The 72,089-nt window shown below is 38.0% G+C and overlaps 3 protein-coding genes across 3 annotated transcripts; 1 reads left to right on the forward strand and 2 right to left on the reverse strand.

Moving 5' to 3' along the window:
* Positions 1-33,786: 33,786 nt before the first annotated feature.
* Positions 33,787-35,841, reverse strand: LOC111900222 (protein PHLOEM PROTEIN 2-LIKE A10). Its single transcript, XM_023896094.3, has one exon. The coding sequence runs from the start codon at positions 35,527-35,529 to the stop codon at positions 34,414-34,416; it is 1,116 nt and encodes a 371-aa protein (XP_023751862.1). The 5' UTR covers positions 35,530-35,841; the 3' UTR covers positions 33,787-34,413.
* Positions 33,992-34,387, forward strand: LOC122196503 (phytosulfokines 3). Its single transcript, XM_042899276.2, has 2 exons — positions 33,992-34,131; positions 34,198-34,387. The coding sequence occupies exons 1-2, from the start codon at positions 34,024-34,026 to the stop codon at positions 34,318-34,320; spliced, it is 231 nt and encodes a 76-aa protein (XP_042755210.1). The 5' UTR covers positions 33,992-34,023; the 3' UTR covers positions 34,321-34,387.
* Positions 35,842-44,749: 8,908 nt separating the features above from the next.
* LOC111900220 (uncharacterized) lies at positions 44,750-46,706 on the reverse strand. The gene is made up of 3 exons (XM_023896093.3): positions 45,928-46,706; positions 45,513-45,700; positions 44,750-45,430 (listed from the first exon to the last, which is right to left on the reverse strand). The coding sequence occupies exons 1-3, from the start codon at positions 46,508-46,510 to the stop codon at positions 44,906-44,908; spliced, it is 1,296 nt and encodes a 431-aa protein (XP_023751861.1). The 5' UTR covers positions 46,511-46,706; the 3' UTR covers positions 44,750-44,905.
* Positions 46,707-72,089: the final 25,383 nt, after the last annotated feature.

Below are 72,089 nucleotides of genomic sequence, written 5' to 3' on the forward strand. Positions count from 1 at the left end.
TTACGTGGAAACACGTCGGTGGCGCGGCTTTGGGACGACGAGCCAAGCCAACTAAAATGGCATAAAATGATAAAAATAGAAAATATAGTTTAATTTAATATATGATTTAAGAAAAATTAAAAGTAAAAAAAACAATTATGAAGTAGGGTTATAAGTTATAACAAAAGATAGACGTACTAAAACATAATACAATTAATTTGAATTAAGGATTGTATTGGGTTTATTTATTATTATTATTATCATTTGACTAGATGAGGTAATAAGATTTACAAGTAACTGACTTGTCGCATCACAATGATCACTCTTTTGCTTTCAAAAGTTCATGGGACATTATCTTTACGTATACATTTAATTTAACTATACCTCTAAAACTTCATTACGGCTTTATTTTAATTGGAAGTACGTTTTAACTTTTAAGTAGTACTAACTTTATTTTCATATATTTTAGCTTTAAATGAGAAGTATTAATTTCCTTGTGTATAATAAATTACGATATATTTATAACATATTTTCTAATAAAGTTGAAAGTACAGGTTACCATTTTATTTCTAATTATGAAATGATTAAGACGTACTTTCTGTTTTATATCACCTAATGAAAACGAAATTTAACTAACTAAATGAATTAACTATGTTAGAACAACAACATATACATATACATACATACATACATATACATGTGAATATAAGAACGAATTAAGGAGTAACGAAAAAAAAGTAAAGTATAATAAGAAAAAGAAAAAAATGAATCAAGATTCCTAAAGAATCACGCAAGATTCTTGGAAGCATGAGGCCGACAACATGTTAAAGAATTGATCTTGTTACAAAGTTGTTGTTTTCCATCTGTCTGACTGAGAGGAATTGAAGGAAACAAAGATAATGCAAAATTAATTTGGTTTAAAGTATGTTATATTTTTTATACAATCATAATGTCATGTCTTTAATTTGACAACTAAATCTATGAGACCTTACAACAGAGATTAAAAAATAAAATAAAATAAAGTAAAATAAAATGAAATAAAGTTTGCTTCAGAAGACGATAACTGAACTAAAGGTTCATATATGTATAAATTAATAAGAAAGCATGGATTATCGGAGATTTAATATCGATCTCAAGATGGGGAGAAAACTGAAAAGAATAAAAGCGGTTAGTGGTTTTGTGGAATTGGTTCCTTAGTTAATTGTTGCAGGTTGTAATGATAATTATAATTTATAATTATATTTATGAGAAAAAAAAAATACTAGAAAAGATGCTTTCTAAAGGTCGATTCGCACTAGTTAATACCCTACACACTTCTTGACCTACTCGTTTTTATCAACCATCTTACATAAAATATAATCAATAAATAATAAATAATATCTTAAATAACGTCAATTTAAACACACAGAGGTTAATACAATATAAAGATAATGTAACATTATCTTCTTTGATATCACAAAGTAATGTGGAATGTGAGCCACAAACCCAAGAATGACTGCAGAGTGTACAGAGAAATCAAACAAAGTGTGTTTTTTGACATAAACTATGCCGCAACATTTTATATTGTTACCAAACTTATCAATCTTACATGTAACTTGTTTAACATGTTGCAAGGTAGTTGCATGATTTGTGTCAAATCCATTTTGTTGCATAAAGAATTCAAATTAATAAATAAATAATTATAGGATGTTGTCTGATTAGTAAGCATTTAAAATGTATGATTACATTTTCGAAGCTACAAAGAACCTTGAATAAGACCAATAAATGAACTTAGAAAAGATGATAGGCTCTCTTCGCATACTATAATCCCAACATTTTTTTTATTTACATGCACTTCTTCATTTAATTTCATTGTTATATATCTGCCACTACATAACGTCTCTAACCACATACAAACAAAGACATCGCAATCGTCATCACTACCTTCTTGTTGTAGATGGTCAAAAAATAACTTTCAACTGCATATTTGTGGGCTATCATTAGCTCTTTACCTAGTAATCTATGAACTTTAAGTAGTCGTTGAAATAACATATGGAAGGTTTTAAAGTTTTCAAGATTTTCTCGTTATGACTATTGATATCAAGCTATCATAAATATTCAATATCCACGACTTTAAGTAGTCGTTGAAATAATATACGAAAGCTTTTAAGTTTTCCATTAATTACAAATCTATGTGATAAATTTAAAATGTTCAATTGTTTTTGACGTGTTATCCGACAAAATGATTTGTAAATTATAAATACGAAAGCTTTTAAGTTTTCCATTAATTACAAATCTATGTGATAAATTTAAAATGTTCAATTGTGTTTGACGTGTTATCCGACAAAATGATTTTTAAATTATAAATTAATTTATCAATAAATTATTTAAATTATTTATATTAAAAACTAACTTATAAACTATTTTAAAAATCTCAACAACGATTAAATCACAATAATCTAAAATGTACGACAAACGCAACTTTATACACAAATTTAAACATTACTTCATAACCAACAAACATATTTAAGTAAACTATTCTAATTGGTTTGCCAAATTCCAAAAGATTAATCACTAAAAGAACCCGCTGTTAAAGGGGCCTAGTCACCTAAAAATCAATTAATTTAAAATGAAACTTATTTATTAGAGTCTCACCCCATTCAATTCAATTTTACACAGTTTGTCTTTTCAAAAAGTTACTAAATTGTTTTTTAAACATGTATTGCACCCATTTTGGAATTGGACCTTGCAAAGTGCATTTTCTTGCGTAATTCATTTATGATTGGTCTATGTCACAAAAATAAAATGATACTCCCTCCGTCCCAAAATTATTGTCCATGTTTGACTTTTAAAGTCTTTTCATGTCAACTTTGATCATAAATAACTTTATTTGTGTTATATAATTTTTGATGAAACTTATAACAATAAAAATACATTTAAAAAATAATCTATTCATATATCTTGCATAAAAAATTATATAACAAAATGTAAATTATTTAAGGTCAAAGTTGAACAAAAGAGACTCAAAAAGTCAAATGTGGACAATAATTTTGGGATGAAGGGAGTATATATATATATATATATATATATATATATATATATATATATATATATATATATATATATATATATCATGGTTGCAAAAATCGGGATTTATCGGCGATTAATCGTGGATTAATCGTTTAGGGTTCTCCAACCGTCGAGGATTAGGGCATTAATCGGAAATTTAGGATTAATCGGGTTTGGCGGGATTAATCGGTCAACAAAAGTCAAAAAAGTCGAAAAAAGTCAAAAAAATCGAAAAAAAGTCAGAAAAAGGTCAAAAAAATTTATAATTTTTTTTAAAAAAATTCAAAAAACCAACTTTCTTTTTTTAATCCAAAATTTTCAAATTTTCAAATTTTCAAAATTTCAAATATTATACCAAAATGTTCATATTTTCGTATTTCCAAATTTCCAAATTACAATTTTTCTTATTTTCTAATTTTGAAGTACTTGTTTTTCTTAAGATATATTAATATTTAATTAATTTTAAAATTTTATTAATAATTTATGGTCCCCGATTAATCCTCGCCAACACCGATTAATCCCTTAACACCAGTCGACCGTCGAGCTACCGTCAAACGATTTTTACATCCTTGATATATATATATATATATATATATATATATATATATATATATATATATATATATATATATATATATATATATATATATATATATATATATATATATATATATATATATATATATATATATATATATATATATATATGGTAAAATGACATCATAATTTCACGATGGTGTCATTTCAAAAGAAAAATCTATATAAACTAGACATACACAAAATGGTTATTTCATAATACAATAATACATCTTCACATTTGATTATATTGTTGCGAGACAACCCATCTATTTTGGTATTTTAGTATTTAATTCATGCTTTAAGGGGTTTGGACATTCCTTCTTCCACCTATCTTGTTTGTGAGATTGGTTTGTATTCGGTCAGTCACATTTTCTTCTTTTGTTATGTTTCCTCCGATCTTAGAGCTCGACTTTTGATGTGGTGGGGATTAGACATTGCGATGCTTATGTTGTATGGTTATTGGCTTGATTGGTTTAGTAATATTCGGTTATAGAAGGGTGCTAAAGAGTTCCTGGAAGGTGCATTTAATATCATGCGGTGGCACATTGCAGATATTGTAATGACTAACGAGCTTCTTATGATAAGGAGAAACCTAAGAAGACATATTTGTTTGTTAGTATTATTACTCACTCTTTTGCTTGGTGTACTCATATACATAGATGAGGATTCTAAACACATCCGATTTAAAACCATTTCAAGAGTCATAACCACTTTGACTTTAAATAACCCCAATTTGATGGGACTTACTTGGTGTAGTCATATACATAGAGTGAGATTCTAAACTCACTCGATTTAAAAAAATTTGCTCGAGCTAGAAGACCAATTCCTTACCTTGAAGAAAGGAAGTATGTCGATTGATGAATACACCAACAACTTCACATAGAAGATGGAGTTCGCCTTGTGTCTTGTTCCGGATGAGCTGATGAAAATCGACAAGTACGCAAAGGGACTTCCTTGGAAGTACGCAGTGCCAATGCATCGGGCACCTACTCTGGAGGCATCTATCTGGGCTGCTAAGTCCGTGAAGGAGATGATCAAGGGAAGAGCCTCCAGCAAGATTGAGGTTGGCAAAAAGAGGAAATTCGAAGGATCGACAAGGCCCGATGAGAAGATAAATTCCAATACAAGGAAGTTTAGAGGAAGAGGAAGTGAAGAAAGATGGTGCGAGAAGTGCAAAAAGAAACACACTTGAAAATGCGGTGAGGAGGTGACTTGTTTCAAGTGTAGGAAGCATGGGCATTATGCCAACGAGTGTACATTCAACAAAAGGGTGTGTTACGGATGTAACAAGGAAGGGCACTTCAAGCAAGACTGCCCAAAGAGAGAGGGGGCTACAAAGCCAAATGTGTCGCCAAAGCCAAAGGCGAGAGCATTTCAAATGATCCTTGACGAAGCAGATGACAATGCAAGGATTCGGAAGTGAAGGCTTGATATCCAAAGATCAAGTTATGAAGTAGTCGTGTAGATAGTACCACATGGTGTAGCCTATTAGAGGCATAGTATAGGTTTGAACACCTATGTAATCATTTCAAGGAATAATATAAAACCTTCGTTTTGTTATCTAATGTTAAATGATGGTGTGATTTTCTTGCATGGTGACTTGGATAAATTGCGAGACAATACTTGGGATAAGTATGAGTAGGTGTGAAAGGTAGTAGAGGCCTATACTACCGGAAGCACAGGACTCACACTTGGATCAGGGAAAGTCACAAGGTTACCAAGGAGCTAGTAATTGATTCTGTTTTATTCGAGTATGTTGTTACCATCGTTTCGGTAATGACCATGAGGCTCAAGTCGTCTGGCGTGTCGGGGATGGTAAGAAATGATTTCAAGGATGAAAGCTAATTTAAGTGGGGAACAGTTGTAATGATCTGTTTCGAATGGTTTCCATTTTAGGGTGGTGATCAAGGATTTGGGTATTAGCAGGCTTAGGACCCTTGAAGAATTGAGATTTGGATTCATTTGGGGTGGATGATGTAATTTGGATGATCTGGGTTTTCGGTTTGTGTTTGGAGCCAAAGGGGTATTTTGGTAATATGTTAGCTCGGGCTTTTATGGGAATTAGATGTTTGCTCGGGATATGGTACGGCAGGTTTGAGCTTATTTAAGCGTAGAGCTTCTTGTTACCTTTTTCATGGATATAAGGATCGTCGGAATCAGATTGAAAATGAGGAAGTTATGGCCTTCGGAGTATATTAGGGTTAATGGGATTAAGCAGTACACGGAACGTACACATTTGTACGCATGGCGTGCTAGTTCTAAAGCCGATACGCCGGTCATACAACGGTGTACGCGGGGCGTACTGATGCAAGGCAGGATCGCGTCTTCGGGCACGTACGCGGGGCGTACAATGGTGTATGCAGGGTGTACGTGCAACTTAATGAAAACCCTAATCTTGATGATGTATTTATATAATCTCATTAAGTCATTGGGGATGGCCTCTTTACCAGCCTCCAAGTTCTCAAAACCCTATAAATCGTCCTTTAACCTTCATGATGGTATTTTGAGCTCATGGTGTCCACTTTTGGTGTTGTTGGGTCATTTCCAAGAAGATGGAGTTTGATGCAAGGTTGAGGATCAAGGAAGAGCTTATGGATCTGGATTATGTGCTTCATTTCCGACTTGTTTGAGGTAAAAATATTTGATCTTGTTCATGGATATCTTAGATCTAGCATTTATGAGATTTGGTTCCTTTTTGGCCCATGGATGTGATCTAGTGGCTTGATGCCACTCCAGGAGCTTTGAGTTTCCCCTCCTAGTGTTTCTAAGGTTCAAGGTTCATAAAGTTGGCACCTTTATAGTTAAAACCCATCCATGCTTGAGTTTGGTTCCTTTTCATGATGGTAGAATGCTATATTTTGAGGCTGGGTCTTCTTGGGGCATGCAAAGTCACCAAGTTAGTGACTTTACGGTTCTAGACATTTATTGCACTCAGATCTATGGGTTGAACTTCTGGAAGTAAGCATTAAGATCTTAAAGGAAGGTTTTGGCTTATTGGGTGACTCGTTGGGCGTACAAGTCTGTACGCGCAGTGTACAAGCCAATCTACGAGTAGCTTAGTGTACAGATGGGTACACCCCGCGTACTCAATCAGGAAGGTTTTGCATGTTGGGCTTCGGTTTGGGCCATTTGTTGGGCCTAGTTGTCTTGGGCCCTGTTGGGCCATCAGGTTTTGGGTTGTTAATTATTTTGTGAAGGCCTACAATGGTTTTGGGCCCAATTTTCCATATTTTGGGCCTTGTGGATTTTATGGTTTGGGCCTAAGTCTTGGTCCAAACTAGATGAGGGGTAAATTGGTCTTTTTACCCTGAGTATGGATTATAGATATGGTTTGGGACCCAAATGTTGATTGGGTGTTGTTTTGACTTTTGATAGTTTGGGGATCGGTAAGCCAGAAGCCAGAGAGTTATCCGTGGGATTCAACAACGCGAGGTGAGTTTCCTCACTATTTTTAGCAAGTCAAAGGCACCAATGTTGACCCGTGGTTTACTATGTAGAGTGCTAGATGTATGCATGACTCTTGCATGTGTATGTGTTTATTTGCTTACTAGGCGATGGCTTGATGATTCTTCTGTTTGCTAATATCAGGTTTATGCATATATGATTTGTATGTGGGCTGGGGCCTATGATTGTGCACTATGTTACTATCTTTGTGATTTCTGCATGTGTTTGAATGTTATATGATTATATGGTTATATGTTTAGTGGGCAAGGCCCGTTATGCAAGTGTGGGGGACCCGTATCTCAACAGGCGGGGCCCGTCATGCGAGTGTGGGTGGGAATCGTATCTCAGTGGGTGGGGCTCGTTATGCAAGTGTGGGCGGGACCTGTTATGTGATAAGTTATGTATGCTATGTGGTATCTTGGAGAATTCAATAAACTTTGTGCTTACAATTTTTAGTTTATATATGTTTCAGGTACTTCGGTTTTCAAATGGAAGAGCTAGGGGTGGTTGCAGGGCATACACCACATGTTTCAACATTCTATGATTTACTCTGATTTGATAATGTTTTGATAAATCTGGATTACTTTGGTTTCATGAAAATGATATGTATTAACGATTTAATTACTTAAAAACGAAAATTTTTATGGTATTATTTATGGGACGTTTCACCTTTTGGGCTCACCAATGCACCAACAACATTCATGGGCCTCATGAACAGGGTTTGCAGGTCGATGTTGGATCCGTCATTTGTAACACATGTAGATTTGGGCTAGTCAATTTAAAGACAATAAACATAAAAAAAATGAGTTTTTGTTGGAAGATTATTTAGAAGGATTAATCAAGTTGTAGTATGTGTTACAAGGGTTCCCTACATATAAAGAACGCCGAAATACGAGTTATAACGAAGGAGTTATGACCCGTCGAAGTTTCGCGACGGAACCGACACGACACCGGGAAGCGTAAATAGTGAATTTACGATAGAATGACTTTTAGCCTTAGCAATCTAAATGAAAGTCATATAATATGTTAAACCGAGGGCATCCATAAAAAGAACGCCCAAATCTGACTTCGTATGAGTAAGTTATGATTTTTTCGAAGTTTCAGCTTAGCAGTGTACAGCCCGAAGTTCGAATATTAGGCCGAGCGGTTTTTAGCCGACACAACCTAAACGAGAATCGAAGAACTCTCTAATAGTAGCATAACGATTAAAAGACAGATGAAAATAGATGTCGGTTGAAGAAGTTATGAATTTTTAACGGACCAATCATGTCCCGGCCTGTTAAAAATATAACTTTTAAAATAAATTCAAAATTAGCCGACGGAGTCTAAATGAAATTTGTAGAGTACGTTCCCTCCAACGCGTGGATATAAAGAACATCGAAAACGGAGCTCGTATGAGGAAGATACGAATTTTTGAAGTTGGAACTCAAAAATGCGAAACCTGGTGCGAAGTTGTTGACGTGGCCGATTTCCAGCCGTCCGATGATAATCTAGCCTCGCTTCAGATTGCAACGAGTCACCCTTCGCTACGCCCTACATCCGAGGCCAAGCACGCCCAATGTACTTCGGTTCTTATCCGTTATGAGTGCGAGATAGATGGAAGCTCGCTGGCAGCCTTATCCGAACTACACCCAGCGTAGTGCTGCTGAACGCACAGCGTAGTCCGAAGGTGTTGAGCCCCTCGATGATTTTTTTTTACCTATGTATCAGGCCCGGTCAGAACTGAGTTGATGTGTTCAATTAAGTTCTTTGTCAAACAAATCGGAAATCGGGAACCAAACTGCTAGACAATAAGTAAGACATTGTTCCATGTATTTGTCCGGCTGATATCTAGAACAGAGGATTATATGATCACTTATCTAAATAGCGTATCATCATCTTCTCAGTTTCGAGAGACATTGAAAGAGCTACGATTGTAGATCGGTTCCTGAAGTCATACTTACAGATATAGTTATTAGACTTATCCAAGTGGGACTGTTGGATAAGGTGTCTAAGTCCATGACTATATTTGGTATGTACTTGACCCGACCCAGCATGGTCCATTTGGGTTGCATGACATCATGCATTTGGATAGACTAAATGAGAGAATAACACTTGTGGTTTATTAATATATTATAAATTCTAATATATTAATAGTATTATTCAATTAGTATTGATCAAGAATTAATTTGAAATTAGTTAAGTGATCAAAAGATAACTAATTAGATATATGGCAGCTTAATGGGTGTCCACTCTCACCAACTGCTTCCTTGATTGGTGGAGGGTCGTTAGCCGAACGGGTAGGACAAGGACTTATAAATACTCATTAAAAGTATGATGAATATTATAAAGTAACTAAATGTTTTATTAAATTCTCAATCTTAGTTACTTTAGGAAAATGTAAATAAGGTGCTAATCCATGAAATTACACTTTACACTTTGATCAAGTCGTTAGTGGAGTGTGTGTAGTTAACTGGCACACTAACCTGGACTTAACAAGGTAGGTAAAGGGTGACTTAAGGTTTATAATAGTATCGGTGGAGCGCATGTGGTTAACCGACACATCGATTGAGTGATAAACTTTAAGGGTACCAAGTGATTTGCATGGTTACTTCACACCTCGTTTTGTGATCCTCGATATCCCAGTCACAAAACTTGGAGGGCACACTCGAGATTGAAACATGCCTTTGAAAAGTTCATTGAATCTCAAAAGAATCTAGGAATTTCTAAGAACCAATTAAAACCTAAAAATTTATATTTCGGTTTTTGGTGGAAATTAGTGAATCGTCATTCACCTACCTTTCAAATATGTTATAGCTTAGATTACGGAATACCTCTTCTAAGTTATGATATATTGTTATTGGATCCTAACCTTAATATTACATTTGGGTGTTTTGTTAAGGACAATCTTTATATCTAAACTAAACTTGTTCTCTTCTTTTCAGATGTCTTCCAACAACACTGTTTCTGGCTCAAACCCTACTGGCTCCTTTTTCCTCATGAACCTATGTGGGAGGGTCATCTTCGATGGTTCCAACTTTATGGATTGGATCCGGAACATCAGGATGGTGACTCGTTACGAGGACAAGGAATATGTCCTCGATGAGTCCACTGCTACTCCCCAAGAGATCGCTGACTTCCAGACTCATGAAAGAGATGCCACCAAAGTGGCATGCATCATGATGGCCACCATGACAGCTGAACTCCAGAAGTCCTATGAGGACTACTACCCTTTTGAGATGCACCAAGATATTATGGAAAGATACCATCAAAGTGCTCATCAAGAGCGGTATGAAATTATCTCCTCCATGATAACAACCAGGATGAAGGACGGAGAATCCGTCACGAGCCACATGTAGAAAATGCAAAGGTATGTGGATCATTTATTGAAGCTTAATGTGAACTTCCCCTAGGAGCTTGCAATAGATATCATTTTGCACTCCTTACCCTCGTGTTATGATCAATTCCGCATGACATACCACATGAATAAGGAAGAAGTCACACTCAGCAAACTTCAAGGACTCCTAAAGACCGCAGAAACAGGTCTTAAAGGTAAGTCGGTTGTTAACTCTCCTACTCCTACTCCAAACTCCGCCCCTGTCTTGGCAATCGGGAAAAGTAGAGGGAAGAAGAGGAAGAGCTCTTCGAAGGGTACCAAGGCTAGGGCCCTTGATGGCTCTTCTTCAAGTGGAACCAAGAAAGGTTTCGTCACTCCTTCTTCTGACCCAAGAGAGGCTGGATGCTTCTATTGCCATGAAAAGTCACACTGGAAGCGTAACTGCCCAAAGTACCAGCAAGATGTGAAGGATGGGAAAGTTAAACCCAACCATGCAGGTATTTACACTATTCTATCTAATAAGTCACCCTATTCTAACTCTTGGGTCCTTGATACCGGTTATGGTATTCATATTTGTTCTGATTTGCAGGGACTAAGAAGAAGTGAGAATGTGGAACATGAAAAGATAAACTTGATCATGGGAAATAGGAAAGCTTCACCTGTCACCAAGATTGGAGTTTATTCTTTGTTGCTAAGTAGTGGGTTTACTTTAGATTTGAATAAATGTTGTTATTCGCCAGAAGTGGCAAGAAATATTATTTCCTTTCATGCTTTGTACAAACAAGGGTTTACCTTTTTTTTATAATGAAATTGGTGGAATAAATGCTTTCTTTAATAATTTTCTTTATTTTAAAGCATTACCTTGTGATGGTGTGTATGAAGCAGTATTTGTTGTAGATAATATAGGAAATAATGTGTTGTGTGTTGATTCTTCGAGTAATAATAACTTGGATAAAGCATCATTATGACATTGTCGTCTTGGACATGTGAGCAAGAAACGCATAGGCCAACTCCAAAAGGATGGAGTCTTGGAGTCATTTGACCTAAAGTCAGATGATAGTTGTGAATCATGCTTACTTGGAAAAATGACAAAGTCACCCTTCACTAGTTCTTGTGCTAGGGGTGAAGGTTTGATGGATCTAGTGAACACGGATGTGTGTGGACCCTTCAAATCTGCCACAAGGGATGCTAATCGTTATTATTTGACTTTTACTGATGATTATAGTAGATATGGATATGTCTATTTAATCAAGCATAAGTCAGAGACTTTTGAAAGGTTTAAAGAGTTTAAGCAGGAAGTTGAGAATCAATTGGGCAGGAAAATTAAGATGCTTCGATCCGATTCTGGTGGTGAGTATCTTAGTACAGAGTTCCTCGACTATCTTAAGGAATGTGGGATTATCTCACAATTGACAACTCCCAGGACACCACATTTGAATGGTGTGGCTGAGAGGCGCAATCAAACCTTGTTGGATATGGTTCGTTCCATGATGAGTCGAGCTTCGCTACCAATCTCATTTTAGGGGTATGCCTTAGAGACTACCGCCCATATCCTTAACCTGGCCCCTACAAAGAAAGTTGTCAAAACTCCTCATGAGATGTGGACTGGTAAAGTTCTGAAACTCGACCACATCAAGATTCGGGGTTGCGAGGCTTTCGTGAGGTGCGAGACTCATGATAAGCTCGAACCTCGAAGTGAGAGGTGTATTTTCATCGGCTACCCACGGAAATCCTTTGGTTACCTCTTCTACAGACCTAGTGAAAATGTGGTCTTTGTAGCAAGGAGGGGTGTCTTTCGAGAAAGAGAGTTCATAAGCCAAGGAAACAGTGGGAGGAAAATTGACCTTGAAGAAATTCGAGAGTCAAGTGGTGAAGGAACTTCAAAACCTAGCGCTCAACCTGAGGAAGAAACTCTTGTTGAGCCAATTGACATGTATGTACCTCTGAGGCGATCCACAAGGGTTAGGAATGCACCAGAGCATTATTATGGTTTCCATATTACTACGGAAGGTGAGACACTTATCAATGATGAGACATTGGTAAGTCTGGATGAACCTAACAGTTATGTGGAAGCCATGGCAGGCCCTGAGTCTACCAAATGGAAAGAGGCAATGGACAACGAGATACCGTCCATGTATGACAATCAAGTTTGGAACTTGGTTGACAATGTACCAGGTCGTAAGACAGTTGGGTGCAAATGGATCTTCAAGAAGAAGACCGACATGGATGGTAATGTACACACTAGGGATGAAAGTGGGTCCAAAACTGGACCGGATGGACCCGGACCCGGAAAACCCAGAACCGGTTAACGGGATTTTGTAGAACCAAAAACCAGACCAATATATAGGAACCGGTTCCGGTTCGGTTCCGGGTACGGTACCGGGTGAAGTGGGTCTAGAATCGGAAAACCCGAAAACATCAAAAGTGGGTTGGTTGAAACCGGATAAAGTGGGTTTAGAATCGAAAAACCCGGAAAAAACGAAATTTTTTGGTAATTACTTACTGCTTAGTGGGTTGAATTTTGAAAATTTTCATATTGATATCCTGACTTTGGGGGCTGTAACTCATTGAATAAAAAACCAAAATTAACATAATTATAGTCTAAAATCATGTACAACCTCTAAAATACACTCTGGAAAAAACCGCATGTCAATCTAACTTTAAACAAATGAGATATGCATGTGTTAACAGTTTCACAGAATACAAACTACAAAAACAAATAACTGAAAGTTGAAAATTTTCAGTTTTGATATCCCGACTTCGGAGGACTGTAAATCATTGAATATTAAACCAAAAATGAAAAAATTATAGTCTAAATTCATGTAAAAACTGTAAACTACAAGTTGGAAAAACCCACATGTCAATCCGTCTTCAAACGAATTAGATATGCATGTTTTAAAACTTTCACCGAATACAAAAAAACTATAAACTTCCAGCTTTGATATCTCGACTTTGGGGGAGTGTAAGTCAATGAATATAAAACTAAAAATGGCAAATTTATAGTCTAAAATCATGTACAAACTCTAAACTACATGTTGGAAAAAACCACATGTCAATCTGACTTGAAACGAATTAGATATGCATGTTTTAAAACTTTCACTGAAGACAAAAAAAACTAAAAAACTAAAAACTTCCAGCTTTGATATCTCAACTTTGTAGGAGTGTAAGTCAATGAATATAAAACTAAAAATGGAAAATTTATAGTCTAAAATCATGTACAAACTCTAAACTACATATTGGAAAAAACCGCATGTCAATCGGAGTTGAAACGAATGAGATATGCATCTTTTAAACGTTTCACAAAAACCGGTTCCGGCCCTAAAAGTGGTTCTGGTTCCAAACATTGGTTCTGGTTTTTAGACCCGGTTTACTCGGACCCGATGGAACCAAACCCGGATTACCTAGAACCCGGATAAATCCAATTTTTAAACCCGGAACCGGAACCGATTCTATATATTCCGGTTCTAACAGTTTCGATTCCAGTTCCTGTCCGGTTTTCCGGTTCTAAATCTCATCCCTAGTACACACATATAAGGCACGACTGGTTGCAAAGGGCTTTTCTCAAACTCCGAGAGTTGATTATGATGAGACCTTTTTCACCAGTTGCAAAGATTAAGTCCATTAGGGTTCTGTTAGCCATCGCTGCATTTCATGATTATGAAATATGGCAAATGGATGTCAAAATCGTCTTCCTTAGTGGAAGTTTGGCTGAAGATGTTTACATGTGTCAGCCAGAGGCTTTTGTCAGTACATAATACCCTAATAGAGTGTGTAAGCTTGAGAAATCCATTTATGGATTGAAACAGGCACCTCGCAGATGGAATCTTTGCTTTGATGAGAAAGTCAAAGAATTTGGCTTTTCAAGGAGTGAAGATGAATCTTATGTCTAAGTCAAGGCTAGTGGGAGTATAGTCAACTTTTTGGTACTGTATGTGGATGACATACTACTCATAGGAAATAACATCCCAACTCTGTAGGAAGTGAAGTCCTGGCTTGGGAAGTGTTTCTCTATGAAAGACCTAGGAGAAGTTGCCTATATCTGGGGATAAGGATTCTGAGAGACCGGAGTAAAAGACTAATTGGACTTAGTCAGAGTACCTACTTGGACAAGGTGCTGAAGACGTTCAGAATGCAGGACTCCAAGAAAGGAGCGTTACCTATCCAGTGTAATGCTAGACTGAGTAAAACTCAGAGCCCGAGTACTGAGGCTGAGATAGCATAAATGAGTTGAGTACCTTATGCTTCTGCAATAGGCTCGATCATGTATGCTATGACCTGCACTCGTCCTGATGTAGCCTTTGCATTGAGCATGGTCAGCAGATATAAGGGGAACCCTGGCAAGGCTCAATGGACTGCGGTAAATAATATCCTCAAGTACATGCGGAGGACTAAGGACTAGGACCTTACCCTCGGTGGGAGTGATAACTTGAGAGTTGTAGAGTATAGTGATGTTATCTTTCAGACTGATAGGGATAATTTCCACTCTCAGTCAGGTTGTGTCTTTACCTTAAATGGAGGAGCAATTACTTGGAAGAGTTCCAAGCAAGAGACAGTGGCTGATTCAACTTACGAATCAGAGTATATAGCAGCAAGCGAGGTAGCAAAGGAAGCGATATGGTTGAAGAACTTCATTTGAGACCTTGGAGTTGTACCAGCTATAAAAGAGCCAATGGAAATTTTCTGTGATAGTGAAAGTGCAGTTGCCTTAGCCAAGGAACCAAGGGATCACGGGAGATCCAGAAACATCGACAGAAAATACCATTTCATCAGACATCGAATAGAAGAAGGACTCCTCGTGGAAAAGAGGGTATCATCGGATGAGAACCCAGCAGATCCCCTCACGAAGGGACTGACTCGGGTTAAGCATCTCCAACATGCTCGGAGCATAGGGCTGAAGGATGATATTAGTTTTTGTAGTTAGATAATTTGGAAATTTGTAAAGTGTAATTGACATTTGATGATGAATAAAAGTTGTGTTTATTTATGAGTAAAGTGTTGCTATCTTTTGTCAATCGTTTACTATATTTCTTTTGCATGTTTTGACTTCCAGAATAATTATGTTTGGTATATCATATTATTCGAATTCTCCACAGTCGGTCATATGTTGGAAGTAGGTATGAATCAAGACTGTCATGAGTTGGTTGTAGAGGTCTAAGTTGTTGGACATGGCTACAACATTCATGAGTGCTCATAAGTTCTGAGCATTGGATTCAACCCACGCTCACTGGTATCACTTCATCAAATTTATCTCGAGTGATCATGAGACGGTAATATCATATAAGTCTTCAAACCTAGAGATATGACTTGTTGCCTATGAGTTGGTTATGCATTGATCGTACGAAACCGCATTGGTAACTCGATGTTATAAATCGTACTTTTGTGTGTGATTCAACAAGTAGTAGAATAAGCATATGAGTCGAATTTTATCTATTCCTTCTTGGATTAGAAGCGATATCTAGGCCCCTCGATGATTTTTTTTAACCTATGTACTGGGCCCGGTCAGAACTAAGTTGATGTGTTCAATTAAGTTCTTTGTCAAAAAAATCGGAAATCGGGAAACAAACTGCTGGACAATAAGTAAGACATTGTTCCATGTATTTGTCCGGATGATATCTAGAACAGAGGATTATATGATCACTTATCTAAATGGCGTATCATCATCTTCTCAGTTTTGAGAGACCTTGAAAGAGCTACGATTGCTGATCGGTTCCTAAAGTCATACTTACAGATATAGTTATTAGACTTATCCAAGTGGGAGACTATTGGATAAGGTGTCTAAGTCCATAACTATATTTGGTATGTACTTGACCCGACTCGGCATGGTCAATTTGGGTTGCATGGCATCATGCATTTGGATAGACTAATTGAGAGAAATAACACTTGTGGTTTATTAATATATTATAAGATCTAATATATTAATAGTATTATTTAATTAGTATTGATCAAGAATTAATTTGGAATTAATTAAGTGATCAAAAGATAACTAATTAGATATATGGGTTGATTATGTAAATCATCCATAACTTATATAGTGGGCTAAAGGCTCCATGGATTATCAAGTTGGGTGAAACCCATAGGATGCTCCATGGGAGTTACAAACCCATGGGTCGTGGAAATGAAGAGTCATGTCACATTAGGGTTTACATGGTGTAACCCTAGATGTGACACACTATATAAGGAACATAATACTCACCAAAATCGGCTACACTAAGAACAAGAGAGGGCAAGCCGATTTATACAAGTGTTATACATACTCTAAAGTTATTCCAAAGCATTTGGTGTTGTGTGAAGCATTTGAGGCATCACACTTGGGGTGCAAGGCTCTCAAGGTTTTCAAGGAATCAAATCAACTACAAGGTATGTAATTCTAGCCATCTTTTAGATTAAAACTTCCCCATGTATGCTAGATAGGATTATGAACCTTGGAAATCATATTTTGCATGTATTTTAGACAAACATAGATCCAAGGTTTTCTAGGGTTGCATGTACACTTAGGAGTGTTAGAATGCTTAAAACCCATCAATAATAAGTATTTGGGCTATTATTATGGGTTATATAAGTAACGTTTAACACTTATATAATAGTAATAATAGCTAGACTATTAATTAGTCGCGATTAACGTTAGACTAAACCCTAGTGGTATTGATACTAGGTTTTGTCAAGGGAAAATTGTTTTGAGATAACGAAGCGATGTCCGAGTACCGAGTCACCACCCTAACAGGTGAGGGCGTAGTTACTTTTATCTTACACATAGATACGAAGTATTTTGTATAAATTACATGCTATGTGTGCATATTATCTGTATACTTGCTATCTATGCTGGATGAACGATTTTAGACATGTTTTAAATGATTTAAACTGTATATGTATCTTATATCTATGAAATATGTTGGGTAAATCATGGGTAGATGAATGATAAGGGATGAAGGCTGAAATAGAGAAGCATTAATAGTATGGACCCGGTGCCCTATAGGTGAACACTGGCAACAATGGACCTAGTACCCTATAGATGAGCACTGGCAGCTGCGCCAAAATCTGTAGATGTTTTAGATCTACGATAAACATCCTAGCAGCTAAGGATAGTATCGGCAGTTTTGCCTAATAGAGAACATTATAACCATGACAGTAGCGTTTAAAGGACAATACCGGCAGAAGCGCCTCATAGAGAATGTCACAATTCTGGCAGCTGCGCCTAAGTGATAATATTAGCAATTGTGCTTGACAACTGTGTCATTGGCAACGATGGACTTTGTGTCGTTTCCTTAGGATGATCCTTAGGAATGAATGAACGAGGACTAGCTGATTCTTAGGTTAAATCCTTAAGAAGATAATGGGGATGGGTAATTTGGTTGATTGTTTAATGTTTAAACATAATAATTGTATTATTGTGGGTTGAAAACACTATGTACTCACCAGGTTTCCCAACCTGACCCACTCAATTTATTTATATCACAGGTGTCGATATGAAGTCACATTACACCGAGAGATTAAGGAGATATAAATCACTAGTGATAATGAATGTAAGTTCTGTTTATGCTTATGTTACTGTATTAACGATGACATCCCAAATGTTTTAAAATGAGTAAAAATACTTTTCTTCGGAAATGCTTTGATAACGTATTTATCATGTTTTACTGGGAACAAATTCCGCAACTCTTTTATTTAAAATGTTACTCTGATTTTCAAACAAAGCATAAATAATATCGGTCTTTTCTGGCCGTGAAAATGGGGATGTCACATCAGTGATCATTTTCATTGACGATATTTTGGTCTATTCTAAGACCAAGGAGCGACATGAGGATCACTTTCTAGAGGTTTTAGAGACTTTGAGAAGGGAGAGGCTTTATGCCAAATTCTCCATGTGTGAGTTCTGGTTACACCAGGTGTAGTTCTTGGGACATCTCGTCAATTAGAAGGGTATATTGGTTGATCCGGCCAAGATCGAAGATGTGATGTTGTGAGAGGTTTTGAGGTCTCCATCTGAGGTTCGGAGTTTCCTTGGCTTAGCAGGTTACTACCACAGGTTCATTGAAAACTTCTCCAAGATTGTAGTTCCGTTGACCAAGTTGACGAAGAAGTTGGTTACTTTCCGTTCGGGGCCTGAGCAGCAAGTGATGTTTGAGACTTTAAGGCAGAATTTATGTGAGGCATCGATTTTGACTTTACCGTAGGGTGTGGATGATTTTATGGTATATTATGATGCGTCAATTACAGTATTGGGTGTGATGTTAATGTAGAAGGGTCATGTGATTTCCTATGCCTCAAGGCAGTTGAAATCTCATGAGGTGAATTATCCCATGCATGATTTAAAAGCTAGGGGTTGTGGTCTTTGCACTCAATATTTGGCGTCATTACTTGTATTGGGTTCATTGTATCATCTACACGGATTACAAGAGTTTGAGGTACTTGATGGACCAGCTAAATCTAAATATGAGGCAGTATAGGTGGTTCAACATGGTGAATTATTACGATTGTGAGATCCCTTATCACCTTGGAAAGGCCAACATGGTGGTCGATGCTCTTAGCTGGAAGACGGCTGGTACTCCTATCTAGGATTTGTGTTTGAGGATGATAGTGATTGCTCTGCTCTTAGAGCAAATTCTTGGGGCTCATATTGTGGCTATGAAAGAGGAGAATCACAAGAGCGAGTGCATAGTGGCTCAGGTGCCCTATTTTGATTATAATAGTCAGGGATTGTTAACCCTACATCATAGAGTTTGGGTTCCATATTTGGGAGGCACTCGTCAGATTCTGATGGATGAGACCCATAAGTTGAAGTTTTCAATTCATCCGGGCAAGACCAAGATGTATAGAGACCTCTAACTTGATTGTTGGTGTCCCTACATGGAGCAGGGTGTGGCTTGGTATGTGAAGAAGTGTTTGAAGTGCAGGAAAGTCAAGGTCGAGCATCAGCCACCTCACAACAAGATGGAGTCGTTGGGTGTTCTCGTCTAGAAATAGGAAGAGATCACGATGGATTTCATCACGAAGCTACCGTGGGTAGCGCGAGGGGTGGATTCAATTTGAGTCCTTGTGGATCGTTGACCAAGAGTGTGCATTTTATTCCTATTCAAGAGAGCATCTCTGCAGAGAAATTGGCAAATGTCTATATCTCGGAAGTTGTGGCATGACATGGAATTCCGGTATCAGTGATTTCAGATCGGGATGTACACTTTATTTCCAGGTTTATGAAGAGATTCCACAACGATTTGGGTACTTGACTGCACTTCATCATGACTTTTCATCTGCAAATTGATGGACAAAGTGAACGGACTATCTAGAGTTTGGAGGATATGCTTCGGGTATATGTGATGAATTTTGGCGGTAGCTAGCATACGGATCTCCCATTGAATGAGTTTTCTTACAACAATAGCTACTACGTGAGTATTGATCAACCTCCTTTTGAGATGCTCTATGGGGGGAAGTGTTGGGCCCCTATTTTTTGGGGCGACGTCGGTCATCTATTCATGGGTAGCACAGAGGTGGTGCTCCGGACTACCGAGTTGATTCAGCAGGTGCACAAGAGATGCACAGAGTTGGCATAATAGTTATGCTAATAGGTTTCGATCGGATTTGGAGTTTCAGGTCGGAGATATGGTACTCCTGAAGGTGTCACCTTGAAAAGGTGTCATCCAGTTCAGGAAGCGGGGCAAGTTGGGCCCCAAATATATTAGTCCTTTTAGGGTTATTGCTCAGGTGGGCAGGATTGCGTACCATTTATAGCTACCCGAGGAGCTTATTTGGATTAACAACACTTTTCACGTCTCTCAGTTGCAAAGTGTCTGGTTGATAATTCCGCAGTGGTGCCATTGGAGGATATTCAGGTGGACGAGCGCCTAAACAATATAGAGAGACCAGTTGTGATCCTCGATAGGAAGACAAAGACCCTGAGAAACAAGGCAGTGAACTTGGTGAAGGTGTAATGGCAGCATCAGAAAGGCTTAGGGTGGACGTGGGAGCCTGAGGAGGAGATGAGCGAGCATTACCCAAAGTTATTTGTAGAGGCGGACTTCAAGGATGAAGTCTGATTCATGTGGGGGACAGCTGTAACATCCGTTTTCCAAGTATTTTCCATTCTTGACTCAAACTATTAAAATCTTGCAATTTTGGTCCTTATGTGGGACGTACACTATGTGTATGTTGGGCGTAATTCATTAAATGTAACGCAGACTTCATGCAATACATGGGTCGTACATGATATGTACACATGGTGTACTCAAGCTTATCCCAAAACCCTAAATTTTAGGGTTGAGACCCTATTTAAGCACCTTAAGTCCATTGAGGTCTCTTCATGTTCAACCTTAACTTTCCCCAAAGCAGTTATTTCAAAACCCTAGCTACTTTGTGAAGATCTTGAGCATTTTGAGTGCGATTTTTTGTGTTTTATGAAGAAGGAATTCACTATAGAAGCATTAAGGAGTTTGGAGCTTGAAGATCCATAACTTCCATCCCATTTGCTAGCCTTAGAAGGTATAAAGCTTGAATATTTATGATTCCTTGGTGTAGATCTAGGTTAGCTTATAGTTTTACATGCTTTTAGTTTCATGGTTTTGGTTCTTGTGAGTAATAGCTACTCCAAAGCTTGTAATTGTCATATCTTGTCATTTCTGAGGATTTTAAGTCATAAAAATGGAATCTTGATGGTTGTTTTTCACCCATGCAAGGGTTTGGAGTCATTAGAAGATGTTAAGGATCTAGGGTTTGGTTTTGGACTCCATTAAGCCATGAAAAGTCATAAAGTCGGGAACTTTATGACTTTAGACTTCCATTAGAGGTAGATATGAGTGTTGTACGTATAGTCTTAAGCTATTAAGAGCTTAATGAAGAGTTAGGCAAATATCTCGGTTATGTGGGGCGTAACCCCCTGAGTACGCAATGTGTAGCGAGGCATGGCCCCGTTTTCTATGGGAACTCAGTAAGCATGGTGTAGTGAAGGAGTATGCATGACGTACTCCCAGGAGTAGAAATAAGTCATTTTTTTGGTCTTTGGTCCAAGTTGGGTGGTTCTAGCCTTGGAAGCGTAAAACGGTATGTTTTCCCTTAGTGAGAGAGAAAATGAAATGGACCTTGATTATGGGTTATTACCCTAATTATTAATTAGGGTTGGTTTTATGTTCAGAGGGAGGAGATTTGGTAGCAGCAGCGTGTGTGAGATTTGGTTATCTTCAGATTGCGGTGAGTCACCTCACAATATTTGCAGGTTGAACGGACCAATGTCGGCCCACTGGATTATGTTTATAGGATGCTAGTTGTCTTTGTGACTCTTGCATATGTTTGGGCGGGGCCTATTATATGTTATTAACAGATCTATATCGGGTGGGGACCAATGTGTAACAACCTAAATTTTTTAAAAAATTTTAACTCTTATAAATATAAAAATCAACCAAAATTGTTTCCAAAATAATCCCATTACATAGTCACGGTGTTTCAAAAGATTAGAGTATCAAAAACTAGATTCGGAAATATTGGAGAATGCATGTCGTGCCATTAGAACTAGAAGTACCTGAAACATCCAATAAAATTGTAAGCACACGCTTAGTGAATTTTCCCAAACATGAAAACATAAAATCACATAATACGATGCACACATACATATAATTTTTCCATGAACTCCCTCCATGGTCGTCAATGGAATGTCGTGGGCTACCACCATGGTCTTATATCCCCAGGCCATGGGCTCCTCCCATGGTCTTGCCAAATGTCATGGGGTCCTTCCATGGTCTACACATAAGTCCACATATAGATCAATAGCAAACAATTCCATATTCCAAAACAAATCATCACATAACAATTAATGAACCAGCTTTGGTGCCTTCGACCCATGAGTGTAGTGAGAAGACTCACCTTGAATACTGAACGATGGCTGACTAGGTCCCGGCTCCGAATATCAGCTCTACTCAACCCCGAAACAGAAACAATTCCTTAAGTACAACTCAAAATGCCCTAAAACCCCTTATAAGTCAAACTTGTTCAAAGACTAAAGTCAAAGGTCAAAGTCAACAGTCCGAGTTGACCCAACTCACTGATTTGTCCTTCAACTCGTCGAGTTTCTCCATTAACTGCACTGATCAGGAAAACTCTCATCAACTCGCCGAGTTCACAAATGAACTCGCTGAGTTAGCCAGAAATCCAACAGCTTAATGCATTAAGTTGTTTCCCTCGAATCTAAGAACTCAAAATCTCAGATCTCCTCCGAAATGATGTATAGAAGGGTAAAGTTTCCAACTTTACCCTTAGGAACCATTCAAAGTGAGTCAAACCCAAACCCTAGACTCATTAGAGTGAGGCTTGACCCATTAAGCCCTTAAACTCTCAAAACCTAGTCCCAGAATACAAATTTGGCATCCAAAGGCTGGAAAATCATGTAAAGTTTCCAACTTTACGTCCAGGCATGCTAAAAAGAAACCCTAGGGCTCAAGATTGGCTAAAAAGGAACTTATTGCATGAATGAGACCTAGAACTTAGTAAAGCTTGCAACTTTAAGTCAAAAGGGGCCATAAAATGGTCAGATCTAACGTGACAATCCCTGGAACACACAACTTCTTGGACAATCCACCCATGAGCCCAAAATCAAGATAAAACCTTAAAACAAAGAGATCTAAACGATAACAAAGCAAGGTATAAAGTTGATACCTCCAAACGACTGCAACAAGTGGGGAGATACTGGATCTAAGTCTTCCCTCCAAGCTTTACACCTCCAACTTCAAAGCTTCTTCAAAAGAGCACAAAAGATCAACACTCAAGACCCTCTACAAGCTCACACACTCACAAAATAAGATGATGCATGCTATTAGGGTTTTCTGGACATAGGAGGCTGGTAAGGAGGCCAGCCAGGGGACTTAAGGTCTTTAAATAAGGTGCAACACCCTAAAAATTATGGTTTCCTTCCCAACCGCCAACTCGCCGAGTTGAAGTTGATGGGTTTTGAGCATTCTAACACTTCCTAAGTGTACATGCAACCCTAATAACCTTGGATCTATGTTTGTCTAATTTGTCATGCAAAGTTGAATTCCAAGGTTATATCCTATCTAGCATACATGGGGAACAATTTTAACATAAAGTATAGATAGAATAACTTACCTTGTTGTTGCTTGTGTTCCTTGAAACCTTGTGAGCCTAGCACCTCAAGTGGTGATGCCTCAAATGCTTCACACAACACCAAATGCTCTTGGAAGAACTTATGAGAGAATACACACTCTTCAAAATCGGCCAAGCCCCCTTTATTCCTTAGTGTAACCGATTTGGGAGGAGATCATATTACTTATATAGTGTTGACACATCTAGGGTTAAACCCTAATGTGTCATGACTCTTCATTTCCATGACCCATGGGTTTGTAACTCCCATGGAGCATCCATGGAGCATCCTATGGGTGGAACCCAACTTGATGATCCATGGAGCCTTTTAGCCCACTATACAAGATATGGATGATTTACTTAATCAACCCATATATTTAATTAGTTATCTTTTGATCACTTAATTAATTCTAATTTAATTCTTGATCAAACTAATCAAATAATATTATTAATATATTAGAACTTATAATATATTAATAATCTCCAAACGTTATTTCTCTCATTTAGTTTATCCAATTGCATGGTGCCATGCAACCCAAATGGACCATGCCGGGTCGGGTCAAGTACATACCAGAAATAGTTATGGACTTAGACACCTTATCCAACAGTCTCCCACTTGGATAAGTCTAGTAACTATTACTGCAAGTATGACTTCAGGAACCGATCGGCAATCGTAGCTCTTTACAAGGTTTCTCGAAACTTGAGAAGACGATGGTACGCCATTTAAGATAAGTGATCATATAATCCTCTGTTCTAGATATCAGTCGGACAAATACATGGAACAATGTCTTACTTATTGTCCAACATTTGTTTCCCGATTTCCGATTTGTTTGACAAAGAACTTTATTGAACACATCAATCTAGTTCTGACCGGGCCCGGTACATAGGTCAAAACAAAATCATCGAGGGGCCCAGATATCAGCTTCTAATCCAAGAAGGAACAGATAAACTTCGACTCATATGTTTGTTCTACTACTCATTGAATTACACATAAGAGCACGATTTTATAACATCGAGTTACCAATGCGTTTTTCGTACAATTAATGCATAACCAACTCGTAAGTAACAAATCATATCTCTAGGTTTAAAGACTCATATGATATTACCGTCTCACGATCACTCGAGATAGAATTCCATGAAGTGATTCCAGTGAGCGTGGGTTGAGTCCAATGCTCAGAACTTATGAGCACTCATGATTGTCGTAGCCTTGTCCCAGACCTCTACAACCAAACATGACAGTCTTGATTCATACCTACTTCCGACATATGACCGACTGTGGAGGTTTGAATAATATGTTATACCAAACAAAATTATTCTGGAAGTCAAAACATGCAAAAGAAATATAGTAAACGATCGACAAGAGATAGCAACACTTTACTCATAAATAAAACACTTTTATTCATCATCAAATGTCAATTACACTTTACAAATTTCGAGATTATCTAACTACTAAATCTAATATCATCCTTCAGCCCTATGCTCCGAGCATGCTGGAGATGCTTAACCCGAGTCAGTCCCTTCGTGAGGGGATCTGCCGGATTCTCATCTGATGATACCCTCTTTGCCACGAGGAGTCCTTCTTCGATCCGATGTCTGATGAAATGGTATTTTCTGTCGATGTGTCTGGATCTCCCGTGATCCCTTGGTTCCTTGGCTAAGGCAACAGCACTTTCACTATCACAGAAAATTTCCATCGGCTCTTTAATAGCTGGTACAACTCCAAGGTCTCCAATGAAGTTCCTCAGCCATAACGCCTCCTTTGCCGCTTCGCTAGCTGCAATATACTCTGATTCACAAGTAGAATCTGCCACTGTCTCTTGCTTGGAACTCTTCCAAGAAATTGCTCCTCCATTTAGGGTAAAGACCCAGCCCGACTGAGAGCGGAAGTTATCCCTATCAGTCTGGAAGCTAGCATCACTATACCCTACAACTCTCAAGTCATCACTCCCACCGAGGGTAAGGACCCAGTCCTTAGTCCTTCGCAGGTACTTGAGAATATTCTTTACCGCAATCCAGTGTGCCTTGCCAGGGTTCCCCTGAAACCTGCTAACCATGCTCAAGGCAAAGGCTACATCAGGTCGAGTACACGTCATAGCATACATGATCGAACCTACAGCCGAAGCATAAGGTAATCGACTCATTTCTGCTATCTCAGCCTCAGTACTAGGGCTTTGTGTCTTACTCAGCTTGGTGCTACTCTGGATGGGCAACTCTCCTTTCTTGGAGTTTTGCATTCTGAATCTCTTCAGAATCTTCTCCAAGTAGGTACTTTGACTAAGTCCAATTAATCTTTTACTCCGATCTCTCAAGATCCTTATCCCCAAAATATAGGCAGCTTCACCAAGGTCCTTCATAGCGAAACACTTTCCAAGCCAGGACTTTACTTGCTGCAAGGTTGGAATGTCGTTTCCTATGAGTAGTATGTCATCCACATACAATACCAAAAAGCTAACTATACTCCCACTAGCCTTGACATATACACAAGATTCATCTTCACTCCTAGAAAAGCCAAATTCCTTGACCTTTTCATCAAAGCAAAGATTCCATCTGCGAGGTGCTTGCTTTAATCCATAAATGGATTTCTCAAGCTTACACACTCTATTAGGGTACTCGTTACTGACAAAACCCTCTGGCTGACTCATGTAAACATCTTCAGCCAACTTTCCATTAAGGAAAGCGGTTTTGACATCCATTTGCCAAATTTCATAGTCATGAAATGCGGCTATAGCTAACAGAACCCGAATAGACTTAATCTTGGCTACCGGAGAAAAGGTCTCATCATAGTCCACTCCAGGAATTTGAGAGAAGCCCTTTGCAACCAGCCTAGCCTTATAAGTGTGTACTTTACCATCCATGTCGGTCTTCTTTTTGAAGACCCATTTGCACCCTACAGTCTTTCGACCTGGTACATTCTCAACCAAGTTCCAAACTTGATTGTCATACATGGATTGTATCTCGCTATCCATAGCCTCTTTCTATTTAGCAGACTCGGGGCCTGCCATGGCTTCCTCGTAGCTGTTAGGGTCATCTTGACTTACTAGTGTCTCATCACTAATAAGTGTCTCACCTTCTGCAGTTAATATGGAATCCATAGTAATGCTCAGGTGCACTCCTAACTCTCGTGGAACGCCTCAGAGGTACAGATTCGTCAATTGGCTCAACAGGAGTTTCCTCCTCAAGTTGAGGGCTAGAGTTTGAAGTTCCTTCACCACTTGACTCTTGAATTTCTTCAAGATCAACTTGCCTCCCACTGTCTCCTTGGCTTATAAACTCTCTCTCTCGAAAGACTCCTCTTCTTGCTACAAAGACCACATTGTCACTAGGTCTGTAGAAGAGGTAACCAAAGGAATGCTGTGGGTAGCCGATGAAAATACACCTCTCGCTTCGGGGTTCGAGCTTATCATGAGTCTCGCGTCTCACGAAAGCCTCGCAGCCCCAAATCTTGATGTGGTCTAGTTTAGGTACTTTACCAGTCCACATCTCGTGAGGAGTTTTGGCAACTTTCTTTGTAGGGACTAGATTGAGGATATGGGCGGCAGTCTCTAAGGCATACCCCCAGAATGAGATTGGTAGCGAAGCTCGACTCATCATGGAACGAACCATGTCCAACAAGGTTCGATTACGCCTCTCAACCACACCATTCAATTGCGGTGTCCTGGGAGGTGTCAATTGTGAGACAATCCCACATTCCTTTAGATAGTCGAGGAACTCTGAACTAAGATACTCACCACCTCGATCGGATCGAAGCATCTTAATGTTCCTGCCCAATTGATTCTCGACTTCCTGTTTAAATTCCTTAAACTTCTCGAAAGTCTCTGACTTATGCTTGATTAAGTAGACATATCCATATCTACTGTAATCATCGGTAAAAGTCAAATAATAACGATTAGCATCTCTAGTGGCATGTTTGAATGGTCCACACACATCCGTGTGTATAAGGTCCAACAAACCTTCACCCCTTTCACATGAGCCTGTGAAGGGTGACTTTGTCATTTTTCCAAGTAAGCATGATTCGCAACTATCATTTGACTTTAGGTCAAACGACTCCAAGACTCCATCCTTTTGGAGTTGGCCTATGCGTTTCTTGCTTATATGTCCAAGACGACAATGCCATAATGATGCTTTATCCAAGTTATTATTATTAGAATCAATACACAAAACATTATTTCCTAAGTTATCTACAATAGATACAGCTTCATACACACCATCACAAGGTAATGCTTTAAAATAAAGTACATTATTAAAGAAAGCATTAATCGAACCAACTTCATTATCAAACGAAAAGGTGAAACCTTGTTTGTACAATGCATGAAAGGAAATAATATTTCTTGCCATTTCTGGCGAATAACAACATTTATTCAAATCTAAATTTAACCCACTACTTAGCGATAAAGTATAAACTCCAATCTTGGTGACAGGTGTAACTTTCCTATTCCCCATGATTAAGTTTATTCTTCCTTGCTCCACATTCTCACTTCTTCCTAGTCCCTGCAAGTCACAACAAATATGAATTCCGCAACCTGTATCAAGGACCCAAGATTTCGAATGGGGTGAGTTATTAGAAATGATAGTGTAAATACCTGCATGGTTGGGTTTGACTTTCCCATCCTTTACATCTTGCTGGTACTTTGGGCAGTTCCGCTTCCAATGAGCTTTTTCGTGACAATAGAAGCATTCAGCCTCTTTTGGGTCAGAAGAAGGAGTAATGAAACCTTTCTTGGTTCCACTTGAAGAAGAGCCATCAAGGGTCCGAGCCTTGGTACCCTTTGAAGATCTCTTTCTCTTCCTCCCCCGACTCTTCCCGATTGCCAAGACCGGAGTTGTTTCTGGAGTAGGAGTGATAGCGACTGACTTCCCCTTAAGACCTGTTTCTGCGGTCTTGAGAAGTCCCTGAAGTTTGCTGAGGGTGACCTCTTCCTTGTTCATGTGATATGTCATGCGGAATTGATCATAGCACGATGGTAAGGAGTGCAAAATGATATCTATTGCAAGCTCCTCAGGGAAGTTCACATTGAGCTTCAGCAACCGATCCACATACCTTTGCATTTTCTGCATGTGGCTCGTGACGGACTCTCCGTCCTTCATCATGGTCGTTATCATGGAGCAAATGACTTCGTACCTCTCTTGTCGTGCACTTTGATGGTATCTTTCCATCAAATCTTGGTGCATTTCATAAGGGTAGAAGTCTTCATAAGACTTTTGGAGTTCAGCTGTCATGGTGGCTAACATGATGCAAGCCACCTTGGTTGCATCTCTTTCATGAGTATGAAAGTCAGCGATCTCCTGGGGAGTTGCAGTGGACTCGTCAATTTCCTTAAGCTCCTTGTCAAGGACATATTCTTTGTCCTCGTAGCGGGTAATCATCCTGATGTTTCTGATCCACTTATTGAAGTTGGATCCATCAAAGGTGACTTTCCCACACAGACTCATAAGAGTAAAGGAGCCATTAGGATTCGAGCCAGAAGCATTAGTTGAAGACATCTGAAAAGAAGAACAAGTTTAGTTTAGATTTAAGAGAGTCCTTAATAAAACACCCAAATGTAATATTAAGGCTAGGATCCAATCACAATATAATATAACTTAGAAGAGGTATGCCGTAATCTAAGCTATACCATATTTGAAAGGTAGGTGAATGACGATTCACCAATTTCCACCACGCAAACCGAAATATTAAATATTTAGTTTTTTATTGGTTTTAGAAATTCCTAGATTCTTTGAGATCCAATGAACTTTTCAAAGGCATGTTTCAATCTCGGGAGTGCCCTCCAGGTTTTGTGACTGGGATGCCGAGGATCACAAAACGAGGTGTGAAGTAACCATGCAAATCACTTGGTACCCTTAAAGTTTATCACTCAATCGATGTGCCGGTAAACCACACACGCTCCACCGATACTATAATAAACCTTAAGTCACCCTTTACCTACCTTGTTAAGTGAAAGTTAGTGTGCCGGTTAACCACACACGCTCCACCAACGACTCAGACAAAGTGTAAAGTGTAATTTCATGGATTAGCACCTTATTCACATTTTTCCTAAAGTAACTAAGATTGGGAATTTAATAAACATTTAGTTACTTTATATATTCATCATACTTTGAATGAGAATTTATAAGTCCTTGTCTTACCCGTTCGGCTAACGACCCTCCACCAGTCAAGCAAGCGGTGGGTGAGAATATACACCCATTAAGTCACCATTTTATAGGCAACAACCTTATACCCACCTTATAGACCGGCTTCGTGAATGAGGCGTACTAGCGGTAAGACGACTTGTTCTTATACATATATATATAATTATTAAATCATCATAATATAAGTATAAGGGTTGAATTTTAACTTTTTAAAATTCTAGGGGTTGGAACTAAAGTTTTAACTTAACTTTACTTGTTCCAAAACTTGAGGGCAAGTTTTGTAACTTTCAAAACTTTTCATTTCTTGTAACTTATGAGTTTAATAGAGTCATAAAATGAAGACTCTTCATTTTTATAACTCTTGTGTTTTCTTAATGGTTTTAACTCAAGTGTGACTCTTGGTTTTCCATAACTTAAGGATAAGTTATGGACTCCATTAAAACACATTATGATCAAGAATTAAACTACCAAATAGGTTACAAATAATTCCTATGATCATCTAAAACATCATAAGAACAAGAACATGAATATGAACATAATCAAAAATTACATAAAACTTTGTAATTTTGATAACTAGTTGTTGTAAATGAATTAGCAAAACATTACACCACCAAAAACAAGTTTATATTTACTAAAACAGTTTAGGGTAATGTTTCTAATTCATTTTCCAGCAACTGAATCGAAATTCTGCACTCATTCGACCCTACTCGCCGAGTGCATGAACATGACTCGCCGAGTTGGTTGAAGATACTCATGGACTCGACGATTCCCCCCTATGGACTCGACGAGTCCGATCGCAGACAGCAAATTTTCGATCCTGTTTTCAACTTTTAGGCACAAATAAGAACAAACAAGCCTAGGCTCTGATACCACTGATGGGTTTTGAGCATTCTAACACTTCCTAAGTGTACATGCAACCCTAATAACCTTGGATCTATGTTTGTCTAATTTGTCATGCAAAGTTGAATTCCAAGGTTATATCCTATCTAGCATACATGGGGAACAATTTTAACATAAAGTATAGATAGAATAACTTACCTTGTTGTTGCTTGTGTTCCTTGAAACCTTGTGAGCCTAGCACCTCAAGTGGTGATGCCTCAAATGCTTCACACAACACCAAATGCTCTTGGAAGAACTTATGAGAGAATACACACTCTTCAAAATCGGCCAAGCCCCCTTTATTCCTTAGTGTAACCGATTTGGGAGGAGATCATATTACTTATATAGTGTTGACACATCTAGGGTTAAACCCTAATGTGTCATGACTCTTCATTTCCATGACCCATGGGTTTGTAACTCCCATGGAGCATCCATGGAGCATCCTATGGGTGGAACCCAACTTGATGATCCATGGAGCCTTTTAGCCCACTATACAAGATATGGATGATTTACTTAATCAACCCATATATTTAATTAGTTATCTTTTGATCACTTAATTAATTCTAATTTAATTCTTGATCAAACTAATCAAATAATATTATTAATATATTAGAACTTATAATATATTAATAATCTCCAAACGTTATTTCTCTCATTTAGTTTATCCAATTGCATGGTGCCATGCAACCCAAATGGACCATGCCGGGTCGGGTCAAGTACATACCAGAAATAGTTATGGACTTAGACACCTTATCCAACAGAAGTACCTCGAGTCACCGATTTGGTTCATTAATTGTTGCGGCCAAAGCCCTCTCGACATGCAAAGTTTGAGCTTCCAACTCACTAAGTCCCAAAGGAAAATACAACCAATTTGAAGAATAATCTCATACCTAAACCAAGCGTTACAAATCCTCCCCCACTTGAACTAGACTTCCTCCTCGAAGCCTGGCGATGCAAAAAGATCAGGATAATGGTTTCTCATCTCGTCCTCCGGCTCTCAGGTCCATTCGGAGCCTCTTCGGTGTTGCCATTGCACCTTCACCAGCTTCACCTCTTTGTTACGAAGAGCCTTAGTCTTTCTATCCAGAACTGTAATGGGGTTCTCAATATAATTCAGGCTCTCATCCACCTAAATGTCATCCAATGAAACAACTGCAGATTTATCTGATACACACTTCCGGAGCTGAGACACATGGAAATTGTTATGGATCTGACTGAGATCGACTGGAAGATCCAACCAATAAGCAACTCTACCAACTTAGGCAGAAATCTTGAATGGTCCAATGAATCGGGGCCCCAACTTGCCCCTCTTCCCAAATCGGATGACATCCTTCCAAGGTGACACTTTTAGCAACACAAAATCAACCACTTGGAACTCAAGATTTGATCGACGTCGGTCAGCATAGCTATTAGGGTTTTCTGGACAGATGAGGCTGGTAAGGAGGCCAACCAAGGGACTTAAGGCCTTTAAATAGGGTGCAACACCCTGAAAATTAGGGTTTCCTTCCCATCCGCCAACTCGTCGAGCTGAAGCACCACAACTCGCCGAGTTGGTTTATTAATAGTCACGGCCAAAGCCCTCTCGACACGCCAAGTTGGAGCTTCCAACTCGTCGAGTCCCAAAGGAAAATACAACCAATTTGAAGAATAAGCTTGTGCCTAAACCAAGCGTTACACGATGTATGTATGGTATGTTCTATTTTGAGGAACTCACTAAGCTTTGTGCTTATAACTTATGTTTATGGTTTCAGATACCTTTGGTTCGATGGGGAATGACCCAGCATGATCGCACAACATCCACCAGTGTTCTGCATTCTATGATTTTGATTTGTACTCTGATAACTATTTTCTACATTGTCACACTTTGATTGTTTTTTAAATAAATGATTGATGGTTTTTGTTGACTTAAAAATAAAAGATTTTACTTCGTATTTTTGGGACGTTACAGAAGGTGGTGTTGAAAGCCACCAGAGCAAGAGTAAATTCACTGACAGCTTTGAGGAATATCTTATGACTCTCTACTTGAGAGACAAGATCACGAAAACTGGTACATGGAGTGCTCAGTCGTTGAGTAGTGGAAAAAGTTTCAAAAGATTAGCCATGCCCACAAAGAAACCAGTGAGACTTGTGATCTTGATCAAGAGGGTGACCAATAGCTGCTAGTTAATAACATTTATTCTTGAATTTACAAGAATACTTAGTGACAGTGGATGTACATTTCTTAAGATGGCAAAGAGAATCCTTAAGAATGTGGGTTCGCTCAAGAGAATCATGCCGATAGGTAGCTTCAATGGCAGTCCATACAACATAAGAAGTATTGTCATGGCTTCTTTAGAGAGAGAAAGCTGGAGCAAAATAAGCGATCTTTGGTCAGCAGCAATCCATGATGTATAATCTGGATGTGGAGCCAACATTTCACCAGTAACAATGGTAGATGGAGGTTGTGGAATAGACCCATCAACATAACCAATGAGCTTTTGATAAAACAATAGAGGAAGCATCTTTTGCTCGATAGCAGGTAGTTAGATGATGACAATTTGATGGTGAGCATATGGAAGATCATGGATATGGGAAGAGGAGATTCATCATTCTTTGAGGATTCGACAGTCATGATGAAAGATATGAGGGAGAGGATTGCGGCCAGAAAGATATTTTAGACTGATACCATATTAGGTTTTTGTAATCACCTCAATTAGGTGAGTTATGAATTAATCAATTTATAATAGTTATGATACAACAAACTATTCTAAAATACAATACATACAATAATCAGATCATGTAAACTAGGATAAGATAACTCTATTACTAACGGTATCGGGTATGTTGGAAGGTGTCATTCTTCAAATGGTGGAGGATTCAAGTCTAATAGTGATTAGATGAATATTCAAGTGAGCTATTCTAACAATCATTAACAACTTCTGACACGTCTTCTTCGTGAGTTCATGTATATTGCATTCTATGTCGATTTTACGAGGCATCAAGCTAAATGTTTTTTCCATAAGCAAAATTTTGTTAATAGGTTTCGAGTTTGAGACGGAAAATTGAAAGAAATTAAGTTCAACTACAAATGTTCTAATTCTTTTTTATCAATTTTTATGGTATTATAGTATTACATATCTAAAATATGTATGTGAGTTTAGTACTTTAGTATAAATATAGTGACTCGTCCTGCCAAGCCCAACTAAGTGTGACTCGACCCGTCGGTGCCAAGCCCAACTCATTTCATTTTGAAACATTTCTATCTTGCTGGAGCTGCACATGCATTTCCCCAACCGACATGTATAAAATAACACAATCAAAAGCAAATTTGATTATGTATTTGAAGGTATGAACATCCAATCTTAAATGCATAAACTAGAATCTTGTATTAGTTTTTTAATGCACATAGGACACGATTAACCACCAAGTGTCCATAAACTCGTATTACCCACTAGATTTACAGAGCTGAACCGAGATTGATTACATGCACACCATGTGTTCGACAAAATGCCATAACCACCAAATCTCCCTTTCATACTCTACACAAACTGATTCCTATAAATCTCTCTCTCCATATCCCGATCACCTGAACTACAACCATGTCTAGAACCACCATCTTCTTCATACTCGTCCTCCTCTTCTGCTCCCCACCACCCTACACTGCCAGCCTCACCACCACCACCACCATGACGAAACATAAAAATAAGGTAACATAGAAATCATGTATAAATTCATATTTTCAAGATCTCAAAATATTCTCATTTTCTATGTAGGGAGGCGTTGAAACTGCACAAATTGAAGAGGGCTGTGAAGGAATTGGTGAAGAAGAATGCTTGATGAGAAGAACACTTGTTGCTCATATCGACTATATCTATACACAGAACCAAACCCCATGAAAAAGCTTCCATCTTTATTCATGTACATTGTTATTTTTCAAGATTCTTTAACAAAATATATACATCATATGGATAGTTTCTTGTCTCCAAAACCTAATATGAAACCAAACTCCATGGAGCACTTAACAGGTGCAAATACAGTGAAATGAATATTGTCATAACAATCAAAGATTTTGCACTCAAGTACCTGTAAGCTTCTTGATAGCTTCTTTTCATACGCTCTGATAACTTGTCTAAAGAAAATTGGAGAAAAGATTTTGCGGTTGCGAGTGTGACTCTTCCTGTCACATCAAGAACAAACCTCATGTTGCCAGGAACTGCTAGAGAAGATGACATGTTACTCTTTCTTGCTTTTAGTTTACTCAACACTAGTTCTTTCCCATCTAAAACTTTACTAATGGTAGAAGAAGGTTTAGGGTTCGAGTTCGATTTTGAATCTGTCAAGAGTTGGTGAGAAGTTCTGACGAAAGTCTCGATAGCGCTGTTGCAGATTAACGCCAATAGATTTCTCACTTTTTCTTCGTGTTTAGGGTTAGTCAAACCTGATAAGATCTCCTCGAAGGGGTTTATGTCAATGGTTTTGTCGAGATAAACTGTCACCATTGTGGCCACGAACTGCTGAATACAGTCACCGATTAGCTTCCTACATTTGTCATCAGCAATCACATCGATCCATTCATGAAGCGGACTACCGGAGTTCATTGAACCTCCGATGAATAGATTCCTGGCGAAACTCCCAGCAATGACGGAAGCAAAACCAGAACCTGCCGGAGTTAACAGCTTATCCAAAGCTCGATCGGGAAAACTTGGACCGGAATCACGTTTTCCGGCGTCAACTCGATACCCTTGTAGAAGCCCCACGGTGAATGATCTTGTAATCTTAACAATTGACTCCGAGAACTCATCAGACTTGGTAATTTTGAAAACTTGCTTTAAACTGCTAGGGATTTGATCGGAATCGGATTGTATAAACTCTTTCAGATCCTTGGAAATCACTCCTATTGCCTCGGCGGAATCACCGAGAGATTCGGTAATGGAAGCTAAGGCGCCTAAAACCTTCATCACCCTATCCCTCTTCTGAATGACAGAAGGCGCTTTACAAACCTTATAAGCACCGTAAGTTGAAAACCCTAACGCTGCTATGAGAAGAATCCATTTCTTTCTTTTCCTGGAGAAACGCAGACCATCGTTTATCGTTGCTAGATCCATGTAATACACTTGTTCGAGGATTTGCAGGATAATTTGTGTTTTGCACTTTTTACTAAATCGAGAAGAAACCAATTGGGTTTTCGTTTACAAATCTTGACCTAGGGTTTGCAATTGCAATGCTGTGTAAAGAGATGAATTCGAATATCGATGAATATATGCATAGCGATCAAATGAACCTGAAATTGGGAAAGCCACTGCAGATTTTTGCGAAGGTACATTCGATCGTGGTGGAAATGTGTGCGTATAACCGACTCCATCCCTTATCGTTATCGAAATATGGAAAATTTTATCCAGGAAAGAAATACGTCTTTGTCTGCATGTTCGATGGTATCTAATATCTATTAATTTGATAAATTATTCAATGCAATTAAAAAAAAAAAAAAAAAAAAACCATTCATGGTCGTAGAATTGTTCTATTTGGAATGCCTTTGCCAAAATTAGTTTTTTTTTTTCCACAGATTATATTAAAATAAAATAAAAATAAATAAAGAATCAAGATAGTTGATTTTAGTTCGATACATATCGATTGAAGGCAAACGGACAACAAACTGTACCGCTAGCTCTTTCTGGATAACAAAACCAATTCTTTTGAAAACAACATTTGTGGATCTAGGAGTTCCACCCCTCCGGTGCAAGAAAGTCAAATGCATCGAATGCAAAAGGTACAAACACATATAAGCAAGCATAGAAGATTAATTAAGAGAATTGTTACGCCCCATCTCTGGTATGTTGTTCCTGTGGCATTTATTTATAAGTTTTATTGAGGGACTCGGCGAGTCTATGACCTGACTCGTCGAGTAGGGTCGAGTTTTCGTGCACGTGTTAGTCGACGACTTGGCGAGTCCATATTCGGGACTCGGCGAGTCTGCCTGCCTGGAAGAAACCCTAAATCCCCGGGTTGCTCACTATTTAAGCAATGCTATGTGCCCCAAACTCGCCTCCTTCACCCTTAGAGAGCTGTGAGAAAACCCTAATCCATCCATTATTGTTTTAAGTGCTTTTGTGTGTGGATTTTGAAGGCTTGAAGAAGAAGAAGAAGAAAGGAGCAAAGAGAAGAGGTGTAGAGCAAAGATCAAGGGCAAAATCAGAGTTCATTGAGGTATTTCTCGGATTCCTTCTGTTTTATGCTTTAGACCTCCATTAGAACTCTTCTAGGGCTAGTTTGATGCTTTTTCCAAGCCTTATAGTTGTATGGATGCCTTAATAGGTCGAGATATCCCTAGATCTGTTCATTTAGGAGTTGTAGAGCCCGGATCTATTGCCTTTTTGAAGATGCTTTACATAAGAACCCTAGATCTAGCCTTTATTATGCTTTTTGAGCCTTATTATCTTCTTGGTCACTTATGGGCACGTAAAGATAGAATCTTTACGTGCTAATCGAGTTAAGGAAGCCTAGATCTATAAGTTTCAGACGCTGGATTCAAGCAGAATCGAGTTTAGGGTAGCTGCATGGATGCGACTCGGCAAGTCGGAAGAACGACTTGGCGAGTCAAGTCGCGAGTCCCGTTTTTTCCCCTTTTTGAGTGTTGTCGAGTGGAAGCCTGTGAGTAGTAGAGTGGACTCAGTGAGTTGGAGGGCAGACTCAGTAATGGAGGGACTCGACGAGTTGTTCATACAACTCGGCGAGTCCAAGGCAATCTTCTTATGGACTAGAGACTCGGCGAGTTGGCGGCCCAACTCAGCGAGTCAGGTCAACTGTGGGTTGACTTTGACCGAGAGAGTTGACTTTGACCAAGGGTAAAAGAGTCATTTTACCCCAGTGCAGTGTTTAGCATTTGATTGAGTGTGTTTATGGACTTGTAGTCGGGGAGATACCGGAGCAGCAACAGTTAGCTTCCAGAGCCATTCACACAGCAGCCAGTTCACGAGGTGAGTTTCCTTTCAGTAGGAACGGGTCTACGGCCACAATGTCGGCCCGTTTAGTTAGCAGTAGTCCCGGACTTTAGTCCGATGCAGTAGTTAGAGTGCTTGATGTCTTTGTGATTCAAGCATGTTTGTGTTATGTGTTCCGGACTCTGTTCCGATGCAGTATGCAGTATATGTGTTTATATTAGTTGATATGTGTTATGTTATGCCATGATCAGCCAGTTCCAGACTCCGGTCCGTTGCAGGGGACAAGGTCCCAGTCAGTTCCGGACTTCGGTCCGATGCAGTCAGTTCCGGACTTCGGTCCGATGCAGTCAGTTCCGGACCTCGGTCCGATGCAGCTAGTTCCAGACTTCGGTCTGATGCAGTGGGCAAGGCCCAGTATGTGCTTTATATGTATTGTATGGTATGTGGTAGTTTGGGGGAGCTCACTAAGCTTCGTGCTTACAGTTTCAGTTTTGGTTTCAGGTACTTCCGCAAGCAAAGGGAAGAGCTCGGGATGATGGCATCGCACACACCACAGCTTCAGTTTTGTCCTGGGAGTTGATTTAGTTTTCTTGATATGTTTGGATACAGTTGTGACACAGTTTTTCTCACAGTATTTTATTATGGTTTTTGAGACACGCAGCATATGGTTTTATTATGTGATACTCAGTCTCGTGGGTTTTGTTATAATAAAAATCGAAATTTTTTTTGGTGGTATTTTTGGGATGTTTCAAGAATGATGCTTAAATCATCTACTCTAATAAATAAAAATGTTTTTGTCATATATCACACTCTCATTTATTTTGTCACATGTCATTTTGTGGTTATTTTCAATTAATTTTTTTTTTCATATGGCACTTTGTGGTTTTTTTCATTTTATCAAGTTCAATATAATATTTAAATGTAATAATTATAATAACTGTAATAATAAATACATATTAATTTCATTAATTGACTTTTAAAATTTGTATATTAAAACCTCATTAGTTTCTTTTGTTTATTTATCTTAACTAGTTTATAACCCGTGGAAACCACGATTACAAAATCAATTAAACTTTAATAGTAAAAAAACTCAAAATTATTAATCATTTATTTTAAATAAATTATTAATTGAGAGATTTTTTTAGTTATATAAAATTATAATCATTGATTTAAATAAATTTGTAAAATTATAACTTTATAATTTGTATTAATTTAATATTAATTATTATTCTAATGTTACTAATTTAATGTAATTAGAGTTGAAAATTTAAAATTTGAAATTTGAAATGAATAATCAGTAGGTTGACAAATGACATGCATTAATTAGGAGACATAATAGGTGACACATGACAAAAGAAAAATAAAATATGCATTACTTATGAAGACCTAATATGGTGACACATGTCAAAAGAAGAATAAAACTATTCTTTTATTATAATAGAGATTATTTTTTTTAATTTATAAAAGAAAAAAACACATTAATTTTAATAATTCAATATTTTTCTATTTTTTTTTATAAATTCAAAGTTTTAAATGTTTAGACTTTCATATTTAAATTTTCTTTTAAATGAACTCATGTAATACATGGATTTTACACTTAGTTTGTAATAAATAAGTTGAATCTCATCCATCGTTTTCATGTTTTCATAGGGAAGCACCTCATCTTCTTGAAAGAAAAAGTATTCCAACAAATCATCCACACGAAAGAGTAAATAAGACCACTCTTCATCCTTTTAAACTTTTTGCTCAAATCATAACAACATGTCTTTAATGACGGATCCGATAAACTCATAGGAGTGGAAGATAATATGCTTGACTAGCTGTGGAGCCACTTCCAAACAATAAGCGAGAACTTGCATTCGAAAAAAAAATGTTCGACATCTCCATTAGCTCTTTTTTGAACAATAAATCTAATATACTCCTTAATTCCACCTATGTTTATAACAGGATTTGAAACCTTAACCTCAAGAAATGATGACAACACCTAATACTGTTGGACTAGAAGCCATTTGGTATCTTCATTAGCTACATAAAAAAATGGACGAGTGGAGGATGATAAGATTACCCCTCTCATAGTGAGACTCATAGCAATATGAATTTTATTCATTAAGATACGCCAAACAAAGCAATTGGTTTTTATGGGGAACAATGAAACCCATGTAAACTTTGGCAAATCAACATCAATCACCTTAAAGATTTAACAGAAAAGACTCCAATTGAATCACCCTTTCAGTTCCAAGACTAAAACTCCAAGGAAACTTGCATATTAGCAACAAGATTATTGACATCGGTTAATACCTTGTACTCAACAACTTTTTCTTGGTTCTCTCTTCTAGCACCAAGTTCCAACAGTGTTTCCATTTTGAATTCTATCAGCAATTTTACAATTTGTTGAGGTTCAATCAAGTATAAATTTGGGAAACTAATTTTGAGAGTTGTATTTTCAAACCATAAGTCCTTCCAGAGGTGATTTGTATCACTTGTCCCCAATTTTCTTTTGAACATATTATCAAACGATATCGTCCATTCATCTAGCTCAAGGCCCATTTTAGCAATCGATAACCATATTTTTGGAAGACCGCTTTTAGCTAAAGACTTGCCATCTATACATGAAATATTGTGAAAATTAGTGGTAGCTTCTATTTGTTACTTAAATGTTTGGTAAAGCAACTATAAGTTTTTGAAATGCATAAATTTATAAAAAACAAATGACAATTGTTAATATATATATATATATATATATATATATATATATATATATATATATATATATATATATATATATATATACATATATATATATATATATATATATATATATATATATATATATATATAATTAAAAGAAAAGAAATAAAAAATACCATTTTTTAACATTTTAAAAAAAAAAATTCTAAGGTTTTAGTACATATTACACTATGGATATTCAAAATGAATTTTTATAGTATTGTCATGATTTACTAATTATTATAATATTTTAATTATCTTCTAGAATTGTTAAAATATGCTATATCTTCTTCTAGAATATTACACTTAAAAGTTACAATATTTAACATCTATATATAAAAATGGCAATTTTTTAATCTTTTCTAATTTTTTTTATTTGAATTTTTTTTGGATTAAAAAAATAACAAAAAATATTATAAAATAAAGAATTTCGAAATTTTACATTTATTTAGCATTTTTTTTATGTTTTGATCTAAAAAGTAAATGGTTAGGATTTGGTCGACATGTCTCACAAGGAACACATGGTCTCAAATGAATATATATATATATATATATATATATATATATATATATATATATATATATATATATATACATACACACACACAAAATGGTTCATATGGTTTATCAAATGTCACAAATTTAGTCTTTGATAATTTTTTATAGGAATGGTCCTCATGGTTTCTAAACTTGCATGGATGGTTTTTGTGGTTTCTATAACTTTATATATATATATATATATATATATATATATATATATATATATATATATATATATATATATATATATATATATATATATATATAATATGATAAGTTCTTGAAATTGATTAAAAAAGCTCAATACTTTTTTTCTTAAAAGCTACGTGATGTAACTTTAGATTTGAAGTTTTTTTGTTTAAATCGAGTTTTTTTTATGTTAAAAGCTATAAAATAGAAGTTTTCAACCATGTTTGAAAATGCAAGTATACAACCATGTTTTATAACTAGAAGAAAATAAAAAAAAAAAAAAAAAAAAAAAAAAAAAAACTCATGTTACACAATACGACAACAAAATTTTAATGAGTTTTGTACACATAGGTCAAACCTGCCAAAATACAAAAATCTTACATATATAGACTATTTTTGAAAAAAAAAACTTTACGGGGCCATTTTCTATAAATTAAAAAATTACAGAGATTAAATCTACCAAAATGTAAAACATTTGTTATAGAGACTAAGTCTGTCAAAATGTATAACATTTGTTGCAGGCACTAAATCTGCCAAAAGATTTTGCAAGGACTAAATATATCAAAATACAAAACCTTTGTTGCAGGGACTAAATCTGTTTAAATATAAAACTTTTGTTGTAGAGATTAAATCTGACAAAATATAAAAGACAAAATTGTAAGAATGGTCCATGTGGTATGTTGGAAGTTGCCACTTTGGATCAAACAAGTTTAGACTAGCATCAATGGTCCAAAAGTTTCTATTTTGTTGCTAGTTTGGTCCATTTTGGTTTGATATTTTATTAAATGACGATTTTGCCCTTGTATTTTCTTTTTTTCAATTTTTTTTATTACAAAAATTAAAAAAATACTCTCTCTCTCTCTCTCACACACACACACACACACTTTCTCTCTCTCTTAAACGTCCAATAAAAATTAGATATGTGATGTTTACCCCAAACACACACAAATCAGATTGTTGGACGACCACCTCCACTGCCTACCGGACGACCACCTCCACTGCCTATCGGATGACCACCGCCACCGCCTACAGGACCACCATTTTCTTGTCAAAATGCCACCGGACCAAAGGACCACCACCACAACCTTCACTTATTTCTCCGGGCAATCCATTTGTCTTTGCAGAACTAGAGAACCACCTCCTACTTTCTCCGATGTCCCTTCCAAAAAAACACCATTTACAGGGAACCACAACCCGCCACCATAACTAGGTTTTTAGAGCCGCCTCTACTAGGGTTTCAGAGCCGCCGCTACTAGGGTTTTCAGATGCGGTGGTCGTTTGGGAGGGAGGACGGAATAAACGATGACAGTTGAATCCCAACAGGTCTAGAACTTTTTTGTTTGATTCACTGCTCAAAATGGTTGCCTGAATTACATCTTCATAAGCCGCCACGAGTGTACTAAAACCCTAGCAGGTGGTCTAAGGTGGTGGTAGCTAGGGTTTAGACTTGCCCCCTCGTTCCAGCTGTTGTCGTCACCTCTGCAAACCCTAACTTCGTCTCTCTCCTTCTCCAACGATGACGCCTTCTAATCAGATATTGAAGATGAAAACCCTACCCGGAACGAGAAAGGTGGCGACAGCAGTTAGGGTTTCAGGAAATAGGAGTTTACAGAAGAAAGGAAGAGAGCAACGGAGGTTGCTGATGGCGGCGATGATGGCGGATAGTGGTGGCAGTTAGGGTGTTTTCGAGTGTGTGTTTTCGTGAGAGAGGTGATGGGTGAGGAGGTGAGAGGTTCCATCGAAGAGAGAGAGAGAGAGAGAGAGAGTAAGAGATTTTTTCTTTTCTTTTTTCATTTATGTAATAAAAAACAAAAAAATTACAAAATACAAAGGGTAAAATCATCATTTAAAACTAAAATGGACCAAACTAGCAACAAAATGGAAACTTTTGGACCATTGGTGTTAGTCCAAACCTGTTTGGCCCGAAGTGACAATTTTGGACATACCACAGGGACCATTCTTGCAATTTTGTCAATATAAAACCTTTGTTTGTAGTAGAGATGAGCATAGGCGGGTACCCGCCTCATTTGTCGAGAACCGGAACCGGAACCGGCGGTTCCTAGAAAGTTAAAACCGGAACCGGAACCGCTTTAGGCAGTTCTTAAATGTTTAGAACTAGTCCCGGAACCGGCGGTTCCGGCTCCGGGAGCGGTAACCCGGTTACATTAATTTTGTTAACTTTTTTCGATACAACCGCAATTTAGTTCGATCCAAATCAAATTAAGTCGGAATAAAGACGGACAAAATCATATCAATATATTCTAAACCGGTCTAAGTAACACACATATTTATATGGAATAATATATATATATATATATATATATATATATATATATATATATATATATATATATATATATATATATATATATATATATATATATATCGGTTCCGGCGGGTACCCAGCGGATAGCAGTTCTGAGAAAATGAGAACCGGAACCGGAACCGCTTAAGGCGGTTCCAATTCCAAAACCGGCAGTTCCGAGGCGGTTCCTGTTCCAAAAGCGGATACCCGATTTCGATGTTCATCCTAATTTGTAGGAACTAAATCTGCCAAAATATAAAATACAAGGATCAAAACAAATGATTACCAATGCTTTTTCGTGAAATGGGCTTACTACACTATTCATAAGTCTTGTCAAAATTAATTTTATGTATAATATAATGATGGTATGATGAGTTGTATTATAATTTATTTGCTTCTAAATTTAAGGGCAATCAAAATAAATATTTTTGTATATAACATATGTATTATATCATATTTGTGTAATATCAACCTTAATTTATAGTGGAATCTCAATTGATGTGCCTTTCATCTAGACGTCCAAGTCACAGTGGCAGAGCTTGAAGTTTTGATTTGGGACTAAAAATAGAATATGTATAAAAATTACAGCGCCTTTCATCCAATCAACCATATAAAATTTCACAAATTCCAACAATGAATTCAAGCACACGGCAAAACACAGTAAAATCGCAAAACTATAAGAGTGTGTTTGATTGTGAAAAATTGTTTTTATTTTTTTGGAAAAGGTTTTTCGAAAAACAGAGTTGAGTTTTCATTTTCAGCTTTCAATAAAAATTTTAGAAAATTCGTTTGGTTGAAACCGATGAAGTTTTTATTTTCCGCTTTATAAATTTATAAAAGTTTGGAAAACTGTAAAAATCAATTTTCTTTGTTACATACAATTTTCATTTTCTTGATCAAGTTCTCAAAACTGAATCAACCGAATGCGTTTTCAAAATTTACATTTTCATTTGAAAATTTTCATGAAAAAGTGGAAAAAAATTTCAGGAACAAACACAACCTATATTTTTCAAACCATTTTTCCAAACATGGTTTCAATCTAATGTGTAATCGGTTATATAGAATCGAATATATTAGCCCCAAAACCGGTTTCAATCAAATTTGATTTTGCCAAAAAAAAATGGTTTGAAATAACTATTTATTTAGTCAAAATGGACCCTGTTTGTTAGATTGCACAACTCGACTCCCTTTGGGCCATGCGTGATACATACATATAAATTTGTATGTATGTACGTTATGCATAAAAGGCATTGGATACAAGCATAAATGTTAAAGTATAACTTTAAGGTTAATCTTGCGGGGAAAAAATCCTTTCAAAAATAAGTGGATTAATTTATTATTTTAAAAACATTTTTGAGTTGATTATATTTTTCATACTAATAATTTATCAAACAATCAAATCAAATCAAACAATAATTGTTTTTTTTTTTTTTAGATAACTTGATCTGAAATGTTTGACCTATTACCTAATCTCTCTACCTCACTCATATTGACCTAGTACTTAATATTTTTCTACTTATTTCCCATTTAAAAGATTATATGTACTAAAAACGGGTCAAAATGTAAGATCTTCACATCTCTCCATTGACTAAAATTGCTAAGTCAAAAGGTAACCTCAAAGTTACATGTCTAAATGAGAATAAACTTTGTATATATTTCAAAAAATATATGGTTCAAATTGCAAGGGCTTTCTTGGAATTAATCCCATTCAAAGTAAACTGTAAACAAACTATTTACGCACCATTGTGGACTTAACAAATCAGAAACAATAACCCCCAAATGTCATACCACATCAATGTCAACAACATCAAACCAATCATTAGATTCCTTAGTTTCAGAGTTATTCACACTTACTTGTTCAGATCCATGACTTGAATCCGTTGAGCTTAGATCCAATTCTACCCAACTTCCTATCTCGGTTCTTGAAGAATCAGATCCATATGTTGCTTTCTTGTAATGTATAGGAATGTTTCCATCATCATCATCATCATCATCATCATCTTCAAGATCACTAAATGATACATCCACATCATTCTCAACAGTGACTGTAACAGTCTCTGAACTCTCTTCTTTTAACCACTCGTCTTCATCTTTGGTTAGGTCATGTGGCTTGTGTTGAATCACAGATTTATCAACAATCTTGATGTCATCACTTTCAATGGGGTGTTTGACTTTTAAAGTCTCAAGAAGGGGAGATTCTGGTGCAGAATTGGCCATGTTTTCAGAACAAGAACTGATTCTTCGTGCTTCATTCTTCAACTGTCGGTTTTTCAACTCATGTAGTAACAAGGATCTGGCTCTCACAATCTGCATACAGAATAAGAATCATATATATTACTATCCATGAATCAGGGAAAGAGTCTATGCTTATCAATACTAGCATACTCACCTTGGGTGTTGAAAGAAGTTTGGCAGCGTTGTGTTCGAGTTTTGGATGCAAATGTACAAAATATATCTTCCAGAAGGAAGTCTCAGTCATATGATCAGGGCAGAGCTTAACCCTAAGAGCACTTAATCTTGGTGCCAGATCTTCAATAGCCAAAGCATGTTCTTGTTGGGCATCAGACAGGTGAAAGTCTGGAGTAAATGGAAAAGAAAGCATAATCCAATTGTTAAACCAAATTAGAAAGAGGACATGGTATTAATTGTGGTCTAACTAGTAAATTACACCATCAATTATCATAATTAATGAATGTTCTAAGAGATATTCAATTGACATCAGATACTAGCATATCGAATTGGATAATGAGGAAACAGATTATTAATTGTTAGTTTGAAATTCGATATGAATTGAACTGTTATACCTTCATCGTCGTCTTCATCATCGAGTACAGGAAAATCCAACCAAGTTTCAGGATGCATAGCGATATCCTTAGCAAAAGCCACAACTTCATCCGTAACACCAACGGCACCATCGCCATCAGAGGAATCGTAATCTTCATCCTCCGATTCCAGGTGAAGAAAATCCGAAGCCATTTTTGTAATCTCCGACACATCTATATTGTTAGACAGCTTAGAAATTCCACTGCGAAGCTTCCCTCCGATCTCGGCGAAGTCTTTGCGTATCCCAGAGATTGCTTCCGGATCAGAAGTTTCCGGATCAGACGGCTTCGATCGCTCATTAGACTGTCCGGAGGCAACCGGAGGAGCAAGAAACGACGCGACGCCCCAGAATTGACGAGTTAGGGTTTTTGTGATCTCTGATAGGTCTTCTTTGACTCCTCGCCCTGGAGATTGAGGCGAATTGTCCTCGACTGCTTGTTGTTCATGTTTTTGATTAGCGGAGTCGTCTGTGTTCTTGTTCACAGGATATTGTTCGTCGTCGTCGTCGTCGTCGTTGTCGTCTAGTTTGAGAGTGTTGGTGATTGATCTAGCGAACCATGACATTGTAGAATATGAGATTTGTGATTCAGAAGCTTGAAATTTCCGGCGGCGTTGGTGATCGGAGTATAGTTCAATTTAACAAAGATCGGGTGGCCCAATTGCCGAGTTGCTTCTGCCGGAGACGCACGACTCCATCAAAAGGAGTCGTTACTAAGTCAGCCGTCGTGGTATTCCGGAAAATTCAGGGGTGATTACAAGGTATCAAATTACAGAAAATAATTTTTTTTTTAAAATACAGAACATAAAATTTTAGTTTTCTGTATAATTTATTAAAATGAAATCTTTATTAGTCTTAATATTTTTGGTTATTTGTGGTTTAATTTTAAATTAAATTTTGTTTACAAAAAAATACAGATTAGTGCCTAAACAATGGTTATTATATGATATAAGTTAATGTCTTCGTCTTCTTTCTTGCGTCGTTCTAGGCTTACTGTATGTTTTCGTCGTCGTCGAACCCAACAACAAAAAGCTTACTCACAAGCATTGTTATCCCCATCAATTTTTCAAAATCATTCATTCACAACACTAAGATTATCTTTCAATCTCCAAATGAAAAAAGGAGAAAATCATTGCTGATCACATGGATGTTCCTATTACCTAACCATGACTTGAACCATGGTTCCAACACTCGGATGTTCCTATTACATAACCATGACTCGAACGATGGTTCAAACTCATAGTGTTGTTAACAACATTAGACAAATCCTACATGGTTCATACATTGGCTTAAGTCTTACTTGACCCTCATTTCCCTTAAAAAAAAAGACTAGAAAACCATGAAGGATGAATCATCGAGTTAGAAACTCAACATGGGTAAAAAATTACATTTCTAATTTCTTCATTTGGAGATTAAAAGATGATCTTAGAGTTGTAAATGAGTGATTTTGGAAAAATCGATGGAGTTAACGATGCTTGTGAGTAAGCTTTTTGTTGTTGGATTCGATGATGACGACGAAAACACACGGTAAGCCTAGAAGAAGCGCAAAGAAGAAGAAGGGGAATGATAGTATTAACTTAGATCATATAATATACATTAGTTTCAAATTAATCTTCAGAAAAATCTCAATACTTTGGTTATTGGTAAAAATTAATGAAAATTTTTTTTAATCAACTAATGAAAAGGCCCCAAATACCTTTTAAATCTATGAAACCGGCCACGAATGAATATTCCAAAATTTTAGCCGGTAATCTGTCTTTTTTTGTAGACAAAATTTAATTAGGAATTAAACCTTAAATGACTTAAAATATTGAGATTTTATTGAAGCTTTTTTTTTTATTAAAAGTGAAACTTATTTAAATTAATTTTTTTAACATAACTAATCTATATGAATATTTAAGGTAAACTTTATTAATTATATCGAGATGAGGTTTGTAAATATAACATTTAAGCATCTATCTTGTAATGTGGAAATGGCTTGTGGAGTTGTTGGAGTTCTTCTGAAACACCTTGATTCGTGTATGGATTTACTCTAATCAATGATGATAAAAAAACCCAAATTTTGAAGTGTCACTAATTTATTGCACTATTTAGTTGATTTGAAAAGCCATAAATACAAGTGTTTTCAAGAACGAGAAGGAGACTACAATAATAATTGTTGATGATATTAGAATGTATAATTAAGAATAAGTTTAGATTTAATTCTCTTTGACTAGAATATGTGTTGTAATTCTCATTTATTGTTGTCCTTCCTTTTAAGCTTTTTTCTTGACCTTTTGTTTTGTTTTTTTTCTTTTTCTTTTGCTAATGAATGCCCGTTATTCCAAAAAAAAAAAAAAAAAAATCTATCTTGTTCTCATAATTACTTATACATTTCGTATTTATATCATTTAACTCCTAAGTATTATACCGTTAACAAAAAAATATCTTGATTAACTTTGGGATATTTGTCACCCTCATTGCTTTAATTATTTTCAATAAAATATATTATATATTGCTTAAACATCAATAGCAACTTACGGACTTTATACCCTTGGTAATAACAATTTGTTATCGACGAATAGTAAAAATATTGATATTTTAATATATTTTTAATATCAGTATTATTTTTTTATAATTAGTTTAAATTGTTTAGCTGTATATTTTAGTATAACCTTTATTACATAACACTTTATATAATTTTGATTTTTGAATATATAATTGATATTAGTCACATTTTATATTATATAATGACATAAAATTTTCTCAATCCCAAGTTTATCAAACATAAAATATATTCAGATTTATTTTTTTATATCGTTATAAAATATTTTTTTATATTGTTATTATAAATACATGATCCATCTTTTAGTTTAATGAATTAATACCATTTTGAAACAAAATGATTTATCGAATTCGGTCTGTCTCAGTTTCGTTAAAATATTTAAAATTCTAAAAGAGTACAGGAGGATTTCTTTGTCATCACTCATGTCAAATTTTTAAAATCAAAAGAATGAGTTGACTGAAATGCATATGAAAAACTGATACTGCAATTGAAAATATGTATTCATGTGTTCGTAAGACAAGATGTAACCTTTCACGTGCAATGTTGAATCAATGGGTGACAAGTTGGTCTCACTCTCCCTTTTGGATTAGAAGTGTAGTCTCAATCTGAGTGAGACTTGGTTTATTGCATTCTTGTAATAAAGTTTATGTTATTATATATATATATATATATATATATATATATATATATATATATATATATATATATATATATATATATATATATATATATATAGGCTAAGGTTATTATATTCTAACTAATTACTGTGTGAATGTATAGTTGATTGTGGAAAACTCATTTTAGTTATTTTAAGAAAATGATTAATAATTATTAATGAATTAAAAATAATTCAGAAATACCATTTAATTCCACTATAAGGGTATTTTAGTCGGTTGAGATAAATTTAAAAAAGAAAAATTCTTGATTTTTGGGGATAATTAATTTTCTTGATTTAAAATTATGATTTTTTTAATTAATACACATTTAATTGTTACTTAATTTTTAATTATACCTGATTTTATTCTGACAGAATGTCATTATGTTAGAATAATATTTTATAATAATGACAGGATACATATTTTCTAACAGAATACATGTTTTGATTAAATGAATTTCTTGAAGAAAGATAACGTCTTTGAACCATTAGTTGAAAAATAACAATATCATTGTTTACTCATGGACACCTGAATGTAGATTCATACATATTCTTACAGAATAACATTCTTATACATTTTATTACTACTATACATATTCTAATAGAATATATTTTTGGAATAGTGTCTAAGGCTGCAACTATATTAGGCAAGTAATTGACCCGGTTGTGCATGGTCCTTTTGGGTTGCCTTCACCATAGCAACTTGATAGGATGATTTATTAAGAGAGAGTAAATATTATTAGTATATTATGAGAATAATATAAAAAATAATATATTGTTATTTGATTAATATAAGTCATAGAATTAATTGGAATTAATTTGGTGACTTAAAGAGATTAATTAAATAAGAGGGTATAAACTGTCAATTGTTTGATAGTTAAACTTTAGACTGTAAATCCATATAGATATGGATTGGACGGATTCTAGAAGCTAAGGATAGCTTCAAATCGTCCAAGGGGTTATCTAAGGAATGGATTTGGATAGCCTTAAGATAAGATTATCCAATTAGGGTTTAGGTTGTAACCCTTAAGGAGTCTACAAGTATAAATAGACCCTATGGCAAAGGGAAATCGGCACACTTCATCTAAAGTAAGAGAACTCTGGCCGATTTCCTCCCCTCTCCTCTCTCCCAAATCATCCTCCTTGCTATTTGGTGTTTGTAAGCCATTAGAGGAGTGACAATTGTGACTCCAGAAGCTCCAAGACAACAAGATCAACAAGGAATTCAAAAGGTATGATTCTAGATCTGTTTCAATATTGTTATTACACCTAAATAGTCATTAGAAGTCTTGGATTCAAAGCATGTTTAATTAGAAAGCCTAGATCCAAGCATTAGGGTTTTGCATGCGCACATAGGAAAGTTCTTATGGCTAAAACCCATCATATATTGCTAATCCCTTCTAAACGAGTTACATCTTATAAAAATAGTCTTGTGCTTGGAGTTGCGGATGGAGATGAACTCAAGTATGGCAAATCCGTGTATGATAACCAAGTTTGGAATTTGGTTGATTATGTGCCCGGACGTAAGACTGTTGGGTGCAAATGGATCTTCAAGAAAAAGACCGACGTGGATGGAAACGTACACACATATAAAGCGCGATTGGTTGCGAAGGGCTTTACTCAAACTCCCGGAGTTGACTATGATGAGACCTTCTCACCAGTTGCGAAGATAAAATCTATTAGAGTGATGCTAGCGATTGCCGCATTTCATGATTATGAGATTTGGCAAATGGATGTCAAGATTGCCTTCCTTAATGGAAAGTTGGCTGAGGATCTTAACATGGCTCAGCCAGAGGGGTTTTTGGATCCGAAGCATCCGAATAGAGTGTGTAAACTTGAGAAGTCCATTTATGGACTTAAGCAAGCGTCTCGCAGATGGAATCTTTGCTTCGATGAGAAAGTCAAAGAGTTTGGATTTGTACGAAGCGAAGATTTGTCTTGTGTATATGTCAAAGCCAGTGGGAGTATAGTAAGCTTCCTCGTTCTATATGTCGATGACATATTACTTATAGGAAACGACATCCCGACTCTGCAGGAGGTTAAGTCCTGGCTCGGGAAGTGCTTCGCTATGAAGGACCTCGAAGAGGCTTCTTACATTTTGGGAATAAGGATAGTAAGAGAAAGAAGTAAGAGACTAATTGGACTTAGTCAGAACACTTACTTGGAGAAGGTACTAAAACGTTTTAGTATGGAAAACTCAAAGAAGGGAGAATTACCGATACAAAGTAATGCCAAGTTGAGTAAGACTCAAAGTCCGAGTACCGAAGCTGAGATAGCAGAAATGAGCGGAGTTCCATACGCTTATGCAGTTGGCTCAATCATGTACGCTATGACTTGTACTCTCCCTGATGTAGCCTTTGCTTTGAGCATGGTTAGCAGATGTCAAGGGAATCCTGGCAGAGCACATTGGATTGCGGTGAAGAATATCCTTAAGTACCTTCGGAGGACAAAGGAGTGGTTCTTAGTCCTCGGAGGGAGTGATGACTTGAAGGTGCGAGGGTATAGTGATGCCAGCTTTCAAACCGATAGGGACAACTACCGTTCGCAGTCGGGCTGGGTCTTTACCCTGAATGGAGGATCAGTGACATGGAAAAGTTCCAAGCAGGAAACCGTAGCTGATTCAATGTGCGAATCAGAGTACATTGTAGTGAGCGAAGCGTCGAAGGAGGCAATATGGCTGAAGAACTTCATCGGTGATCTTGGAGTTGTACCTGCCATAAAGGAGCCCATGGAGATTTTCTGTGATAACGAAGGAGCGGTTGCCTTGACCAAGGAACCGAGGGATCATGGTAGATCACGACATATCGACATAAAATATCACTTCATTAGACATCGTGTAGAAGAAGGACAACTCATAGTAAAGAGGATATCATCAGAAGATAACCCAGCAGATCCGCTTACGAAGGGACTAAGTAGGGTTAAGCACTTGCAGCATGCTAGGAGTATTGGGCTGAAGGGTGATATTAGCATAGATTAGATAGTATTAGAAACGTGTAATAGATAAATGTAATTAACATTTGATGATTAAATAAAGGAGTTTTATTTATGAGTAATGTTACTATCTTATGTTAATTGTTTAACTATTGTTTCAGTTTGCATGTTTTGACTTCCAGAATAATTAAGTTTATTAGGAATAATCGAATTGTTCAAATTGACCACAATCGTTCATATGTTGGAAGTAGATATGAATGAAGATTGTCATGAATCGGTGCGTAGATTGTCTAAATGGTATTAGACATAACAAAGGATTGTTGTGACATTCATGAGTGCTTATGAACTGGTTTTGAGCATTGGAACAAACCCACGCTTGCTGGAATCACCTTATGGAATATGATATAAAAGGGTGATTGCGAGACGATAATATCATATAGTCTTAAAACCTAGATATATGGTTTGTTATTTGCTAATTGATTGTACATTGATAATGCGAAAACGCATTGGTAACTCAATGTTATAAAACGCATTGTTGTGTATAGTTGATTATTAAATAAGTAAATGCATATAAGTCGAAGTTTATCTGTAACTTTTATCTAAGAAGGTAAAAGCGATATCTCGGCCGCTTGATGATTTGATTTGACTTATGTTTCGGGCCCGGTCAGAACTGAATTGATGTGTTCGATTAAGTTCTATGTCGAATAAATCAGAGATCGAGAAACCTAAATACTTGACTAACCATTCCATAGGATTGTCAGCATGATATCTAACAGAGGACTGTACGATCCCTTATCTAAAGGACAGGATTGATTAGATCAGAGTTTGACAGCGTCTTTGAGAGCTACGATTGCAAACTGAATTGTACTTGTGCATATAGTTACTAGACTTATCCAAGTGGGAGACTGTTGGAATAGTGTCTAAGTCTGCAACTATATTAGGCAAGTAATTGACCCGGTTGTGCATGGTCCTTTTGGGTTGCCTTCACCATAGCAACTTGATAGGATGATTTATTAAGAGAGAGTAAATATTATTAGTATATTATGAGAATAATATAAAGAATAATATATTGTTATTTGATTAATATAAGTCATAGAATTAATTAGAATTAATTTGGTGACTTAAAGAGATTAATTACATAAGAGGGTATAAACTGTCAATTGTTTGATAGTTAAACTTTAGACTGTAAATCCATATAGATATGGATTGGACGGATTCTAGAAGCTAAGGATAGCTTCAAATCGTCCAAGGGGTTATCTAAGGAATGGATTTGGATAGCCTTAAGAGAAGATTATCTAATTAGGGTTTAGGTTGTAACCCTTAAGGAGTCTACAAGTATAAATAGACCCTATGGCAAAGGGAAATCGGCACTTCATCTAAAGTAAGAGAACCCTGGCCGATTTCCTCCCCTCTCCTCTCTCCCAAATCATCCTCCTTGTTATTTGGTGTTTGTAAGCCATTAGAGGAGTGACAATTGTGACTCTAGAAGCTCCAAGACAACAAGATCAACAAGGAATTCAAAAGGTATGATTCTAGATCTGTTTCAATATTGTTATTACACCTAACTAGTCATTAGAAGTCTTGGATTCAAAGCATGTTTAATTAGAAATCCTAGATCCAAGCATTAGGGTTTTGCATGTGCACATAGGAAAGTTCTTATGGCTAAAACCCATCATATATTGCTAATCCCTTCTAAACGAGTTACATCTTATAAAAATAGTCTTGTGCTTGGAGTTGCAGATGGAGATGAACTAAAGTATGGCAAATCCGTAAGAAATGCTTGAAAATATGAAAACATAAAAAACAAATACATAGTAGATCCAACGAAATCTCGCATATCAGAAAGTTTGTTGTATCTAAGTATATGAAATAATTGAATAAAAACATGGCTAAAGTTTACATGATGATTGATGATGAACATAATTACTTATGCAGAATTAATCCATGTACAAGTATTATTTGTCATGCAAACAAACCTCTAATACTTATTTTACCCCATAAAAATGGAACCATTCTACCTTATCATGAAGAACAAATTGTACAAGTTTAGATCTCACCTCTGGTGGAATACGAGTTGGGCGATAGTTTTTGTCAAGCCAAAGTAGAGTCGCCCGTGCCTCCAAAATTGGCTACATAAAAAACAACCATTGAAGGGCTTAATCCTAAAAAAAATCCAAATAAACTAAGAATAGAAGTCTGTAACCTCTTGATTTGGGATCTTGAAGATGAAGTCTTCAAAGTATATACAAGTATCTGATGAGTCAGATACACTCACTCTCACAGTAAGCCTATCTCCAATATGTTTTCATCATAATACCATCAAGAAACTATAAGGGTTAGTTGAGATTTGATAATAATTATTAAAAAAATGTAAAGACATACTCTAAAAGGTCCAAGAAATTTGAGTGATAAGTTAGACAAAGATAAAGCATTGCCAATTTAAGCAACGGTATCGACATTTATGCTTCCTATAACCACCATAGGGAGGTGGTTGATGAACAACAATGAAAGCCATGGCCAATGGCTATGGTGGTCCTAGGTTAGAGAAAGAAATTGAGAAAAAGTAAGATAGAATGAAAAGAAGAAAGAAAAAAAGAATCGAGAAGTTTTACCTGTTGTAGCCGATCCCACAACCAAATCCTTCTTCTTGCATGACCTTTCCTGCCTTGTCTTCCTCCTTGGATCGACACCACAACTGCTGCTCTTTTCTCCATATCACAATCTCCTCTTTCTTTCTCCGCTTAAGCAAATACACGCAACAAAAGGATTTAGGGCTTGGTTGGTCTGTTAAGGCCGAAATTGCTGAATTGATTGGATTTTTTAGGGAGGATTGAGTTGAAAAGTAGAGAGTAACCACGGTGGTCCTAGGTTAGAGAAACAAAATCGAGAAGAAGGAAGATAGAAGGAAGGTGTTTGGGACGGACGATGGTGGCAACGGCTTTGTATCATCGGCTAGGGCTTGTAATCAGTGAAGATTGAGCGACTAAAGAAAAAAACGAGTTTAGTGAGAAAAAGAAAAGCGTACTTATTGATTGGAAAAAGATACTTCGATTTTGAATCTGGATGATCAATTGTAGAAGAAGAAGAAGAAGAAGAAGAAGCGGTGGATAGACAACTTCGATTTAGGGCTATTCATTGTTATCATCGAGATGTTGATTGCTCTAAATTTATCAGTACTCCTTGCGCTTTATCAGGAATACAACTAATATCCGCCAAGATTTGGTTTTTAGATAAAAAGGAGAATGACTCTAGATATAAACCTGGAGAAATCAGGTTAAAAGTCAATACCATGAGTATAAGGATTATTTTTGGAAGTTACTAATCAAATTACTAAATTACCCTTATTTATTTATTTAATTATTTAATTTTGATTGACTCACATTTATACATACAATTACACAATAATTACTTTGAACACCTGAACATATATATATATATATATATATATATATATATATATATATATATATATATATATATATATATATATATATATATATATATATATATATATATATATATATATATATATATATATAACCACTTGAAATAATCATAAAATTCAAAACGGTTAAATAAAAATTATGCATTCAACTTAGTATCATCTTTGTTGAGTTGGTACTTTTGTTTTTAAATCGAAAAAAATCGATTCGTACAAAACAATTTTTCTACATATATTTGTATTGTACAATTCTATAATACATAAATTCTTATGTATGGAGGATTTTTTTTGTGGAAATGATTGAAAATAGTTTTGGTTAGAAATCGTTTTAAATAAATTCCGTTTGTCTTTTTTTTTCATTTAGCCGGACTTGAACAACTTATTTTGTTTAATGTTTACTCTAAACCCATAATAAAATGATATATTTACCCATACTTCTATATTTATTATATTATCATTATTATTAAAAGTATAGAAAACCAACTAAATCTTATCCCCACTTCAAACCCATACCCCACCCCATAACCTAGATTTGCTCCCAATCTTCACGCCCACGTCTCATTCTCATCATGCCCATCAATCTTCGTTCATTGGACACCAGATACACAACCTGCCCTTGTCGGCCTCTTTCGTCTCTAAGTCAATATATAATAGGCCTAGCCCTACCAAACCAATGGGCCTAACCCGACATACAAATGCAAGAGCACAGAGACAGCTAGCACCCTAAATAACATACAATGAGCCTACCCCTTCCTGAACCATAGGCCTAGCCCAACATACAAATAGGCCTAGCCTGTCATACAATGGGCCTAACCCAATATACAAATGGGCCTAGCCCAACATACCATGCAAGAGTCACAAAGACAACTAGCATAACAGACCCTAGTGGGCCGACATTAGTGCCTTCGACCCATGGGGTACAGTGAGGAGACTCATCTCAATCAGAAGATAGCAAATCTCGTGCCCCAACCTACTACACAACGACTCCTCATACTTAACACAATCAATGCCAATCTTTATTACATTCTCAAGGTCAAACTCATAAGACATGAGGTCCAATAATGACCCAAGCCCAAACTAGGCCAACTAATGGTCTAACCCAATAGAGAGTCCTAAGGCCCAAACAATAATCTATCTTCTTGAAGGGTACAAGACAATTTTACCATTCCTATAATTGGCCCAACATCTCATAGTCCAATCCCCAAAAAAGGCTCAAGGCCCAAAATGTGCATCATGGGAGTACGCCCCACGTAGTGAACTCGAATGCACCACGTACTACTCTTCGATGCGCTGTAACTCCCCGATTCTCATGTATCAATTTGTGGTTATAATTTCTAATGATTTCAAGGTCTACTTGATGAGTCAGTTTCCTGACTCGCCGAGTAGCAGCGGGTTGGTCCGTGTGTTTAAGTGACCTACTCGCCGAGTCTAAGAAGGGACTCGACGAGTAGGAGCTGCCAAATGAAACCCTAAATTCTGGGGTTTTGCACCCTATTTAAAGGATCCTTTGCCCCTACCCCCATAGCTTTCTCTTGCAGCCCCTGTGAGTCCAGAAACCCTAAATCTCCATTTTCTCTCGATACTTGTATGTTTAAGCTTAAAAGGTGGATCTTGGTGAGGAAAGGCTTGAAGATCAAGAAGCTTTGAGCAAGGAATAGTTGGGGATCTGAAGTCTACCTCAGTTTATCATCATTTAGAGGTATCAAGTCACCGCCTTGAGCTTCTTCTAGCTAGATCCCTTTTATATTTGAGTTTTGGGGCCATCTTGGGCAATTGGTGTTGCATTTCGAGTGACGAAACACGATCTGAAGTTGCAACTTCGGATCTAGGCTCATTTTGGCTCTTATCATCATAAAGTCTCAGTCTTTAGCATGTTGGTGAAGCTCTTTGGCCTAGAACCTCTTCTTTAGCTTGATTTAGGTCATTAGCACCTTGAATGCACGTAAAGCTTGCAATTTTATGTCGTAAACATGCCTTGGGGGACTGGATCTATAATATGGAGCCTTAGCATAGATTAAAAAGCCTCTGTATGGATGAAGGATTGAATGGACTCGATGAGTATCATGACAACTCGGCGAGTCCGATGAAGATAGTTGTAGGCTCGACGAGTCGGATGAACAACTCGGCGAGTCTGATGAAGATTGCCTTGGGCTTGGCGAGTCAGTCATGTGACTCAGCGAGTCGGCTAGGGTTTTCCCAACCTTTGGACATGTATGAACCTGACGAGTTGTATAGGGAAACTTGATGAGTTGACCAAGGGGTTTACGACCACTGACACTAGGAACTCGACGAGTCGCTCATGTGACTCGGCGAGTTGGCAAGTTATGCAAGGAACTCGCCGAGTGGCTGGTTGTACTCGACAATTTGAGGTCAACATGGACTGTTGACTTTGGAAATTGACTTTGAATTTGACCACGAGTTGACTATTGGACTTTCGAGGGTATTTTGGTAAATTAGATTTTGATAGCTAAGGGGCATTGGTGAATATAGGTGTTGGAGTTGGAGCAACATCTGGAAGAGTTTGACACTACAGTCTGAGCTACTTGCGAGGTGAGTTATCCTCACTATATCAACAGGGTCTAAGGCACCAAGGCCACCCCTTTATCGGATTTGTATCTTGGTTCTGTTTGATATGTTTATTGATCTGCTAGATCTGCATCCTGGTAGTTAGGATGGTATTATATTAGTGACCTAGTTTAGGTCGGTATCTTGGTATATAGGATGATGCTATGTTAGCGGCCGGTTTGGTCGGTATCCTTATTAGGATGTTGCTATGTTATATGATCTTGTAGATTGGTTTTTTTGTCTATGGACTGTTATGTGATTATCTGTTATATGTGCATATGGTTGTTTGATTAGGGTTTGGGTAGAGGTGGGTTCTGTTTTGTGCTGTAGGCCAACATACCCAGGGCGGACCGGATAGACTACAGGCCTAGGAGGGCACCTAGTCAGGCCGAAGGCCCGACGATCGGTCTGGATAGGCTGAAGGCCCCGAGAGGGCAGTCTAGACGTGCCGAGGCTTGGAGAGTGGGCCAGATAGACTAAAGGCCCGGTGCGGGCGGTCCATTCATACTGTAGACTCAGAGAGTGGACCAGGTGGACTGAAGGCCCGGTGCGGGCGGACCAGTCACACTATAGACTCGTGATACATGATTGTTCTGTTAATTATATGTTATATGATGTGGTTTTCTGTATGGCATTGGTATTTTGGGGGTAAATCACTAAGTTTTCGGGCTTACAGTTTTAGTTTATTGTTTCTGGTTGAGCGGATGGCCACAGGAAGGCGAAGGCATGACCGTATACTTCCTCGGTTGATGATTATGATTTCTGGGAACTCTGATGTTTAAACTATTTTGAAAACAAATTTTAATAATTGAATGGTTTTAATTGATTTAAAAAGTTTTACATTGGCTCGAATATTATGGATGTTACATGCGTAACGTACAAGTCGCAAAGTCGATCCATGCATTACATTGAGTGTACTCCTACATACTCCCAATGTACTAATCAGAGGGCCAAAGACTTCTCTTTAAGCACTTAATGCTTAAGACCAACGTCCAAACTCATATCTAACATCTAGATAAGGTATTAAACCATAAATTTGCCAACTTTACACCTTTTCATGCCTTAATGGGAATCAAAACCCATTTTTATCCTTTTAAACCCATAAAATTAACACCAACTTAATCATGACTCAACCAAACCCATCAAGATGACATTTTTATGCACCCGCAACCTCAGAAGTGCTAAGATCTGACATACTAAGCTCTTGGAGTAGCTCATACTCGCAAGGATGACTCTAAGGACAAAAATAAACCCAAAACATACCCTAGACTAGATCTAACACATAGAGTAGTCAATTTAGAGACTTTATACCTCCTAGAAGTTGATGAAGATGATTAGAGCTTGGATCCACGAGCTCCAAGCCAATCAATGCTTCCAACAAGATATCCTTCATCTCCAAGGCACACCAAAATCACACCAAAAACCTCAAGAATGCTCAAATGAAGGCTAGGGTTTTGAATCTAGGTTTTAATGGGATGGAGGCTGAAGATAAGAGAGTTTAGAGTGACGTTAAGGTGATTAAATAGGGTCCAAGACCCTAAATTAGGGTTTCCATCTGCCTGGTGTACCGCTAGCGTACTCCCAGTATGCCCAACGAACTCCATAAGGCATCTGTGTTGAATCTATATGCCCAAGAATCATTATGGAGTGATATTGGTAATAAGTCATACACAACCTTTTAGACTAGTTGTATTCTTTTGTCTTTTACCTAAAGACAAAGTTTATGTTTTATAAACTTTGAGTTTATAAAAATAGAAGAATCTTTCTTATAATTAAAGGTATGGCAAAAATATTAAACAAAGATGGCGGTTGCTTTTCAACCTCCATGCTTTGTCTCCCATGCTTCTAAAGGTTATAAATACTTTAGAGTATGTTAATGTAAAGCCCTTACCTTTCATGGAGTATATAAAGAGTGCCTTATGCATGAGAAACTAGCACTTCTTCTTCTTCTCTTTTTCTCTCTAAAAAGTGTGGGCATGAAAGGGATTGGAGCTCCATTCTTTTGAAGATTATTCAAGTCTTTTGGTGGCTTAAAGTGCTTCTCTTTAAGTGCTTATTTTATTTAAGCACTTAAAGGCTTAAGAAGTACTTTATACAATAAGGAACTAGCATTCCAAGTGCCTTACTCTTGATGGTGGATACTTGTAGAGAAAATCATACTCTTTGATTTTTCTATCTTCATCAACACCCCAAAACCAAGTGGGTTCAAAGGATTCAAAGTTTGTCATTCTAAACACTCTTTTTTTGTTTTTATTTCATTCTAATATCTATAAATGGATCCGTGAGGGTTTGGTTTTGTTATGAATTAAAAATAAACTTGTTATTTTTAAAGTCTTCCGTTGCCAGTTTTTGTGAAAACTGATGGGTTTTTGCCATAAGAACATCCTATGTGCTCATACAAACCCTAATGCTTGGATCTAGGTTTCTCTATTGTACATGCAATTCATCCAAGACTATAAACCCTAGATCTAGCATATGATAATCAATATAACATATAAATTAGGGTTTAGATCATACCTTGATTGTTATGTAGCAATAACAATCTCAAATCCTTCTTGTATTTACTTTAGAAAGCTTAGAGTCACAAATGTCACTCCTCTAATGGTTCACAAACACCAAGAGCAAGAGGATGAAGAAGATAAAAGAAGGAGGCTGCCCAAAACATGTGGAAACCCTAACCAATTAGTTCACCACGTTTTTGGGGCTTAAGGGTCCTTTAAATAGTGAGGCTATTAGGGTTATCTAACAAGGAAACCCTAATTTGGATGCTTAGGCCCTAAGCAACCCATGGGCTCCTTCCTTAAAGGCCTTTGGACGATTTCTAATGGGTTTCCCCATAGAATTCGTCCACTCCTTTAATATGGAGTCCATTAGCTCAATATTCAACTATCATACAATTGACAGTTCTAGTCCCTTAAATTTAATTAATGTCTTTTAGTCACAAACTTAGTTCTTATTAATTCTTGACTAATACTTATTAAACCATATGATTTCTCCTTTAATATATTATTCTCATAATACATTAATAAATCATATTTAATCCTTTCTCTCCATTATTCATCCTATCAAGTTGCTTTGGTGAAGGCAACCCAAAAGGACCATGCACCATCAGGTCAAGTACATACCAAAATAGTTATGGACTTAGACACTAATCCAACAGTCTCCCACTTGGATAAGTCTAATAACTATTCCGCGTATGACTTCAGATCCTGATCTACAATTGTAGCTTTCCAAAGCCGCTGTCAACTCTGATCTTATCAGATACGCGTGTCCTTAAGATAAGGGATCATATATATTCCTCCATTCTAGATATCATATAGACTGAGACATGGATCTAAATCATTCTCTTTGTCTATGTGTTGTTTCCCGAATTCAGATTTATGACGACTCGCAACAGACTACAATTTGAACACATCAAATTAGTCCCGGCTTGGCCAAGCACTTAGGTGCCATCACTAAATCATCGAGGGCCCCACAGATATCGCTTTTATCCTACTTTGGATAAAAGGAACGGATAAACTTTGACTCAATGCTCGCTTGCACTCACTCACCAAATCACACACAAAAATATGTTTTATAACACCAAGTTACTGGTGCGTTTACATATTATCAATGTGAAACCGACTCGCAAGATACAACTCACACATCTCGGTTTCAAGAATATAAGATGTTATCGTCTCACTAATCACTTATGATAACAATCCATGAAGTCATCCAAGTGAGCGTGGGTTTAATCCAATGCTCAAATCATATTCATAAGCACTCATGAACGTTGCAGCAAACAGTTGCTTATGTCTAATGCTATTTAGACAATCCACACACCAATTCATGACAGTCTTCATTCATATCTACTTCCAACATATGAACGACTGTGGCCCGTTTAAATAATTTGACTGTTCTCAACCAATTCAATTATTCAGGAAGTCAAAACATGCAAATTGAAACACAACAATAATACTAATCCTATATGGCCTCAAACCTTTAAGTATAAATAAAACACCTTTTATTTATCACCATATCGATTACTCATTATTTGTTGTTTCGGGTAATCAACTTCTTACTTGAATTACAACACTTGTCCCATGCTCTTAGCATGCACACAATGTTTACCTACGATTCTTACTTTGTGAAATAGATTGTAGCGACCAAAAATTTCAACCAATTTAAAATTTTCGAAAAACAACCTGATTCCATTAAAGTTATTACAAAAAGGTTTTCAATACAATTTATTTTAAGTATTCCCAGAATCTCATCACAATATAAACACGAGGAGCGGTACGATCACGCCTTCGCCTTGCCACGGTCTCCTGAAGAACCTGAAAAACATTAAACCACAACTGTAAGCCCGAAAGCTTAGTGAGATACCCCTAAAATACCAACCACATATACCATACACGCATAACATGCCATAACATATCTGATCACAGAACAGCCATGCACTTCGGGTCTACTGTGGGACTGGTCCGCCGCACCGGCCAACAGTCCACCTGGTCCATCCTCTGAGTCTAGCCATATACCTCGAGTCTACAGTGTGATTGGTCCGCCCGCACCGGGCCTTCAATCCACCTGGTCCACTCTCCGAATCTAACCACATACATCGAGTCTGCAGTGTGATTGGTCCGCCCGCACCGGGCCTTCAATCCACCTGGTCCACTCTCTGAGTCTACAGTATGACTGGTCCGCCCGCACCGGGCCTTCAGTCGGCCTGGTCCACTCTCTGAGCCTCGGCACGTCTGGTTCGCCCTCTTTGGGCGTACAGCCTATCTGGACCGCTTGTTGGGCCTTCGGGACAATCGGTCCACCCTGGGTATCTTGGCCTACAACACAAAGCAGGACCCGCCTCAACCCAACTCCAGTCCAAACAACCATGTGCACATAAACATACAATCATATAGCAAATTCACAGTCAACAAGCCGATCAAACAGATCACATAACATATCATCATCCTAACCAGGATACCAACCTAACCGGTCACTAGCATAGCATCACCCTACATCTCGGGATACCTATCTCAACCAGGTCTCTAACATATACCATCCTAGCTACCAGAATGCAAACATATCAAAGTAATAACATAACAACAAATACCCGGATCTCAATCCGATAAGGGCCGGCCTTGGTGCCTTAGACCCTGTTGATATAATGAGGATAACTCACCTCGAAACTGCCGACTGAACAGATAACTCAAGCTACTCCGATCACTGATACGGTCTCCACCACTGGACAACCACCAAAGTACTGAACTCAAAACAATATTCAACAATTACCAAAATGCCCCTGGAAACCATTGGTCAACCCTTGGTCAAAGTCAACCCCTGACTGACTCTACTCGCCGAGTCAACCCGATGACTCGCCGAGTCCCCATGCTCAGAAATTCCCCAAACCGCGACTCAACTCGCCGAGCCACCCTGAGACTCGCCGAGTTCAACAACTATGAGTCCACTCACACACAACTCACCGAGTCATCCCCTTGACTCACCGATTCACGGATCAACCAGAAAAGATTGGGACTCTTCGACAAGACTCGTCGAGTCCAAGAACGGAGTCGTCGAGTCTAAGGCTATCTTCAACCTACTCGCCGAGTTGTTCTTCCAACCCGTCGAGTTCCAGGCCATCTTCATCCAACTCGCGGGGTTGTTCTTCCAACTCGTCGAGTCCCAACCTATCTTCAAGCAACTCGCCGAGTACCACCGGGTCTGAATCCATACAGAGGCTTTCCAAGCCATGCAGATGATCCAAACCATAGATCTACCCTTCCTAAGGCCATCCATCACGTAAAGTGGCAAACTTTACGTGAATCCAAGGAGATCTAGGCACTTTGCACTCTAGGGCTAGGGTTTGGGACAAAATAGCTCCTTCAAACACTCATCAACAGGGACTTTATGACATATAGGACCATCACAAGCTCAGATCTGAAGTAGCATCCTCAGATCCAAGCTTCTATCTCACTTTAGATGCCATACCAACCACCACACATGAACCCATGAATAAAATAGCTTAAGGAAATGGTTCCTTACCCTTGGAATGAGCCCCAACCAACTGTAGATTGTTGTTTCCCCCAAGCTTCCTGATAAAAGCCTCCAATCTTCAAGCTTAAAGCACCAAATACCCTTCTCCAAGCTCTAATTCACTCAACAATGGTGTTTTCTCACGAAATCAGGGCTTCTGGAACTCAAGGGGTGATAAGGAGGCTGGGGAGGAGACATAATGTTCTTTATATAGGGCTCAACCTCCGGATTTAAGGTTTTCTCCACTCAGCGCCAACTCGCCGACTCCACCCATGCTACTCGCCGAGTTGGTCATTTAACACGCGACTAGAGTCGCGACCCTACTCGCCGAGTCCACTCGTGGACTCGCCGAGTCGCTCCTTCCCATTTTACTCTTTTAGCCCTTCAACTTTACTCTTGCTATTCCGGGATGTTACAATTCTCCCCCACTTACCTTACGCTTCGTCCTCGAAGCCTGCAACAACTCAACTCTTAGAAATACTCCTGCCACGCATCACCCGGCATTAACCCAACCAGGTTCCTCAAAACACAACCATCGAAACTGGAACTCACTTCCTCCTTTCTTGCGGTGTCCTGACCACCGTCTCAAGCCGGCCACCGGCTTTACCCTCTGATAACTCCACTTAACAACTGAGTACTACTCATGATGCAACACTGCTCCAAATCACAACCATCACTCGACCCATATGAGCTAGAAATAACCATGCACCACCGGATTCCCGATTCGAGTCCAACTCTAGTCATTCTGCTGACAGAAAGACACATTCTTCAGAGCAACTCCCATGAGTTCTCCTCTTGCAATCACATATACATGCTGAACTAGCTCTAGCACCCTCAGGTTGGGAAAACCCGATACACTGATGACATCTCCAAACATCCCCCAGGATGAACCACTACTACATACGCACTTCCCTAATCAGAATCACACTGAGAGCCTGAGACTCCCTCCCTGCATCCCTTCCAAGCCTCTTGGTTCTGTACCCGCGGAATTCCTTCCGCGACCTCAGCAGACATTCCAAACCGGATGTGATTCCATCCCACTGCTGCAAACACGCTGCTCAATGACCATACTCGGATCACTCTAATCATAAATCTGCTCTGCCGCTTTCACTTCCGTGAACTTGCACTCCCTCTCGGAGTTACACTCCTTTCTCATTCCTTTACCAAGGAATCCACTTGGCTGCCTTGTCACTCCAACAAGTGCCACGGTGCTCGCCCAACGCTACACCACTCCTTCATAGCGTAACCGCTATCCATCCAACACACATGCACTGACTCTGATCGTAGGGACCCTCAAGCCCATGCACTATCTCAATTAATCAAGATCACTACTCGGGGCCAAACCTTCAAATGCTATCACACCGCAACATACACAAACCATATCGTCGAACCAAACCAACAATACCTGCAGAGTCTTTAGCATGACTGGACCGCCTCACCAGGCCTTCAGCCAATCTGGACCACTCTTAGAACCTTCAGCCAATCTGGACCGCTCTCAGTGCCTTCAGTTTAGCTGGACCGTTCTCCGAGCCTTCGGCCTGACTGGTACGCCTACCGGCCTTCAGTCTATCCGGACCGCTCAACTAGCATTCATCATTCCGAGCTATCACTCCGGGAAATCTTCCCATGCATACCGTTCTAGCCCTCTAGGGGTTCCGAACTCTATCTCCATCACACAACTCAATCCTGGCCTGATCCCAGACCCTCCGCAAATAAGTACTTTTGGTCTGTATTCCGCCCCGCATGCCTGCCACTTACTCATGCCAGCCTACGCTCTTGGCTGACAGAACACTGCTGAATCCCAGACAGCTCAACAATCTCACATACTCATCGATCATCTGGAGAATTTTCCAATTCTCCCTCACTTAGGGCACTGACTATCAACCACCGGTCGCTATCACCGACCTCCCAAAACAACCCTGCACAACACCACACTTACACGCGGACTGATTTCCCACTAGCACTAGCAACCTTCACAAAATCACATTTCCACACTGATCCTCCCGCTCGAAAGAAACTCAATCTGCAGCTAACCACTCCTTAGAAGGCAGATGCTACCCGACATTCAGACCAACACCAGATTCCCACTAACAACCCCATGGATGATAACCAACGAAATTCCCAATACTAACCCATAATCATGCCATAACTCTCAAAAACAACAAATACCACACCAAGAGCCACACAAAGATACTAGCACATAAACAACACTCCACAATAATCATAAGATAACAAGACATCAAGGAAGAAACATACCCGCAGCTGCATCCGACACTGCTCCGACCTCCTCTGCTGCAAGCTGAAAAGCACGACCCTAAGCCCTTGGGGGCTCCGCTCCACCCTGACCTCCACCCGTGATCCTCAAAGTGGCCGGTGCTGGAGCCTGCACCGGTCCTGCAGCAAGCTGTGGATAGTTGACCCTCAAATGTCCAACCTGATGACAATGGTAACAAATCCTCAAATCCCGAACCAGCACTGACTGCCGACAATCCCTCGCATAGTGCCCCTCCTTTCCGCACTTGCGGCATGCACCACCGGACCTACAAACTCCGGTGTGACTCCTTCCACACTTGCCACAAGTGTGGCTACTCAGATCCCCCACTCTAGAATCAACGGTCTTGGACCGTTTTGGCGTCGGCTGCAACTGCACTGGAGCCTGCCTCAACTCACGCATCTGCAACTCAATCTCTAACTCGCGCCGCCTGGCGGCCTCCTGTAACTCCAACAAGGTCTCGCACCTTTGCGTAGACACAAACTGTCTGATATCCCTCTTGAGCATGCTCAGATATCGAGACATCTGAGCCTGCTCCGAAGCGAACTCAGGGCAGAACATTGCCCTCTCAGTGAACATCCTGGTGATCTCAGTCACCGACTCCGAATCCTGCTTCAGCTCAAGGAACTCCTGAGCCAATCTCTCCCTCTCAACTCGCGGAACATAGCGAGTGTTGAACATCCCCCTGAACTGATCCCATGAAACCGCAGCCCTCTGCGCATCCGAATATGACCCCGTGGTCAATCTCCACCAATCCTTCGCCCCGAGCCTTAACAGGTTCAGAGCAAACCTCACCCTCTGCTCAGCAGGGCATGAACACGTGAAGAAACACCCCTCCACGTCCGATAATCACCTTATAGAAACAATCGGGTCCTGAACTCCATCGAAGGTGGGAGGCTTCGTATTATCGAAGTCCCGATACTGAAAGCCCCGACCAACTCCTCCCCCTGCCGCTGCTACAGCTGTTGTAGCCGCCGCACCAACCATCTCTGTGAGAGCTGCATAGCGCTCATCAAAATACTCAACCATGGCGGTCTTGATCGACCCAAACAGCTTTGACAACTCAGCCCGGAACAACTCAGCAATCTCATCACGCAGGATCTCACGAATCCTCGCATCCAACTCGCATGTGCTCATCTGACCGATAACCTCGGGTGGTACTGACCCGCCCGGGACTCCCTCTCCTGCTCCCGATCCTGATCCGGATCCACTCCCAGCATGCCTCGGAATCTCCATACTGAAAAACACCACACAAAATCTCAGACACTTCCCACTATCCCGGGAACCAACTCTCTCAACCCAACCCTAGAGGTCATGGTTTCCCTGATACGCGTATGGGTCCTGTGCTTTCAGTAGTACGGGCCCATACTACCTTCCACACCTACCCATATTTGTATGAAGTACTACCACAACACCCTAGTGAAAACATGCATAACAACGCTCAACCCTCACAACTAGAGGAACACTGGAAATCTCTCACAAGGAAACCCTAGGCTACAGGCATCACAAATCAGGAAACATTATCATGAAATCCTGAAGATCCCTAGCCTAGCACTAGCAGCTGTTCCAACAAAGCTCAAAAAAAATATCATGTATGGTATTTTGGGGTTACTTACTGGCTCCGGCTGATCGTACCTCCGCATCCTCCTTTACTCATTTTGAAAACCATTTTAAATACTCTTTTAAAAATTCTCCTCGATTTGAGACTGGAGTCACACGAGTGTTCCTCCAATTCACTCAAATCAAGGCTCTGATACCAACTTGTAACGACCAAAATTTTCAACCAATTTAAAATTTTCGAAAAACAAACCGATTCCATTAAAGTTATTACAAAAAGGTTTTCAATACAATTTATTTTAAGTATTCCCAGAATATCATCACAATATAAACACGAGGAGCGGTACGATCACGCCTTCGCCTTGACACGGTCTCCTGAAGAACCTGAAAAACATTAAACCACAACTATAAGCCTGAAAGCTTAGTGAGATATCCCCAAAATACCAACCACATATACCATACACGCATAACATGCCATAACATATCTGATCACAGAAAAGCCATGCACTTCGGGTCTACTGTGGGACTGGTCCGCCGCACCGGCCAACAGTCCACCTGGTCCATCCTCTGAGTCTAGCCATATACCTCGAGTCTACAGTGTGATTGGTTCGCCCGCACCGGGCCTTCAATCCACCTGGTCCACTCTCTGAGTCTACAGTATGACTGGTCCGCCCGCACCGGGCCTTCAGTCGGCCTGGTCCACTCTCTGAGCCTCGGCACGTCTGGTTCGCCCTCTTTGGGCGTACAGCCTATCTGGACCGCTTGTTGGGCCTTCGGGACAATCGGTCCACCCTGGGTATCTTGGCCTACAGCACAAAGCAGGACCTGCCTCAACCCAACTCCAGTCCAAAAAACCATGTGCACATAAACATACAATCATATAGCAAATTCACAGTCAACAAGCCGATCAAACAGATCACATAACATATCATCATCCTGTTGGATAAGGTGTCTAAGTCCATAACTTATTTGGTATATACTTGACCCGACCGGCATGGTCCATTTGGGTTGCATCTCATCCAAACTATTATGGATAATTTTATGAGAGTTATACACATATGTTTATTAATATATTATGAGTTATAATATATTAATATGAAGTTACGTTATTTAATTAGTTTTAGTCTTAAATTAATCATGAATTAATTTAGAGATTAAATGGAATACTAATTAAATTATGGGCTATTTGTTTTATATAGTGTGGGCTAATACTCATTTGTTAATGGGCTAGGCTTATGTGGAAGTCCATGGATGATCCATGAAGCTTTTAACCCATGGATCCTTGGAAAAGGAAAAGACATGGGTTATTAGGGTTTCACCCTAACCATGCATACTATATAAGCATGCTTATGGAGCATGAAATGAAGCCTAAGATACACTAAGAGAAAGCTAGTGATCTAGTGTGTGTGTGCATGTGTGTGGCCGATTTATACAAGGTGTATATACTCTCTCAAAGTTTTCCAAGAGTTTGTGGTGTTTGTGATTCCATTTGAGGCATTCACACTATTGGTGCTTGGCCCTCAAACTCCTAAGAACCCAACACACCAAAAGGTATGTAATCTCTTCTAACTCTTTTATGTTGAAATGTTCCCCATGCCATGTTAGATAGGTTATAAACCTTGGAAAATTATTATTTTGCATGTATTTAGACAAACATAGATCCAAGGTTTATTAGGGTTGCATGCACACTTAGGAAGTGTTAGATTGCTCAAAACCCAACAGTGGTATCAGAGCCTAGGCTTGCTTGTTTGATACTTGATGCAAAATAGTGATAAAAGTCGAAATCGTTGCTGTCTGCATGCTAGACTCGCCGAGTCCATTGGGGGGACTCGCCGAGTCCAAGGCAAACTTCAACCTACTCGACGAGTCCGTTCGTGCACTCGGCGAGTAGGATCGAAAGAATGCAGAATCTCGACTTTTGCTGCTGGAAATGGACTAGAAACATTACCCTAAATTGTTTTGGTGTTGTAAAACTTATTTAGTTGGTGTAATGGTTGTTCTAATCCATTTACAATAGCATATATCAAAATTCCATGATTTTATGTGTTCATATATTTCTTGAATTTTGATGATCATGTTCATGTTCTTATGAATTTAGAAAATGATAGGAATTATTTGCTGAATTGTTTAGAATTAATTCTTTATCATTTATGTGTTTTAATGGAGTCCATAATTTGTCCTCAAGTTATGGATTACCAAAGGTCACCTTCATTTAACACACACTTAAAACACATAAGTTACATGAAAATGAAGAGTCTTCATTTTTATGAACCTTTAATTCATAAGTTATGAAATGAAGAGTTTTGCAAAGTTACAAAACTTGCCCTCAAGTTTTGGAATTTGTAAAGTTTCACACACTTTAATAAACTTTAATTCCAAACCTTAGAGTTTTAATAGTTAAAATTCAACCCTTATACTATTTATAACATTAATGGTTAATTATTATATATATATGTATAAGAATAAGTCGTTTTACCGTTAGTAGGCCTCATTCACGAAGCCGGTCTATAAGGTGGGTATAAGGTTGTTGCCTATAAAATGGGGACTTAATGGGTGTATACTCTCACCCACCGCTTGCTTGATCGGTGGAGGGTCGTTAGCCGAACGGGTAGGACAATGACTTTAAATTCTCCCTTCATTAAAAGTATTAATGATAAATACTAAAGTAACTAAAATCTTAATAATTCCCAATCTTAGTTACTTTAGGAAAAATGTGAATTTGGTGCTAACCCATGGAATTCACACTTTGTACCTTACCAAGTCGTTGGTGGAGCGTGTGTGGTTAACCGGCACACTAACTTGGACTAGTAAGGACCACGAAGGGTGACTTAATGTTTTCATAGATCAATGGAGCGTGTGTGGTTAACCGGCACATTGATTAGGTGATAATATTAAGGGTACCAAGTGAATTGGTATGGTTATTCACACCTTGTTTTGTGATCCTCGGCATCCCAGTCACAAAATTTGAGAGGGCACACTCGAGATTGAAACATGCCATTGAAAAGTTCAATGAATCTCAAAAGATCTAGGAATTTCAAATCCAATTAAAACCTAATAAATTATTTCGTTTTTCATGGTGGAAATTGGTGAATCGTCATTCGCCTACCTTCAAATATTTTATAGCTTGGATTACGGCATCCCTCTTCTAAGTTATAAAATAGTTTGTTGGGTCCTAGCCTTAATATTTCATATTGGGTGTCATATTAAGGACTTTAAATCAACTATCTTGAATATCTCCCAAAACATGTCTGGTTTAGACATTTATGATCTTCCCAAATCTCTTGAAGATGATGTTCCTCAACATCATGCTTCACTTCCTTTATCTCCTCCAATTATTCTCCCTCACCCACAAGTTCTTGAAAAGTTTAAAGTCACTCAAGCCCTATTGGCAAGTTAAGGTCTTGGTGTGGTCACATCTTGGAGATGTAGTCACATATTGACAAGACGGGAGAGTTGGGTGTCAAAGTCTCGTGAAAGTTGGATGTTCAATCACTTTCTTAGTAACATAGCGGGTCACTTTGGGACTACTATGAGACAGACTATGACACGAGCCTTAATGATCTTATCTATTTGTTTTGTGCTGTGGAATCAGAAATGATTTGGAACACTAGTAAAGCAAATTTTGTTAGAAGATCAACTTCCCAAACCTTAAATGGACATTGGCAATGGTAGCATTGGATATCTAGAAAAGCATTTCTCTTCCCAATGGAAAGGGATCGGCCATAGTCAACTCGGTTGACCAAATGGTAAAGAGAAAGGCTAAGTCTGAAATAGTCTCATGTGCCATTATCAAAGGGTCTCCATATGTTTATATTGCCAAAGAAAGGGGCATTGGTTGCGAAGCTGCCCTATTTACCTGAAAGGTCATAAGGTTGATCAAGTCAAGAGGTTTGACTCTACTTCGGGTAAAATACACTGTATAACTCTGTTAAGTTCCTATTTGGAGATTCTTATTACATAATGTGAATGGGTCACATGCTGATGTCTTTTAAGAATCAAAGAAAGGATAGGAAGCTTAAAGTAAGTATATGCTGATTCTGATTGCGAAGATGGGTTTCGGTCGCATGGTTCGGTAATCATAATTTTGAGCTGTTGCTTAAGAGTTATAATATATTGCTTGTGAATAGATAACAACAAGGTTTTCATGTGGATTGTAAGGATAAGTTTTT

This window comes from Lactuca sativa, chromosome 2 (genome assembly GCF_002870075.4).
Source record: "Lactuca sativa cultivar Salinas chromosome 2, Lsat_Salinas_v11, whole genome shotgun sequence".
In the NCBI taxonomy this organism is placed as follows: domain Eukaryota; kingdom Viridiplantae; phylum Streptophyta; class Magnoliopsida; order Asterales; family Asteraceae; genus Lactuca; species Lactuca sativa.

Excerpts from the sequence above, each read along its gene's own strand:
- LOC122196503 (XM_042899276.2), top strand. The coding sequence starts at position 34,024 with ATGTCTAGAACCACCATCTTCTTCATACTCGTCCTCCTCTTCTGCTCC. Across the intron at positions 34,132-34,197 it reads TGACGAAACATAAAAATAAG|GGAGGCGTTGAAACTGCACA; the intron begins GTAACATAGAAA and ends TTTTCTATGTAG.
- LOC111900222 (XM_023896094.3), bottom strand. The coding sequence starts at position 35,529 with ATGGATCTAGCAACGATAAACGATGGTCTGCGTTTCTCCAGGAAAAGA.
- LOC111900220 (XM_023896093.3), bottom strand. The coding sequence starts at position 46,510 with ATGTCATGGTTCGCTAGATCAATCACCAACACTCTCAAACTAGACGAC. Across the intron at positions 45,701-45,927 it reads TGATGAAGACGACGATGAAG|ACTTTCACCTGTCTGATGCC; the intron begins GTATAACAGTTC and ends CATTTACTCCAG. Across the intron at positions 45,431-45,512 it reads AACTTCTTTCAACACCCAAG|ATTGTGAGAGCCAGATCCTT; the intron begins GTGAGTATGCTA and ends TTCTGTATGCAG.